The 60,262-nt window shown below is 39.6% G+C and overlaps 1 protein-coding gene across 9 annotated transcripts; it reads right to left on the bottom strand.

Moving 5' to 3' along the window:
* Window positions 1–8,618: 8,618 nt before the first annotated feature.
* Window positions 8,619–33,240, bottom strand: psip1 (PC4 and SFRS1 interacting protein 1). Of its 9 annotated transcripts, none has more exons than XM_012956209.3 (18): window positions 33,085–33,240; window positions 30,480–30,638; window positions 28,260–28,336; window positions 27,366–27,504; window positions 24,990–25,106; window positions 22,565–22,672; window positions 22,001–22,063; window positions 19,507–19,591; window positions 18,416–18,484; window positions 18,000–18,078; window positions 16,190–16,415; window positions 15,728–15,840; window positions 15,439–15,494; window positions 15,285–15,355; window positions 14,494–14,595; window positions 12,797–13,013; window positions 11,779–11,881; window positions 8,619–10,523 (listed from the first exon to the last, which is right to left on the bottom strand). In XM_012956209.3, exons 2-18 carry the CDS (start codon window positions 30,549–30,551, stop codon window positions 10,454–10,456), a joined length of 1,767 nt encoding a protein of 588 aa, XP_012811663.1. In that variant the 5' UTR covers window positions 30,552–30,638; window positions 33,085–33,240; the 3' UTR covers window positions 8,619–10,453.
* Between the last annotated feature and the right edge of the window lie 27,022 nt (window positions 33,241–60,262).

Below are 60,262 nucleotides of genomic sequence, written 5' to 3'. Positions count from 1 at the left end.
CACCTGTTTACAAGCAAATTTTGTGTCTTTTATTACATATGGGGGATAGTAAATGACTGCTGCTTATTGTTTGGACCACCTTCTAAGAAAGCATACTCTGAATTGAAGGTGTTCAAAAGAGTGTATGTTAAAGCTGGCCAGACAGAGATAATATATATTGCCTCTTCAGCAGTTTATTGGCCTGTGCATGGAGCCTCTAAACAGCCTGGCCAAAAAAGCAGATTATCTGGTCCTGCAGGTTTGAAATGCTGCGAGTCAACATTGATCCCCAATATGATCTGATTGTAGACCCAGGGCTAATGATTGGACTGGCTCAGCATGTGGGTGTCGGACAAAAATCTGCTCATTTGCTGACCCTCCAAACAAGTGGATCTTAAGGACTCTTACACAATGGTGTTTTAAATGCTTTTCAAAATGCATGCAGAGCGCATATAATGGATATAAGATGCTTATGCATTTTTTTTTGTCTGTTCCAAATGCAACCCTCTATTCTACTGTATTCTGAATGCACATCAAATGCAAGAAAATGCAGCATGTAGTGCATTGCATTGAACCGCCAATGCCATAAAATGAACACTCATGAGTACAAACAGGCACAATATAATGGAACCAGTTAGCTCAGGGGTCCCCAAACTTACTTACTTACTTGTGTGCCACAGTCAAATGTAAAAAGACTTGGAGAGCAACACAAGCACCATAAAAGTTCATGGGGTGCCAAATAAGGGCTAAGATTGGCTGTTAGGCAGCCTCTATGCACACTATCAGCTTATAGGGGGCTTTATTTGGTAGTAAATCTTGTTTTTATTCAACCAAATCTTGCCACCAAGTCAGGAAATCAAAAATAACTACCTAGTTTGGGGGGTACTGAGAGCAACATCCAAGGGGTTGGTGAGAAACATGTTCCTCACAAGCCACTGGTTGGGGGATCACTGAATTAGCTGATGCATTTAGGCGCACACAAGACCATAATAAGAGCCTGGGTGTTAGAAGCCAAAAGTATATGGCCAACTTAAGAGAAGAACTGAGGTTTCAGCTGCTGTGAAAAAAGAAAAATGACCTCCCATCCCCTTAGTCAGTGAAAGTGAACGTGTTTTTCTCTTGTCTACATTGTGGAACACAGGCACCATGGGGGATGAAGATCCTGCAGCTTGGAGAATGGACACTAAAAGGTTAATGTAGCTCCTCCTCCTGCTCAGGGCTTCATCCCCTGCCTACTCCCTCTACTGTCAGTTTTAAATTAGTGTCCTCAGAAGGAGGACGGACACTGCGTGGCAGGGAGCAGTGGTACAGATTTTATTCAAGTGCCATGCCACATTGGGGCCCACGTTTTCCTTCTGGTGCCCCCTCAGCCAGACAAGCTGTTCCTCGCCTTTCCGCTCTACGGAGGCCAGAAGGCTGCGCTCCATGGAACCCTGTGTGGATGGATCCCGCTCCGCAGAGGCTGCACCATCACATATTATCAGGGACTATCATTGGGCACTTTGGCTGACGGATCGGGTAGGTATTTCGACCTCCATCCGCACCCCCCCCCACCATACCGCTCCATTGCCTCGCCTGTGCTTCCTTGCAGTTGCGATTCGCAGAGGCCGCCAATCCCCACGTTCTCCCCTTCGCGCCACACTCGTTCGCTGCGCTACCTCCGCCCGCCACTTCCGTCTGTGCTCTCTTCTTCCAGCGGACATCTTGTGCGAGTCCGTATACTCAAGTGACTACAAGTCCCGTAAGGCACCGCTCGAAGCCCCACTTCCGGGCGCTACTTACACTCCCGGTCTGCCCTGTTCCCCTACATCCGGCGGCCATCTTGGCAGTTTCGAGTGCACATCACGCTCCACACTGCCCCAAGGCTCGTTTAGTCAGCTGAATCATGGTAGATTAACCTCTCCCCTAACTGCTAGGCATGAACACCCCCTTGCCACAAGCTTAACATTCCCTTCTCCACCCCTCAGCTCCCGCTGCGGTTCACCACCACACTCATGGAGGGGAAATCCTGGACACCAATCCCAGCCAGCTCCACATATCCACCACGTCAGACCCTTCCGAGGATCTAGCCAACCCTAGGGCCCAGGCACCGGCGCGCTCTACACCCTTGGTGGCTTACTTTGCCTGTACCTCATGTAAACTAAAGTTCCCTACAGCCTCTGCTGACCCAATGTGTGGTTCCTGCAGAACAGGCAAGGCCACAGATCACAGAGTACAGCTCTCAAAGCGCTTCACCCAAACCTATCCCTTTCCACAGGACTGTATCGATACATGGGCCTCCCCACCGACCGTAGACCCCCCCAGTCTCGTGCCTGTCGAAAACCACTACCATTCCAGTGGCAGATGCAGCCTCGTTCAAGGACCCCATAGACAAACGCCTCGTGGGATTCTGCAAGGCCATTTTTACGGCATCTGGGGCAGCCCTCCGGCTTGTCTTTGCCACAGCGTGGGTATCCAAAGCCATGGAAGTGTGGGTGGAACAGGTATCCCAACTATTAGGATCTGATGATCCACACACCGAGCTTCTACTATCTCAAATCGCGGACGCCAACGCATACATCTGCAAAGCAGCGCTGGATGCAGCGAAGCTTATCGCAAAAGCCTCAGCACAGTCCAGTGCAGCCAGACGATTCCTGCGGCTCAAGACTTGGTCAGCGGACCTCACTTCCAAGAGATCTCTGGTTAGCTTTCCCTTCTCAGGAAAGCAGCTATTCTGCACCGAACTAGAAAAAATCATCTCACAAGCTACGGGGGGAAAAAGCACCTTGCTCCCCCAGAACAAACAAAAGAGAGCCACGTTTAGGCGCAGGCCCTTCTTTCGCCCCTTTCGTCAGGGCCAAAGACAAAAGGCACCCGTCAAGGACCAACACACGGCAGGGGGGAGTTTCCACCCCAGATATCCAACCTAACAGAGCACCTCATGGTCCACATCCAAGAACACCCCCAAGCCCCCACAGGATAAGTCCACCTCCGCCTGAAGGGGTGCCCACCCCCGAAAGCACCCTCTTAGGCGGCCGCCTAAGACACTTTCGGGAGGTGTGGCTACACCAGGTACAGGACCCTTGGGTCCACCAAATCTGATCCAACGGCTATCTAATCGAATTTGGCCAACCCCCCCCCCCAACGATTCTTCCTGTCGCGACTTCCACCACAGGAACCCAGACGCTCGGCCTACAGAGAGGTCTTACTCAAGCTCGTGGCCTCAGGAGTAGTTCACCCAGTTCCCGCCTCAGAAAAAGGCAGAGGCTTCTACTCCAATCTTTTAATCGTTCCCAAGAAGGACGGTTCTTTTCGCCCAGTTTTAGACCTCACGGCCATCAACCAATTTGTGATAAGACACCACTACAAGATGGAGTCCATGCAGTCCGTTCTCATGCCCTTAGAGATGGGGGAATTCATAGCGGTGGTAGACATCAAGGATGCAAACTTACACGTACCAATCCACCCCAACCACCACCGCTTCCTAAGGTTCTGCGTAGCGGGAGAACACTGGCAATTCACGGCTCTACCCTTCGGCCTTTCTTCCGCGCCCCGCATCTTCACGAAGGTAATGGCAGTGGCCTTGGCAAGCCTCAGACTTCAGGGAATCAAGGTCATCCTGTACCTGGACGACCTGCTAGTGAAGGCCTCCTCGGCACCCTTAGCCACTCAACACCTTGCAGTCCTGATCCAATTGCTAACACGTATGGGATGGCTAATAACTACCGGAAATCGCCCCTTACCCCAGCACAACAGGTAGAGTACCTGGGACTCAACCTGGACACAGCTGCAAAGAGAGTCTTCCTCCCACAAGACTAGATAACCACCCTGTACAGCAGGCAGACAACGTGACACTACGCACCTGCATGCAGACCCTAGGGACAATGGTCTCCGCCTTCCTGGCGCTACCATACACGCAACTACACACCAGACCACTCCAGCGACTAATCCTCCTTTACCAGAGGAAGGACCGCTGGAACCTAGACAGGAAGATACTGGTCCCACCACAGGTCAAAACATCCCTCTCTTGGTGGCTACACCCTCCCAGGCTTCAGTCAGGGAGACTTTTTCCCAGTCACAAGTGGACCGTGGTGACAACGGATGCCAGCCTACAGGGCTGGGGAGGAGTGCTAGCAGACAGAACAGTCCAGGGCCGCTGGAAAAGAGAAGAACAAGCTCTCCCCAACATCCTAGAGCTCAGGGCAGTTCTACTCGCTCTGGTTCATTGGACAGACCTCCTAAGAGGCCACCCAGTCAGAGTCCAATCAGACAACATAACAGCGGTGGCCTGCATAAACCACCAGGGAGGTACACGCAGCCAAAGAGCCCTAGCAGAAGCACAAAGGATCCTTCGGTGGGCTGAACAGAACGTACCCGCAATCTCCGCCGTCCACATTCCGGGAGTAGAAAACTGGATAGCAGACTTCCTGAGTCGCCAAACGCTGGATCAAGGGGAGTGGAGTCTTCATCCAGAAGCCTTCCAGGGTATTGTGAAAAGATGGGGCCTACCAGAGATAGACCTAATGGCATCAAGATACAACCAGAAGCTACCACTCTTCATAGCAAGAAGCAGGGATCCTATGGCTCTGGCAGTAGATGCACTGGTTGTACCGTGGCAGTCCCAAATTAGCATAGCCTTGGCCCTTCTACCCCGAGTCATAAAGAAGATAAGAAGAGAAGGCGTCAAAACCATCCTGGCGGCACCCTACTGGCCACGTTGCCCATGGTTCACAAACTTACTAGAGCTGTCGGCAGACGAACCACTCCACCACTCCACTCAGGAAGGACCTTCTGACACAAGGCCCCTGCGTCCACCCGAATTTACAGTCACTGGCTTTAATGGCGTGGATCTTGAAGCCCTAGTACTATCCAGGGCAGGAGTTCCACAAGAAGCCATCCCAACCATGCTGCGAGCAAGAAAGGCAGTCTCGGCCATAGGATACCATAGGATATGGAGAATATTCATAGCATGGATGAGACCAACCAGAGAGACCCACAGGTCCTGGATGAGGGCAACCTTTACAGGTGTCAGCATTATCCATCCTATACCAGCAACAGCTAGCCCTGCGACCTAACATAAAGACATTCTTACAGGGGGCCCTGAGAATCACCCCCCCCCCCCCCCTACAAACACCCCACTCCTCCATGGGACCTAAACTTAGTCCTGCCAGTACTACAGGATGAACTGTTCAAACCACTGGAATCCATTCCTCTTACCTCTAACAGCCAAGACCGTTTTTCTTCTGGCAATCACCTCGGCCGGACGGGTATCGGAGCTAACAGCATTGTCATACAAGCCACCGTTCACTATCTTTCACGCTGACAAGGTGGTGATGTGGACTACACCTGAATTCCTACCGAAGGTGGTTTCCAATTTTCACCTTAAGCAGGACATTGTCGTCCCCTCCCTATTCCCTAACCCAAGGAATCATCAGGAGAAAAGACTGCACACTCTGGATGTGGTACGTTCTCTCAGGGCCTACATAGAAGCAACAAAGAACGTCAGAAAAGGGGACTCCCTCCTCGTAATTCCGGAAGGACCCAGAAAGGGCCTAAAAGCTTCTAAGACGACGATTGCCAAATGAATCAAGGCTACCATCCTCAGAGCCTATGCCATCAGAGAAAAACCACCTCCATTCCAGATTCAGGCCCACTCTACACGGGTCACTAAGCACTTCGTGGGCAATGAGAAATCAAGCATCCGCTGATCAGGTATGTAGAGAGAGAGATTTTTATACTCACTGTAAAATCGTTTTCACTTGTTCTACAATTGGGGAACACAGGCCTTCCCTCCCTATTGTTATTACGTTACTCTCAGTTACAACAGTTACAGGCAGGTTAAGTCCAGTTAATTCCTACCTGGTTGGGGCCTACTAGGGGGGAGCTCCTTCTCCTCAAGTTTGCATCTTCAAGTCTCGGTCTTCTTCTTCGGTAAGAAACAAAACTGACAGAGGGAGTAGGCAAGGGATGAAGCCCTGAGCAGGAGGAGGAGCTACATTAACCTTTTAGTGTCCATTCTCCAAGCTGCAGGATCTTCATCCCCCATGGTGACTGTGTTCCGCAATCGTAGAACAAGAGAAAATTATTTTACGGTGAGCATTAAAATCTCTCTTTTTCCACTGACGAAGGGGACGGGAGGCCCTTGAAACATTTGACATTTTGTGAAATCCGCAATAAATGATGTTGGAGGTATCCATTATCCAAGGCATTTGTGTGCACTCTCTTTTTTTTCTTCATAAATATTTGCACCTAGAGCCTGATACCAATGGACAACTTGTATCAAAACCACATAAAAGGAAACCGTGGGTGTATCGACTTTTGATACTTAAGCTGTGTTCACAGGAAACAAGATTACTTCATAGGCAAACCATGAACTACATCATTTATTTTATGGTAGATGAAGAAAAACCATGTATAAAATTGATAGTGTTCCAAATAGCACAAAAATACCGGCACAACAGGACTTGTTTAAGCGGGATAAACCCTGCTGATTTTTAATAGTAGCAAACCATATATGTGTTTATATGGTTTGCTACTATTAAAAATCAGCTATTTGGAACGTGGTGGAGAGTGCCGAAGTCTCTCTAAATACTGTGCACCAGGAGGAACAGAGTGGAAAGGCCAGGGTGTGCTGGTGAGTGTGGATTGACGTAATATTGATAATGTCCCATTAATAAAAGTTCACTGGAATGGATTATAACATATTCATTTTCAGCTATAAACACTTCTTCCATGATATCTATTAAAGGAGACATATTGGATAAATGGGAAAAAAAGGTAATTTTGTAGGCAATTATGAATAATATCCGGTGCTGGTTTCCCTTTGGGCTAAACATTAATCCTATCTGTAACAATGGCCCCTTTATTGGAGCTCCCTATAGATCCTGTCACTTCTCTGTCCGAGTTTGAAATGAAGAGTGGGCGTGTCCTAACGGTCCCTGCCAGAAGCACAGTAGGAGGTGGAGAGCCAATCACAGCCCTGCACTCACACAAGCAAAGACAGGCTTTAGTTCCCTATCAGGTCAGCCTAGCTGCTGATTGGTTCCTATCCTACAGTGCAGGGTACGGAGGGCCGCCGGCTCCCCAGCTCATCCAGAGAATTCAGCCAGCAGGAAGTGGAACAGATGGGCGGGGCTAGTGGGGTTTTTGTGGAATTTCTCAATAAATCAGTCCGAAACACAACTTTTTTAAGCACAATTCTTCTATATCTAGAGGAGTATAATTCCCTGGTACATTCATAATTTTTATAGGATATGTCTCCTTTAAACAACAAAAAAAGGTCCCCATACACGGCCCGATTCTAGCTGCCGATATCGGTCCCTTGAACCGATTAAGCTAATCGCCATGTATAGGCACTACCTACAGGCCTGCCCAACCGATATCTGGCCTAAAATTGGCCAGATCTTGATCGAGCAGGTTAAAAAAATCTAGTCGAAGTGGGGACCGCATCGGTTCGTTCATGCCGTCCCCGGACCGACTTTTCCTATACCCGTCGCTATAATTGGCCTGGGGCCAAACGATCGAATTAGCCTGGATTCTCCCGATATCACCCACCCGTAGATGGGGACATCGTCAAGCGAGCGGATCGGCCCGTGTATGTGGACCTAAAGAGAACTAACCCGGGTGTAAAAGAAAAACCAGGAGAGAGACAGGGCAAGAAGTGGCAGACAAGGCCATATCACTTTAGCTCTCTTAGTTACATTTGCTTATTTATATATTTAACCTAGGGGTCCTCAAACTTTTTAAACAGGAGGCCCCCTCTCCCTGCTCCCTGTTGCCAGGGGTAAGGATGCAATGGGGGTTGGGTAAATTACCTTGGGGGCCAGATCTGGCCTGCAGGCCATAGTTTGAGGATCCTTGATTTAGCCCAATGAATAACCCAAAGAATAGATTCTGCAGTAAGTCATTAGTGGGGCAGGCAAACCTTTCTAAAAGCCCTGAAAAAGGATGATGCAACAAAGGCAGAATATGAGAGACCCTAACTACTGTCCTTACAGACAAGATGCCTAGGCAAACCCATCTTTCTTCTCAAGCAAGAGTAATGCAGCTTTTTAATCAGAGTTAGTATGTTTATATATATCTAAATAAGACTAACCTGAATTAAATGTACAAAATCTGGCTGGAGAAATAGGCCAAAATCACTCTGACAGGGAAGGACATTGTTTGAACCCCCTGTAGTCAAAACACCACATACCACTATAGGCAGTAAATTGCTTCTTATATATACAGTTATGGGACCTGTTATCCAGAATGCTTGGGACCTGAGGTTTCTGTAATTTGGATCGCCATACCTTAAGTCTACTAAAAATATTAAATAAACCAAATAGGATTGTTTTGCCGCTAATATGGATTCATGTAGCTTAGTTACCATCAAGTACAAGGTACTGTTTTATTATTACATATAAAAAACGATTTGAAGTGTTTCATTAAAATGGAGATGACCTTCCTGAAATTTGGAGCTTTCTGAATTTTTCATTTACTAGCATGGTTTCCCATGTGTATCCGCCCGACATAGTTCCCTCCTATAAATTTCTGTTTAAGGGTCTTGTTGCGAATATGCTAATAAAGTGATAGTTTAAAAAGTCAATGTTTTTCTAACCATGCCAACAAGACTGCAATCAGGGTTAAGAGTAACTATTAAAAAAAAAAAAAGGCAGATGTTGAACTCTTTACAGTTTTATTTGAGACTTCAATACAAAAGCACAACGAATCTGTTTCACGGAGCCTATTTACAAAGCATTCTTACTTTGCACAGCATATGACCATCATACAAAACAGAAAACAAGATTCTGAATTACAAAAACACAAGAAAAATAAGACACACAATTTGATCACTGCTATATAAAAAATATACTGCCTTTTCTTCACAATCTGCACAAATACAACAATGAAAACAAGAATACTGGTAAAGTATTAGGACTTTAGCAGACAACAAACCATCAGTGTAGCCCAGAGAAGCCTTCAGTACAGTACCTTGCAGATCCACAAAGGCATTAATGAGGGCTGATAAAAATAAAGCCAGTTAAAACATATACATATATTCCCATAGGGCTGTAAAGTCACATTTATATGTTAGAAATACTAGACTTGCACTGAAAAACAGACCTGGCTGAAAGAATGTAAAGAGCAAGTTTTTAGGCAGAGGCAAACAATGGTGTATTTTCTGAATGCAGAAAATAATCGCTGGCAACACTATGGGCTTCCTTTTGAAAAAAGAAAAATATATGGAATGGCACATTGTAAAGAGTAAGTGCACCCCTTTTGTCTCATACCCCCTTTCTCCTTTCATATTCTAAGCTCTACTGAGCTTTCGTACCTCTCTGTGGCTCATTTATCAACAGTGGGTAAATTTGCCCATTGGCAGTAACTGGTAGCAATTAATCAGTGAGTGGCTTTTTCAGACACACCTGCGGGTAGAACAATGAATGCAATTTGATTTGTTGCCATGAGTTAACGTCCATGTGTAAACTTGCCCAGTGTTGATAAATGACCCCAAGTATTGTATATTTGATCCTGCAGAATATGTTGGTGATTTATACATATATAATAATGTTCTCATTTAATATAAGGGAAAGCACAACCACCTGGTAGGCTTCCATATGGTTTTGATATACATAATGAATGTTGGCCACCTTCTTTATTAAGGAAAAAGGCAGAAGTTCATGACATTTAAATGCCTAGGCCAGTCTGTATGGGATCCTAGTTGCCTGATGTATTTCTAATTAGGGTAGGAAGTAAAACCTGAGAAGGTTAGAACATGGGCTTGGCATGTAAGATCCCTGGACTCATGCCTATCTGCCACATGTTCACTATAACGGTTGAACACCACAGTGGCTGGACAACTAATACCATATCAGTATGTGGCTTGCAAGCTCATGGGTAAAGCAAACTAATGTCACTTGTATAGAATGCCCTGTTAATGGCCTTCATGACTATCACAGATGGCCATAACTCATCCTTAAAAGTGACTCCCATCAGAGTTTCATTAAACTGAAACTCTACCGCACCGATAATGTGCTAGAGATAATCTGGGTGTATTGGGATTAGTTTAGTTTTAGTCATCTTTGTAAGTACAAAAGCACTTATTTTGTGCACTTTGTTCCAAATAAATACTGGCTTGGCATGTTACACTGTACCAGGTAGACTTACAGGGCGTCCTGTATGAGCGGAAGAGAAGCAACCTACTGCAGCATGCGCATGCACATCCACACACACTAATTTGAAATAAATGGAAGGGAAATGCATAAATCTGCGTTGGTTTTGCTTTTTTTAAGGTCCATTACAACAATTTTGCTAATAAAACAGCATATAATGCTTCAAACAGCTAGTGGACATATAGATCAGCACTACTTCAGGAAAACATAAAAATGTCTCATCTCCAAAGACCTCAAAATACTGTTTGCTTTTATAAAATGAGTTAAAATTCTCAGCAGTGTAAAATGTGCAATCTTAAAACTACTACATGAGCCTGGTCTGAGGGCAGGGGTCTGCTGCGTTAGTTGTCCGGGGCAGAATCATCTCTGGTTTGTTTGCTGGCCTCGTTGCCTTTTGATGCACTTACAGAGCTGCAAAGAGAGGAAAACAAGATAGGCATTGATGGAAGGCTGGAGTTTGGAAGGTGCATAGCACTTACCGGTATTAGTAGTAGTAGACGTATACTTAACACAGACAACACATGACTGCATTTACTTGGCAACATATTATTTACCTTACCAGCTACATAAAGTTACTCCTTAATGTAAAATATAAGGATATTATAAGTCGAGGAGTTCTATGACCATATAAAATGATGAGGCCTAAGGCTGAGTGGTTTTATAAGGTGCTTATAATATGCTTATATTTTTCCAACAGGGAGTACTTCATATATTATAATACAGAGGTTTAAGTAAGTCATGTTACAGAATTTACATCACTAAGCACCGATTATAACTGATGACATCACTAAGTATCATTTATAAGGATATCATTTAAAGGATATTCATGGCTCTTGTGTATTATAAATGCTTTTGTATTTAGTATTTATTCCTGTAAAAGGGATATTTGCATTCAAAAATAAAACCTAAGCAGTATATGGCATCATGCTACCACCACCAGACTTTACTGTAGGTGTGGTGTATTTTGGGGTGTAGGCAGGGATTTGCGGTATACATATTGTTTTGAACTTTGGCCAAAAGCTCTTGGTCTTTCAAACATCTGAATATGTAAAGTATGGTTCATGTTTGGCCAAATTTTTTTTAGAGGATTCATCCAAATCCCCCAATTTTGCATCTGGTACATTCCTACAGGGTAATTGAACAGATTTGTGTTCCACAATAGGTTTCTCCTTTTTTTTTTTTAGTTTACTTTATTTAGTATTAATTAGGGCTTGGACTATGGACAATGTGCAAGGTAATAACTAAAAACTATTTGGCATGCTCGGATACAGACTAGGGTTTCTAGTTTATGTGAAAAATCTGGGATGTAAATATAATGCAACAGATTTAAATATAAATGCAATAGGTGCAACCCGGGTTGCATTTGTTAAAAGTTCTCCTAATTTTTTTTCCACTGCTCTGGCAATTAATCCAGACTGCAAGAACATGTGTTCATTGCAACTTATTACTTTATCCTGTAATTTCAGAATCCTTTGTGTTACACTCCAGTCAGTAGAGCATGTTAAAGAAAAAAGTGAGCAGACCATGATTGTTTTTCATTGCACCAGTGCAATACAAAAAGTTTGTGTATACAAACTGCCATGCACATAAGTTTTTTAACAACTCAATTCACATCACAACATCCTCAAAAAAGGTTTAAGAAGGAAGGATTATGTAAAATAAATACCGCTTTAAAGTGTTATCTTCCTTCTCCTCAGTCTCCTCACTGCTGTCTCCATTTTGTTGTGCTTGGTCTTGAGATTCCTGGTCACCATTAAAAGTATTTGTGTCTGCACAAATAAAAATAAGATTGGGGGAATATGATGAAAGGACATGAAACCACATGGGACCCAGGGATAGCAGCAGGCAAGATGGTGCTACAAGGATCGGTTATGTCTTAAAAAACAGGGGCTACTTTGTGTAATTCCTGCAATGTTCTGGGGTACAGTTTCCCTTTCCAAAAACTGGGACCTGCGCTCTGGTCAAAAGACCAAGTGTAACAAACAAATAAAACACTTCCCATGACTCCTTATATCCTTAAATATCTAAAAGTAATAGATTCATTTTAGGGGGTGGGGGCAAATTTTAAGCACTCCCCAGGGCTGGTATTAGGTAAGTAAATATAATCACTGGGGATGCCTAACATTTGGCATCCCTCCCCAGTGATTTAGACTTTCTTTCTTAAACACTTGGTACAGTCAATGGGAGCTACAAAAGCTGTACAAAAGACTGTTCAGAGAGGAGGAAGTATCATGCACATAGTTATCTGGTAAAACACACAGACATATAAGCTTCCAAAGAAGAGACTTGGGTTAGTCATGAAACGTGTTAGGCCGTGCTGTCTCCCTGTCCAGCGTTGTATTTAAGCTTTTAGACGATTTCAGTAAAGTTGCCCACAGGTAGATTCTACATGCTAACGGGACTTTGGTGTGTTTACCCAGGACCAGAAGGGAACTGAAGGAACTGCAGGAGTGGGAGAGCGAACTTTTATCTGTAGGAAGGAGCTACAAACCACCTGTTTATCAGTTAGTTTCAAGACATGATAAAAAACAAAAGAAAATGTCTTATTAAAGTGACTTTAAGGCACCTGGTTGCAAATAAACACATTTTCTTCATGTTTTGGCTTTACACATACATTTGAGGGTTGATGTAACAATATTAAACCATACTGTTTTACACCAAATTATAATTGCCGATTGACCAACCTGGATTTTGCTCTTTTTCCACCTTCTTGTGAGGTCCTCTCTTTCCAGGTTCCTTGGCTTTATTGGCTTCCTCATGCTGTTTTTGCTCTGCTAGAGATTTATTTAGGACTTGAGTTATGACAGAATCGCCTTCTCCAACTAGGAACATATTCTTAAATTTGTTGTACAGCATGGTGGCTTTATCCATAATCACTTGGCTGGCTTTGAACCTGCGAATCTGTAAAAATCGACACAAAAATTAAAATGTATTCAAGCCAAACCAAAAAGTGTTTTAATATGCAGTAGGATATACTAGGTTTTGGTGCAAGAAATTCCCCCATTGAAGTACAAAATAGCTGAAGAACAACCAGAGTACTGAATTAAAAGGATTTACAAAGTTAACAAAGTTTGAAAAACAGATAAATTGTTAAGTTCAACAGCTCCAAATGAATTTTTAGCACACGTAGTAGAAATTATCATACCTGTCCAAACTGTCAGCCTATTAAAGAGAAACTGCCATGACAACATTAACTGGAATTACAAAGAATTCAGTTCCTCAAATCTAACGGGTGGTCTCTGTTTCTTTGTTCTTTTATGTGTTAAAAAATACCACCTCCTATCTGTCTATAATGCCAAGTGGCCTAGGCCAACAACCCACCCTCATATATAGACTTCCCAGGTTAAGCTTTAGAGTAAGCTCTTTTGACAGGGACCTCTATCCTTTGTATCGGTTAAAGGATTTTTTTTTTTTGGTTAAACGTATACCATTTATTGTACAGCGCTGCAGAATATGTTGACGCTTTATAAATATATGTCAATAATAATCCCCCCTTCTTTTCTGACATGGAGAGGGACCCCAACTTCGAGAACATTTTACCAAAGGAGATTCCCTACTCTCAGGTAATATCTATTGGCTGAAACATGTAACTACTCAAATTAACATTACATTTTCCCCATAAAGTCTTCCAACCTAATTCCATTTAGTGTATCTGTTATTTTTTGCCCAAGTCCATAACCTTGCATTGGATTTAATGTTAACAAATGTGTACCTCAATACATGTGGGAAGAAGAAAAGGGAGGAGGAAGAAACCCTAATCAATACAGTTTATGTTTAGTTTCTTATCTGGTTAAAAAAAAAAAAAAAAACCAGCATCTTCTTGAACTACAGATATCTACAACTATGGGAGGTAGAAGACAATGTTAAAGAGCCACACTCCCACCACCACCACACAGTTGTGTTAACTGTGCACTCAGGAATTATAAATAAAAATTCACCATTGAGAAAGGACTGAACTTAGTCAGAGACTAAAAAGTAGAAAAACAAACCAGAAATGTAATTGTAAATGTGACATAATATATTGGTTTGGCAATTGGATTTGAGGTCTGTTCCTTATTTAAATTCAGTGTTTTCTTTTTGACTTTCCTTTTGCTATACCCAATGCCTGTCTGTTGTAATATGTCAACTAATTCAGAGGTCTGTGTGCGCCACCATGGGCATTAGAACAGAAAGCAGAATTCCACTATTTCCTTTAAGCATCAGTAAATTGAACTGAATTCCATTCAGCAGAACAGAAATTAGCAGCCAGCAATTTAGACAATTTTGTTCTTGCAGTTCTTTGAAAGACAATCATAGCAATAAAAATGTGTTTTCTTTTACACACATTTAAATACAGCCATTAATGCTCACTAAAGATAATTGAGCAATGAAAAAGTCTTACTTTTTTCAGGGTAGTTATCATGTCTGTGTGCTTTTGAGCTTGCTGCATGCTTACTTGGAGAGAAGCCAGCTCATCCAAAGCACTGATGCATCTGTTTACATCCTGCAAGATAAAAAAAAACAGTGATATAACCCACAGATATGCAGGTGGAGAAAATAACAATCTGTTTTATATCTGTGCCTGATGTACTTATCAACTGCCTGTCAGGGTTTTGGCAAACAGAGAAAACGCTGAGTGTGCCACTTGCTTTAAGGTTAATATAATTTGGTAAAAAAAGATAATTTGATCCTGGGTAAAAAGCTGTAATTGAATATAAGCTTTTCAAATTTGTAAATAGCAAAGATTCCCTGCTTCTGTACCGACTACACACCTTCTTAAAAGACCAAAACAAATAGAATAGAATAAGCCCTTTCTGAGCGGGAAGTTCAGTGCATTTGGTATTCTACAAGGCCTCATCTGTAAGCTCAAGAGACTGCTAAACTTGGTTCATTTTCTATTTATGTGCATGGAGTGTATGCACACACCTAGCTATACTGATTTCTACGAGGAAAGGACAAACACAGCTTCAGATTGCAGGAATGAAGCAAAGTACTCAATCAGGAAGACATTTAAAACAACTATTGTTACATTTTCATTGCTATGGTGAGCAAGTGCTTTGTAATCTTCTGATATTCACAGTGTGAACTGTACATTACAATATTATGCAGGGGAAGGTGGATAGTACACAAACAAGGAACATAAAAACCTGTAAAAATCAATCACATTTCATCAAAGCTGAACGCAACACCTACCAAGTGGTCAATCTTTAAAGAACTCTTAATTTCTGCATGTATCCTTTGAAGTCTGGCATCTGTGGATGTTTCTGTGAAGAGACAGCCTATTTTATTCCCAGTCAGGTCTAACACAAAACACTAATTTTTCAAGTGTTACTAGTGTATGACTAACCTTTTTTCTTGTCCAGTTTTTTAACATCAATTTTCTTCACCTCATCCTTAGACTGGCTAGTATGAAAACAAAACAGGTACACACACTTACATGGTATTACCTTGTTTGTGCCTTATTTTAGTAATATGGAGGAAAAAAATGACCTACACCAAAAGGTGCTTGTAGCAGACAATGAACATAAATCTAAATAGTCAAAATCACCAGTGATGCTAAATGGAGACAACTCTAGGCTGCTTAATGTAAGCACTCTAAGTTGGTAACAAGTGGGAGAGAGAGTTAGAATACCTACCTTTCCATGTCAACAGTTTCCTCCTGTTTGCGCTTTTTGTCAGGAATATCCTTTTCCTGTTGAGCCTTTAGGCTGCGCTTTTGAGCCACCTGGGAGAGTTTGCCAGCTTTGCCCTTCTAGTTTAAGTGCAAGTCATGAAAGGTAAAAGGACAATAAAAACACACCATAAATGAATTCATGATCAGGCAAACCCCCTGATATACAGTGAAATAACATGACAACGTTTAAGAGAGAAGTCATGCTGAGGCAACTAGTCAGACACCCAGTGAATAAAATTGCTTACTTTTCTTACCCTGCGCCGGTGCTCCCTGGGTCAATAAATGCCTGTTACTTGTTAGATTTAACAGATTCCCATTGATGTTTGTGGCTAATTTGAGTGTTTTGTCACCTGTCTAGGGAGCTACAAAATTCTTTGTGACAAAAAAACATTCAAACTTCATTCCTATTCTTTGACATCTTTACCTTTCCATCTTCTTGCTCATCATCATCAGAATCTGACTGAGCAGGAGAATCAGTCTTTGCTGCAACTTTCTTTTTGGTCTCGGCCTCCACTCTTGCCTCCTTTTTGTCTGTCTCTTTCCTTGGGGTTTCTTCTTCATCCTTCAAGACCTCATCCTTTTTCTGAAGTGTCTGTTTTTTTGGTTTTCTTTCTGGAGATTTTTTCTTACTCTGATCTTCTTCACTTGTTCTGTTGGATGGAATCAATTAAAAGTCTATAAAGCATACTAGAGCACAGAAGGTGCACTATACAGCATTAAAGAATAAGTAAGTCTTTTTATAAGTCTTCATAAAAATACACTTGGGTCGTGAATGAAATGTTAAAACATCAGGTATACGGAAACGTATAAATAAGTACATAAAGTATTTTATGGTACAGATATCAACATCTCTTTGAGCGACAGGGATTCATCTTGAAAAGAAAACCATGAAATAAAAGAAATCCACAGTTCATTATGATACAAAACCAACAAAAAAATAGCCAAAAAAGTAAATGCCAGAACTATCTAGAGGGGGTATAAGCTTAAGGAATGGCTACTGATAAGAAGGATCTTTGATCTTATTGTAAGATAAGATTTATCTGTATCCTCATTAACTCATGGAATATTTGCAGCAGCTACCATCCATCCCCTTCCCAAAGGTACTGTGTATGTTTTGAAGATGTTTTGCAGAGATTTATTACTTTTGAGTTTGTTCAGATGGACTTAAACAAATGGTTGAATGCTCACTTTAGCAATTCATGTTTCAATGTTCCATCCAATTCTACTTTTTAGCTCTCAGAGTTTAAAGTATAGAAATTGGTGCAGAATCTGCTCCATGTTAATAACCCATACAAATTAGCAAACCAAAACTGCTCAACGATATCACCATTTTCCCACACATGTCAAACCTCATGTAGTCTGTACCAGCCCAAGAAAAACAACACCCCTTTAGCAGTAAATATCTGTGTACCCAATTGCTTCCTATCTTTGCTGCTGATTCACAGCAAATGTTCTGGGCTTCTGTCAGATACTTGAGCTTTGGGACTCAAAATACACAATATAAATACAATATAATATACAAGGCTAATAACTTTGAAAGCATATGCCGCATCTATTATAGGGCTGCTAAACCACAGGAGTTATACATTAAATTCATTATACAAAATGGAGCATTTCCAGACAAAATCTTTTTAGGCTCCTATAAGATACTAGGGGGGAGATTTACTAATCCCCGAACGGTCCGAAGACGTGTTTTTTCATAATGATCGGTATTTTTGCGACTTTTTCATCACCATCGCGACTTTTTCGTATATTTTCCGTGACTTCGTCGCCAAAAAATCGGATTGGTTTTTCCGCCGTTTACAATCGATCAATACGAAAAAATCGCAACGGCGACGAAATAGTCGCGCAAAATACGATAAAGTCGCGACAAATACAAAAAATCCCGACTGCGACGAAAAAGTCGCAAAATTTTCGTTTCCAATACGATTTTTTCCCTTTCGGGATTTGGAGTCGTGGATTCGTAAATCTGCCCCTAGATGTCAGACCAGTAGAGAATTATACGGTATGATATTTGGCAAAATCAGTGTTTTTTCATAAAGAGGAAATGGGTGTAGCAGGGCTACAATTCCAATACCTCCCAAACACTGTAACAGATTTAACAAGTTTTACAAAAAATTTAATTAAATAAAGCTATGAAGACATGGTAAATCAATTGTGTGCACAATTTATTGTAATTATGAATGAATTCCCATTAACACATTTTTCAGAAGTCTTATCATACAGTTACTTACATTCCTCGTTCTGGTGAGGGAGGGGGTTTTATTAATCTTGGCCTTCCTCTTGGCTTTGGAACCTTAACTTCTCCTGTGGCTAAAAGCAAAGTAAAGTTTTGTCAAAGCATAATTTCATATGCTGTTTTGTCATCCAAAGAAAATGATGTGTGTAAAACTACAACAAAGGATGGGGGGAATGGAGTTTCTCTGTAATTGGGAAGCCTTGTATTTCGACCAAGGATAATATCATATTCTAAGTTTAATGCACAAAACTTTCCAACTAAAAATGATCTGAAATAGCAACTATAGGGTATCAGTACATTACATTTAAATTTATATAAAACCATGTTTTTGTTGTTACTGGTCTTTAATGGATACCTTTCTATTAACTTTACTATTTAAGTATTTATGTATATGACATAAAATATATCTACCCAAGGAGTGCCAAGACGTTGCACCAGCAAAAGTCTTCCAAGGCTCGTTTCTGCCAGGTCTAGTTTTGCCTATAAGAGAGTCCCCATTGTTTGATGGAATATACAATTATAGCAATGTCTGGTTGAATTTTGACCATACTACCATGCACCACTGTAGGCCAGGTATAAAAGGCTAGCTGCATGAATTATGATTTAGAGAGTTCTCTTTAAACAAAATTTGAATGTGCTAGTATTAAACACTTGCTCTATTCTTTTGCAATAGAAGGCATTACCATTTCTTCACCACTGTGCCATTTTTAATGACAATAGCATTCAGGGTGATCTTATGCGTTCTGCCTCCTACATTTTTTTTGCCTTTTCATTACCCAACACAAACATTGCTTGAGTCACTTATCATGTGATCCTCCACTATAAACACAATCTTTGGAACTTTCAAAGATATCCCTACAGACGCAAAGGAGGGGAGATTTTAGGTGCTCTGACGCAGACAAATATGCAATACTAACTACCTTTATTAATGGTATGTTCATTAACATAGTATAAGACTTTGGCAAAACATAATGCCCTAAAAATTGCAAAAATTCCAGGCAAGAAAATGTAAAATTCAGTGAACAAACACCGATATGTGTAATCGATTTATGAATCAGACTAGGAAAGCTATAAAAAATGACCTTGACTACCATCTTCACAAATTAGTATGCACCACCAGTAGATTTGTGTTTGCTCAGCAGCTATTTCACACATGTTAACTGCGCTGATAATCCTGTGGCTATGAAAATTAAGTTTATTGTGTTATGAACCATACTGCTCATATGTTGGAGGAGACACGCAGTGGAGAAAAATAATTTATTGGTTGCATTTAGAAGAGGCCTGTTGCCAAAGGGGTTCACTCGGGACTACCAGTGGCACCAGAGAGAAAGTGTGTACTAAAATTTGCCAGGACTCTGAATTTTGTAGGAAATAGGCCAAAAGTTTGTACTGAACATACCAACTTTGCCAAAAGAAACAGTGTTCACCTACTAATTATGTTTTGCAAGGATTTCATACTTTTTAGAAATAACCCTGGTTATATAAGCAACGAAAGTAATTACCTGGTCTGCCTCTTTTAGGGCTCTGTACTGGTGGACTTACTGGTGCAGCCGCTATTTCTTGCGCAGACTCAGCCAGTATATCAACCTAAGGCAATAGAAAAGAAATGTCTGCTATAAGCTCTAAAAAGAACTGTAGAAAAATTCAACATTCAGAACATTGTAAATACACATGCACCTTCTGTCCTAAAAGGGAAATTCACATGAAGGCAAATTGTTCCGAATAACATTTAATTTTATTAGTTGTACACTCTGCACTGAACTAGTGTGATTCAGTGTGATTTTTCATTAATGAGGAAGTACATCAAGAACAACAATTTTTTCTTATATGACTATATGGATCTCCCAGTCATTCCCTATCACTTTTTGAAGTAGTAGCTTGGTAAGTGTAGCTCACTTTTCAGAATTAAGATTTTTTCAGGTTCTTCTAAATTAAAAAAAACAAAACCTTAAAAAAAAAATGTATTATGTCATAGAAAAATTTCATAGAAGGGTTACATCTGGCCCAGGCAATGTTCCCTTTAATTTCTTCATGGCAGTGTGTGCAAAAAATTTCTTAGTGCACACTTTTTAAAAACCGAATGGGCACAAAACACTGGTCTGTGCAGTACATAATTATGCGTTTTCAGACAAAATTCTTTGTGCACACCACAATTTATTGTGTGCGCTTGCACAAGTACATAGTTTAGAGGGAACATTGGGGAGGAACCTTTAATGGTAAACTAACCAGTGCTACATAAAGAAGTAGTGCTACACCCTCCAGGAGACAGGATACTTGATTAATAAATTATGGTATTTTACCCCTATACTGTACCCAATCCAATAAGTTTGTACGAAAAATACTGTCACACTGGATAAGAATAATGATAAGCATGTAGAACAGGCAACCAAGGATATATTCCAGCTAGTGACCAACGTGGTCAAGAACTTGATTTAATTGTAACAAAAATCCTGTTTTTTTCAGGGGAACACAGGGAACATATGGGGACTTAACAAAGCAGCCCCAGTAGCAGCAGGGTGGGATATGAGGCCTGAGTGTTGACCCAATTTTGTTGGCCTAGGCATCTGAAGAGTAATGAGTCTACACCTCCCAGAATCACAGCAAACTGGCAACTCCAGACGGGGTGCCATGTAAGGCTAATGATTGCCAACTTGTTGGTTGAAGGCTTGTTGAAGGCCTTGTTGGATTTCTATCCAGGAAAACTCTTGTCTCCAGACTTAGACCTGGAGTGTGAGCATTGGGGTGAGTTGGTGCATCTGGCAAACCATCCACTTTGGCCACAAAAAAGTTTTTACAGGCTACGTTAGCAGAAAGAGTCTTGGCCTGGGGGAGAAAGTTGCTCTTTCCCTTCGTAGCCTGATAAATAATCATTTCCAGTTCCGCCCCAAATAATTGGTTTCTTTTGAAGGGGAGTGATGTCTAGAACTTCTTTGATCTAAGGTCTGCCAACCATAAGGTCCTGTGTGCCACTACGGCTAATGCTGATGTACAGGCAATAACTGCATCATATAGGTAGGAGGAAGCATCGACTATTGAAGCATGCAGATGAAAGCAGGTCAGATCCGAGAGAGCCTTCTTGAAAGTCCTTGAGAAGAGATTCAGACCAGGCTTGTATGGCCCTGCTTACCCTTGCTGAGGCCAGTGCTGGATGCAGGGCAGAACCACATGTGTATACTGCTCTTAGGAATCCCTTAAGTTGTCTGTCGGAGGGATCTTTGAAGGTTGCAGTGTGCTTCTGGTGTCACCACGGGTGTCAAGGCTAAGGACTCTGGCACACGGGGAGATTAGTCGCCCGCGGCAAATGGTCGAAAAAGCCTTGCAAGTCTTTTTCGGCGATTTGCGCGAAATCGCGCCGCCGCGTCTGCCATCCCGCCAGCGACTTACATGTTCGCCGGTGGGATGGCAGGGGGAAGGCAACTCGGGGAGATTAGTCGCCCGCGAGCAGGGAGTTTTGCCGCGGGCGACTAATCTCCCCGTGTACCAGAGCCCTAAGAGCTCACCACAGCAATCAGTGAAAGACAATCCTCCTGGGAGCGGGACACTTGAAAAACTGATTGGATTGGATACAGTGTGGGGGTAAAGTCAGCACCTGGCACACTCCCTAGAGGGTAGAGCTTAACACCATATGTTCCCTGTGTCCCCGTGAGACGGATCATGCTTACCAGAGCCAGAGTCTTACTGTAGCTACAGTCAAAACCACTGATGGCACTGATATATTGATATTAATAAAACTGCCAACTTAAACAATCATGACAAACTAAAAACTGCATCACTGACTGTCTTTCAGTTTGTCTCCATTTGAAACGAACCTATTTTTTTAAAGGAACAGTAACACCAAAAAATTAAAATGTACCAAACTAATTATTATATTATGTACTGTTGTCCTGCACTGGTAAAAGTTGCGAGTTTGCTGCTGTGTAGCCATGGGGTTAGCTATTGAAACTGAAAAAGGAGAAAGGGCACAGGTTACATAGGAGACAATGAATATTATCTTACCTTTCTCTTTCTACCTCTTCTGCCTTTAACTACAACAGGTGAATCTTTTATGATACCGGCATCCTGAGGAATAAGGAAAATGGTAAAAAAAAATGGTTAAATTGCAGCATTGTGATGTATTGCACATTGAACACCTATAAGGTACAGGCTACCTATTTTCCTAACAAATCCTGTAAGATTTAGAGCTCAAATCACTGTGCAAAATTAAACCTGAAGAAAGTACAAAAAGATGAGATTTCCAAACAAAATCTAGGTTTTTAAATTTGATCTTTAACCTAGGTTTTTAAATTTGCCAGATGTAGACAATTGCATGCTTAAATATATGAAAGAAAGGAATAAATATCCTGTTTTAATCTTTTAAGACTTTAGCAAACTATTTGCAGACAACATTTTAGTCAATCTAGGGTCCTTAAGCAGAAACTTTTTTTAGAACATGATCTATTAGTTAATTAAGGAAGACCACAGTTGGACAACCATGAACCATTACAAATGATGAGACTTAAGAGAGCTATAAGAAGAAAAAAATAGTAGAATGTAAAATAAAAGGTTTATGTAGTTGCTTACTTCACTGCCAAGCTGATCAGAGATGCTTGCGTCTTCCTTTGTGGCGTTCATATCTTTCTCTGGAGACTCAAGTCCACTGGAAGATGAATCAGAATGCTTACCTAAAATCTAAAAATGGTTATAAAGATTACTATTTAAACCAACCGAAGGAACAGAAAAGAAACCATACACATGTATTATTTGGGTTCACACCCTTACAGGGAAAATTACTTTCTTTCTTTATTATTGATCTGTTTTGTGATAAGTTTTATTTTAACCTCCATAATACTTTAAAAGGAGTTATCTATGTTATTATGTTGTAACAGTTATGGCAAAATAAATTAAAAATTGCTGGGGAAATTATTTTTGTGCAAAGTCTGGCTCGCATATTCCAGTAAAGGTTAAATTCTCTAATGAGAATACAAAATGTATACTAATGCAGTATAATAGTGGTATAGCACTTTATAATGACTGATGCAGGTCAGTGGGATTTATTTTCTCTAGTTTATGAAACACTAATGTATAGCATATTTGTAAAAGCCTTTATTAAAAGCAATAGTAAATAAGGTAATGTAAAACTGAATTGAGGTTAAAAAAAAAAGCACCCTTACTCATAAATCTTTTCTGGTAGCTATCTGAATTACAAGTGAGTGATGGTCATATACTAATGGTCATTCCCAAAGAGCAAAACTGGTTATGAGTAGCCATGACGGCTCTGCCCTCACAAGAGAAGAATAAACTACAGTTGCTGATAAGCTGGTCTAGCTGCTAGCTGCCCATGCCTACCAATTCATGAAATTATTATTTTTTTTTACACACAGACATACCCGATTCCACAAATCGAAACTGACAGTCTGACAAACCATTTCTCCCCTTCATAGTTTATTGCAGCCCCTCCCTTACCATGTTCCATTGTGAAGTCATGGATTCTGGGACTGCTTTCCACAGAACCTGTGCACTATCCACTATAGAATAAAGAGCTCCAGAATCCATCACTTTACAATGGAACAAAGTGTGGGAGAAGCTGCATTACACTGTGAGCCTAAGGGGTTGGGAACTAGTCCCTACAATCATATACACACTATCATGCTTCCTATTTTTTATCTTTAAAATCAGGCATGTCTAATGAAAGTTTAGGCACTTTTTGTTTTTTTTACATAAGCCCAACCGAATGTCAAAAAAGTATATAGAGATATATACACTAAAAAAAAATTAAAGATATATATGCCAATATATTTTACTAAACATTTATAAAGAACATGAAGATAAAAAGAGGGTGTTTTTTAATTGTTAAAGGACAAGGAAAGGCAAAGTCACTTGGGGGTGCCAAAATGTTAGGCACCCCCAAGTGACTTTAATCGCTTACCTCGTACCCTGGGCTGGTGCCCCTGTTAGGAGAAAACAGCACCAGCCCGGGGTACCTGGAGTGCAGCGCTTCCTCCTTCCGCCTGCGTTTTGGAACGACTAAAGACAGGCGCATGCGCAGTAGAGTGAAAAGCCGACTTCTCTGTTGAAGTTCGGCTTTTTCACACTACTGTGCATGCGCGCACACTGAAGCAGGAAGAAGAAACCGCTACAGGTACCCCGGGCTGGTGCTGTTCTCTCCTAACAGGGGCACCAGCCCGGGGTACGAGGTAAGCGATTAAAGTCACTTGGGGGTGCCTAACATTTTGGCACCCCCAAGTGACTTTGCCTTTCCTTCTCCTTTCAAGTATAATGCTCTATATTTTGAGACACTATGGCCACCTTTCTATTGTTGCTCTGCTTTGGGCCAAAAACTTAAATGATCAGTGCAGCAGGATGTGAAGAGAAGTTACAGTTCATTTTCAATTCCTTATATATTCCAGCAGATGAAATTTTCAAACCTGCTCAATCAGATATCGATTTGGAAAATCAGATCATGTATGTTGGCCACCATTACACTTTATTCAGTATTGTCCACTAAATACACATATTAAAAAATGCTTTGGCTTATATGGGCTGTTATAGTAGTTTGTATTGCCTAGTACTATACATATATTTTATAGAACACTTAATTTTTATCAATTTAATTTTTGTTTAATCTTTGACTGACATTTCACCAAATGCAGCCATCTCCCAGAAATGCAGATTCCCAGAATCTGAAAGAGGTTTAAACCATAAACTCTCACAAAATCTCTTAAAAAATAGGTTACAGTATGATCACATGAGCTTATACCAGCATTATAAAAAGTACATTTGTGGGAGAGTTCACCTTCTGTAGGTCCCATGCTTTTCAACTGTCAACAGAGGTTTATTGCAGGTCCAGTGGCCTATTTTAATTTCCTTTGTGACATAAGCTTACAGTTGTTCATAGATAGTTCAGTGCAACATGTAACCACAACTAAAGCTTCCGCTGTGAGCAGCAGGCGAAAATGAACAGATGATTAAAACTTATAATATAGAACCTCTGTCTCTATACTAAAACCTTTGATGTGGTTGATTTCCTTCTCTTTGTCACCTTCTCCTCATTTTCCTCTAGATCTTCTTGCATTTGCGCTTCTGCTGCCTCTCTTAAAGCAGCATTAGTGATTGCCAAGATATTCTAAACCAAAAACACAAGACAGTAAGTGTGCAACAAGCCAAGATGCCTTGCATGCATTTGATGGAGACAGAACACACCCATGGATGAAGATAGGAAAAACTAATGGGCAACCCCCTTCCAAATACAGTAAGACAAAAGGGAAACAATTATTTGTCATATCAGAATCTTATGTTACCCTTTTATATTGAGTTTCCAATTATATACATTACTATTTATTTGGTACATATATAAAAATTGTACAGCAATATTTTGTTAACCTATTATTAAACTATTCTTTTAAACTTTATGAAACTCATTTATTTGTTTACCAATGTCTAGAATGGCTGCTTGGATCTATGTTTGCATTTGGCCTACCACATCAAGAGCACGTCTTAAAGGAAACCATAGCAATCCAAATGCCTCTCTCTTCTGGCAGCTACTTTCTATTTATTTGCTGCAGCTGGAAAATTCTACCACCCGAGTATTAGTCTTTGGGCACATCAGATAAGTAGAAACTTTTCATTAGTTTGGACTTCACCTTGGTCCAAATATACTCTTTCTATAATTCCATATTACATGAAAGATGCGGTCAAAAGTACACCTGTGGCACTTGAAAATGGATAGCTGAAAATGTGGGAGATTACTAAGAATGTCTTCAAAAGACACTTTAACATACTTAAAGGAGAACTAAACCATACAAATTATAAACTGACTGCACTGGCTTAAAGTTTCAGCATATCTATAGTAGTAATAATATAAGTCGTTACAGTTGTCACAGGAGCTTCCCATCCTGGATTCTGTGTCTCATTTCTTGCCTTGGGCTGGTACAGAAACCCAAAACATAATGTACAACATTTCTGCCCTACTTCTTTAGTTCTCCTTTAAGTACATGGTAACTATTAGCATTTGCCATTAAGGCTGCCAAAGAATGTATACCATTTGTCCTTGACTAATAAATGTCTAATATGTTATTTATCAAAACTTTATGCACTTCTGACACCAAACAGAAACCTCTGAGTGTAAAATAGATATTACACATATATGTTAAAGGAACAGTAACACTAAAAAATAAAAATGTTTTAAAATAATTAAAATATAATGTACTGTTGCCCTGCACTGGCAAAAGTTGTGTGTTTGCTTCAGAAAGACTACTGTAGTTAATAGAAATAGCTGCTGTGTAGCCATGGGGGCAGCCATTTAAATTGAAAAAAGGAGAAAAGGCACAGGTTACATAAGAAGATACCAGATAAACTGTGTAGAATACAATAGGAATCTGCTAATTATCTGTTATCTGCTTAGTAACCTGTGCCTTTTCTCCTTTTTTCAATTTAAATGGCTGCCCCCATGGCTACACAGCAGGGTATTTATATAAACTGCAGTAGTGTTTATGAAGAAAACACACAACTTTTACCAGTGCAGAGCAATAGTATATAATATATTAATTATTTTTATACACTTTCATTTTTTGGTGTTACTGTTCCTTTAAAAACACAGGTTTTATTCAGCTAGGTATTCAAATGGATTTTTCTGTAAATGTTCAGTAAAACATATTGGCATAGGTTACAGTGCACTGGGTGTCAACCCAGTGTAACCTTGCCCTAACAGACAGGGGAGTACAAAGTGCACCCTTGAATTCTAAAACGATTATATAGGAAAAATAAAACCTACTAGACCCTAAAAATGCAGCATTTATGCCACAATGTTACAAGGTTAGTGCCAATCTAGTTTACAATCAATCTGTTAGGTGTCTAAGGGGCTGATTTACTAACCCACGAATCCGACCCGAATTGGAAAAGTTCCGACTTTTTCGTATTTGTTGCGATTTTTTCGGCTTCTTTACGAATTTTTTGTTACCATTACGATTTTTGCGTAAAAACGCAAGTTTTTCGTAGCCATTACGAAAGTTGCGTAAAAAGTTGCGCTTTTTTCGTAGCGTTAAAACTTACGCGAAAAGTTGCGCATTTTTCGTAGCGTTAAAACTTAAAAGGTGCAAAGTTTCGCGTAAGTTTTAACGCTACGAAAAAAGCGCAACTTTTTGCGCAAGTTTTAACGCTACGAAAAATCGCCAGATTTTACGCAACTTTCGTAATGGCTACGAAAAACTCGCGTTTTTACGCAAAAATCGTATTGGTAACGAAAAATTTGTAAAGAAGCCGAAAAAATCGCAACAAATACAAAAAAATCGCAAAATACTGATCATTACGAAAAAAACGCAATCGGACTCATTTCGACCCGTTCGTGGGTAAGTAAATCAGCCCCTAGGTGTCTTATTTTACTTACCTGTGGAGTTGAGAATTTAACCTTAGGGTTGTTCTCGATTTCCCAAAGCCCCTCGTTAAAGCCCTTTCGCTTATTAGGTTTGGCATACTTCTCCTTATTTTCATCGTAAGGGAAAATGTCCTTTGGTCCCAAAAAAGCTCTTTAAAGGGGTAGATTAAAAAATGTTTAAAACACAGTAAGTAAAAAAACTAATTTCTTGCAAACACAAAGAAATTTTTTTTAAGGAAAAAAAAGTTTTTTAAATTAAGTCATATACCTATTCCTATAAATACCTATTATAAATTGTGTTCTAAATACACAAGAGCCATGAATATCCTGTAAATTATAGCTTTATTAACAGTGCTTAGTGATATTATCAAGTTGATCTCAGTGATGTCATTTGTGTCACATGACTCGCTCAAGCTCATCTGCTACCAATACTTAAACCTTGGCATGCTCCCTAAATCTCTATCTGCGTCTAAAAAAAATGCGTGTCTGCAGTGAACTCTAAAATGCAGTGCCCTAGCAGCAAGGATGGTTTTGGAGAATGTGCCAAGGAATACATGTTGGTAGGCAAGCTCTCAAGAATATTTGCAGAAATTCATAGAATAAATGTGAAAAAAATTGTACAGGTATGAGATCTTTTATCTGGAAACCCATTATCCAGAAAGTTCTGAATTACAGGAAGGCCGACTCCTATACGGGGGAATGTAATATGTGATTTTTATTACAATCCCTATAGACTCCATTATAAGCCAATAATTCTAATTTTTTTAAACAAATGATTTCCTTTTGCTCTGTAATAAAATCATAATTTCATTGCATTAAATCTTGAACCTTAAATATTTTGTGCATAATAATTGCCAACCAGTAACTGTATATAGGCTGCTAAACTCAAAGGTTAGAAGAACTTACGTCTCATGAGTGCCAAAAAAGAATATTGGCATTTTATTTGTAGGAGGTTTCACAGCCCCATCAGGAAGTTCATCCACCTTAGAAAATAAGAAGAAAATAGAATGTACACAATGTGGCATCTCACATTAGTGATGTCATTATGATGTCCTTTAGCTTTCTCTTCTGGCCTATGCATTTCATTTTCACTTTGAAAAAAGTCGGGGACCCAGCCAAAACATTAGTCTCCCAAATAAATAAACAGTTAAAGCTTATTTGGAAGACTGGACTACATATATTTATGCACTGCACCTAGGCTCTCTTTCCTCTACTTCATATGAGTGCTGGCATTCACAGTATTATATATATAAATATATATAAAAATGCTTTCACACTGGCGCACCCTATTGAAAATTCAACTTTCTTTATTGTGAGCACATTGCACACAAGCCCATTGGGTGCACACTATTTGCAGCAACAAAACCTTGGTGCTAGAACAAAAAAAAAAAAATCACTGTAACAAGGACAGCACTTCTAGGATTTAAAGAATTGTGAGCAAAATGTAAATGCAAAAATAAAAAGGTTTATTACTCAACGTTTCGGTCTCACACAGAAACCTTCATCTCTAGTTCTCTTTGATCCTTTATGTACACTTTATTAGTTCCATATGCACAATCACCATTTATGCATTTTTTTCTTTGATTTTTCACTAACATTTATTTGTACATTTGTGCCTGGGTGAGATTACTGGTCACTGAATGAGTGACGTCATCAGCCGAATTTTGGAGCCAGATTAGGGTTTATATGTAGGGCTGTGTATACTGTTTGTTCACTTTGAAAAAGGCTGTGGAGACAGCCGAAACATTAGTTTGACGTTCATTACAATAAACAAATCTTATTTTTCACTAAGTCCTGTGAGTGCGGCATTCGTTCTTACATCTATCTATATATATCTATATATAGCTATATATATCTATATCCTTCCAAAGAGATGCCGGCACTCACGTATAGATAGGTTGCTGGTGCCTGGGTGCAGGTTCAAAAAGTGTTGAATATACTGGAGGAAGGGTCAGCACTCGCAGGACTTAAACAGAAAAAGTTATTTTACTATAAAGGAGACTAACGTTTCGGCTAGTACTCTAGCCTTTTTCAAAGTGGTGAAAACAACAAACACAGTGTCTACAAAGCACACAGTGGCAGGAAAAAGTGGAGATGACATCACCAGACAGAGACGGCATAACAGAAATAAACAAATAATAACAGATAAATATAAACACACAGTAAAAACAAAAAACTAAATGGACAAAATAGAAAGTACAACCACAAGGTCTATGTAAAGTAACCCTTTTTATAAAATAGAAACAAAGTATCAAAGTTAGCACGCTACTGAAGCTAGATGTCAGGGATGTACCGTGAAAGTAACTGATTTGTTTTGATCCGATCCTACTTCACATCTTAACCCAAAGAGTTAAATGTTAGAAATATAATCAAGTGTCTAAATAAAGTAGAAGCAGTAGCAACCCATTTTGATCTCCATTTTTTTTTCCTGAGAGAGCTGGTCCAGAATTTGGAGGTCAGCTTTAGGGTCACCTCAAGTGAATTAAGCTTAAATGAGCAATTAACAATTTCTGATACAAAAGTGTGGTAACAGCACCTGCTTCATTAATGTCTCTTTCGACACTGCAGTTATTACACCATGAACAGCAGCCCTTAGGCTGATGCCACACCAGGCGTAGGGCTGATTTTTTCGGCAAGCGGAAAAACGCTTGCCGAAAATTCAGCCCTACGCCTGCTACTTGTGCCTGCACCCGAATGAATGGGATACGCTCGGGTGCAGGCACATGTAGCCGATATACGCACGAAAACGCGAGACTTTGCATTCTCTCGCGTTTTCGTGCGTATATCGGCTACATGTGCCTGCACCCGAGCGTATCCCATTCATTCGGGTGCAGGCACAAGTAGCAGGCGTAGGGCTGAATTTTCGGCAAGCGTTTTTCCTTAGATTCTCTTTGGACACAATTAAGCACTAATTGCATGATTGGAAAACAGAAAATAGGTCAAGATTTATAAAAAAAAGAAAAACCTCAACAATATGACCACTAAAGTTACTTTTTCAGAACTAAATAAATTCAAAATAATGAACACTTTTGTCAATGAAAATAAAAATACAAAAATTTTTGTTTTATGATTATAGGCCATTTGGTATGTTGAGTCAATGTATAATGCTGCATAATGTGCACTCACCCTAGCTGGCCAGTGTGGGTAACCTTTCATTTTTGCAAAGATCAAATCTCCAGGTTTAAAATCACGCGTCATGTTTCTCTTGACAAGATTCGAGCAGCAGAAGGGACTTTGCAGAGAGGAACCAGATGATAAACAATTTCAAGCAAGTTCTACCCAGATCTGAATTGAGACATAGTAAACATTACAGATAAAGAACAATCCTCTCGTACCAATGTATTAAAAATTCAGACAAACTAAGAAGTGCAACAAGTATGCTGAATTATTGGGCAGTAATATAATCTGTCAAAATAGAGGTCCAGGGGTTGGATGCAGAACTAACACATTTATGCAGTCTTTTACTCTGCTCAAGAAACCTTGAGATAACTTTGCATTAAATGCTGACTGCACAGGTGTCCCACTATATATCACTGTGGGAAATGACCAGATCCATTTCTCAAGTGATCACACTGAAAAGGTGCTGAATGTAATGAAGAAAATTGCAATACCAATGCAAACTTTCCAAAAGTAAAAAAAAAAAGTTATGCACTTACACTGTCTATAAAATAAATGATAAAAATGTAATACCATGTGCATGCACTGTATATACAGCCCTTCTCCACATGTGGCTCTGTTCACCGTACATTTCTAAATGGGATAATGTGATTAAAAGGATTATGTTTGCCTCCATCTACTAACCCTTAGCAACCAGATGCTTGTTTTCAAACAGCTGACTAATAAATGCTACCAGTTGATTGGTTGCTATGGGTTACTAGACAAAAAGAAAACCTAAAACGATACAAAGTCAAACCACTTTCTATTATTTATTTAAATTATTTCCTTTTTTAACCTTTAAAGAGTAAACTTCAATGTCTACAGCTGTCCCCACTAGGCAGCCCTGATTCCATTGCACAGAAATGACTGCAGTCAGTGTTGGACTGGCCCAACAGGATACCAGGAAAACTCCCCGTGGGCCCTCTTGCTTCTAACTACAAGCCAATTAAATAGTCATTCCCTATTTCTGTATGGGAAAAAGATGGAAGGATAAGGAAAAAAAACTTTGATAATAAAGAGGTTGAGGGAGGAGAGGATGAATAATAGTTTAGAACAGTGATCCCCAACCAGTGGCTCGGGGGCAACATGTTGCTCCCCAACCCCTTGGATGTTGCTCTCAGTGCCCCCAAACCAGGGAGTTATTTTTGAATTCCTGACTTGGGGGCAAGTTTTGGTTGAATAAAAACAAGATTTAGTACCAAATAAAGCCTCCTGTAAGCTGATAGTGTGCATAGAGGCTACCTAATAACCAATCTTAGCCCTTATTTTGCACCCCCATGAACTTTTATGATGCTTGTGTTGCTCCCCAAGTCTTTTTTACATTTGACTGTGGCCCAAGAGTAAGGAAGGTTGGGGACCCCTGGTTTAGAAAGTGGGCCTATGGCCCAAGGCTTTCTGGTGGGCCCCTGGCATCTCGGTCTGACACTGACTGCAATGCAGGCATTTCCTCCACTACTAGGCAACAGACCTGTGAAAGAATTTTCAGTAGCATTGCAAGGTTCTCCCATACTTAAAGGAGACATATAGGGTAAATGAATAAAAACCCTAACCCTGTAGGCAATTATGAATAATATCCGGTGCTGGTTTCCCTTTGGGCTAAACATTAACCATATCTGTAACAATGGCCCCTTTATTGGAGCTCCCTATAGATCCTATCACTTCTCTGTCCGAGTTTGAAATGGAGAGTGGGTGTGTCCTAACGGTCCCTGCCAGAAGCACAATAGGAGGGGGGGAGCCAATCACAGCCCTGCACTCACACAAGCAAAGACAGGCTTCAGTTCCCTATCAGGTCAGCCTAGCTGCTGATTGGTTCCTATCGTACAGTGCAGGGTACGGAGGGCCGCCGGCTCCCCAGCTCATCCAGAGAATTCAGCCAGCAGGAAGTGGCACAGATGGGCGGGGCTAGTGGGGTTTTGGGGGAATTTCTCAATAAATCAGTCAGAAACACAACTTTTTAAGCACATTCCTTCTATATCTATAGGAGTATAATTCACTGGTACATTCATAATTTTTATAGGATATGTCTCCTTTAACATTACAATTTTACTGCTAAAAGCCAGAAAACACTTTCTGTAGTGGAAATTCCAGAATGTTTACTAATGAACTGTAACAGCAGGACTGTTAACAGATGTATATCTATTTAGTGAACTAATGAAATACATTATGTCACATGGACATTAGCAACTAATGCTAGGGATTCCAAGCAGAGAAGCCCAGGCACAACCCCCCTCCAGCAGAGCCTGCCTCCTTACTCATGTTTACCAATACATGTGTAACACTGGGAAGACTGAAAGCAAAAGCGAAGCAGACGCACACTGACAGCTTCTGCCTATATCGCGCTTACACGGTCTATCATATACTCCCTGCGCTATTAAGACCAATTCTAACAAGTAAGGAAAGAGAGAAGACTATAACAAAAACATATGTGCAGTTCTTATGCTATCATTAGAAAATCCCCATTCTCTCCAAGGAGCTAGCACATCCATTAACACTACGTAGCACCGATCTCCAACCTGTAGCTCCCAGCATTCAGGAAAGTAAGAAAGCGGCTTATTGATAAATGACGCTCACATACTGCTCAACACTCCCGCAAAAGCGGGACAGTGCCGATTTTCATAACACAGCACGCAGTCCCGGATCACAGTGTATACGTCCAGCTTCTCGGATCCTGCCGGCCAAGCGCTCTTAGGATTTCGTCACAATCTCGCGAGATGAGCGTGTGACGTCACGGCTACAGTGTATAAAAGTGTAGCGGTGCAGGCGCATAGTAGTTGGTGGGTGGGTGCAGTGACGGCCATGTTAACACGGTGCAAATTGTGCATGTTATATTTTCTTTCAATGAGTTTCAAGCGGGATCCCTGCCTCCAGCGCAGTGTTTTTTTTATGTTAAAGCCGCTACTTGTGCAAAGGCACACAGAGAAAAACACTGTTATTTTACAAAAGAAAAAGTATGACCATAACAATGCAGGGCAAAGTTCCTCATTAAAATATAACTTTTATTTAGTATAGATAAAATGCACACAATGAGTATGTATAATAACAGAACAATTGAAAAAAGAAAATGTTTTAAAATTATCGAAACAGCGCAGGGTTTTCTGGTAAGGGGGATCAAACTCCTAAGGGAGAGGGGAATTTCAGTAAACAATTGCTTTACTGGGTTATAACACAGGTGAAATGCTGGTTTATATATTAAATTCCTGAACCACTATAATTCAGATATCACTTTCTAAAAAAGTGGCTAAAAGATCATGGAGAAATCATACCAAATCAAACCCACACACATTCCATACAGTGACCCAATACCACGCTCGCCAGTAATGAGTGGCAAGAACTGGGTCAAACCTGCTCCTCATGCAAACAACTCCCCAGAGCCTAGTATAGAAGAAGAAGAAAAGCTCCCGATCAGGGACCAATGTGCCTTTCACCCCTTACATTGGAGCTTTATCACTGATAAACAGAAAACACCTTTTTATGGTTACCAAAAATACTCTTTGCCGTCACAGCTCCAAATTTGATAAAAAAATGACAGGTTGTGTGCAAACTGGGGCCAGGTAAAATGAATTCATCTTTGGTAAAGTTGATCTAGCATGAGGGTAGGGTTCTCACCTTTTCTGGAAAAAATATTGGCCCAATATTTGTGCCTATTAATAACATTGGCATTAAGCGTCATTTTTACTGGCCAGGTGGCAGCCCCAGGCAAGGGCTTATTTAAGAAAATGGAATCGGTCAATAACAAATGCTTTTTTAAAGGTGACATATCCTATAAAAATTATGAATGTACCAGTGAATTATACTCCTCTAAATATGGAAGGATTGTGCTTAAAAAAAGTTGTGCTTCAGACTGATTTATTGAGAAATTCCACCAATCTGTTCCACTTCCTGCTGGCTGAAATCTCTGTGTCACGGTCGGCACCCAATACCAGAGCTAGTGCCAAGCACCCTGGTCTCGGCTCGTGCTTCACCAGTAGCGTGACCGCCTTTGGCTTCGGGAGGAGCCCTCAGCTACTCGGATGCCACCTGGACTTATACGAGAGGTGCAAAGCAGGAGTTCTGGCTAGCAATGGGGCACGACTGTAGAAAGTCAGTTAGGCCAAAGATCACGGTACAAATAGGGTTAAACAAGGTCGTCTTCAGGCAGGCTAGGTCGGGGCGGGCAGCAATCAAGGAGAGTCGGACAGGCAAGGGTCAAACCGGGTAATCAATACAACAGGATGAGACGAAATCGTAGTCAAGGTATAAGCCGAGGTCAGATATGGATGATCAGAATAGTCAGGAACAAGCCGGGTCAAAACAGGAGAAATACTATCAGAATTACAGGAACCAGAATGCACAAGGCTCAGGAAGGCACCAGGAATCGAATCCTATCACGGGCAATGAATGTAAACAAAAGTCCCTTTAAATAGTTTAAATTTCGCGCCATTGCGCGATGACGTCATGACGCCAGCGTGCGTGCGCCTTTAAATTGCGAAAAATGCGCGCGCGCGCACACTAGGAAGGAGCCGGCACAGAGGAAGAACGGCGCGGCGGGCGTCCCCGCCGATGGCAGCGCGGTGGGCGTCCCCGCCGCGCTGGTAAGTGTTTTGTTACACTCTGGATGTGCAGGGGAGCCAGCGGCTCTCGGTACACTGCACTGTAGGATAGGAACCAATCACCAGCTAGGCTGACCTAGAACTGACTCCAAGAAAGGGGACATTTTTACAGATTGGATTACATTTTAGCACAAAGTGAAACCAGCACCGTATATTATTCATAATTGCCTACAAAATAAGGGTTTTTCCCATTTATCCAAAATGTCTCCTTTAAAGGTTTTTTTTTTTTACTTTGTGTTATTGTGCAAGCTTGGGTTGGCAAACTAGATAAAAGTTTTTGTCCCCTGGCATTAGTGATTCACAGTTATTTCTGCAAACCACAGCCACATTTTTCACAATTTAGGAAGAAAAGGGGGTTCATTTTAATTTACTGAGAATCCGAATTATGGCATTGTGGTGTAATCATTTTTTTCCCCTCTAAACAGTGTTTTTACTTCTGCCAGGGAAAAAATAAAGTATTTTTGTAAGTTAAGTAAGTAAAGTTTTTTTTTTCAGCAAAGATTTTTTTTTACTCTATTGTCAGAGGATTTCAGTTCTACTGTATGTGCAAAATATGACCACATCTTTCGCAATTTAGGGACAAATAAAGAGTAAATTTGGGGAAAAACAATGGGTAGAATTGTCAAAAAAGTCATCTTGAGTTCTGGTCTAGTGCAACCAGATTTTTAAACTATTTTGGGATAAAAAGGACTAATTTAAGACAAGAAAACGGGTATAATTGACCAAATGTAATACTAAGTAATAATTCAGTAATATTTTCATTTGTGGAAGCAAGGACCAGATTTTTCACAATTTAGGCACTTAGTTAAAGCTCATATTGTGTACAAGCTGAAGTCAGGAGAGATATCCAGAAAAAAAAACATAACAGATGTTGGAAACTTGCGTTGACATAATATCAACAGATAAATAACCTATGCAACATATGCAACCCAGTGCAGAGTGTCAGACACTAGAAGCAATTATTAATAAGCCACCCAATAACATTATTTGAATGTACTTTACCCCTCCATAAATGGCTTTCTTAAAGCTCTTCCACAAGTATCTAGTGATAAACTTAACTTGCTGAGTATTATTGAAAACTTTGCCACTCATCTGAGCAACTTCTTTAGAACTAAAGAAGCTGCTTGGGTGAGTGTTGTCTATTAAAAACAATGTGAGAAACACTCGCTTTCTTCGTTGTATGACTGTGGCAATCAAACTAGACTGATGCACTTTCCCCTCTAACGATATGTACTGTAAGTGCACATGCTTTCACAATAAATAGAAATAAAAAATAGTAAAACACTGGATGGGTGCTAAAATAGACCCATAATATGCCCATGTAAAACTATTCAGAATAAAAGCTTCATCTATATCATCACAACATCTTTAAATATATACAAGCATATTAAGGTTAGTCCAATTATTAGGGCCTTACACTGCACAGAGCCATCCTGCCAACAATAATGTGACATATTAGCCATAGTCCCAAAATCACCAATAAGCTCTATAATAGTGTGTATTGTAGTCAAGCGTGAAGCTCCACCCCTTTTATTTGCTGAGCTCTTGCTTGTCAATCATGTATTCCCTTCTCTTGGTGCCAGAATTTCCTGTATGTTATATTTCATTTATTCCTGTTATTGTAAAAGTAAATGTATGGTCTACAAGCCTATGACATTTTAAGGTCATTTCAATCTTTGTTATAGTACTTTTCTTACTAAACTTTAGTAATGATATATCATTATGTATTTTACCTTGATTATATGCACACTTGTAGCTTGAGCTCTGGAGGTCAGCATAATTTATATTCAGTTTATAATGTAATATCAAATGAAAAAAGAACAATCGATAAATCTGACAGGTTGCATCCTGACAGTTCACAACCGCAGTCTGCCTCATTAACCTGCTACATAACTGAGCTCTTTCAATTACTTTTCACTTTATTTTCCCATATTAATCAGTGCAAGGATTCTGTGGTTTAAAATTATCTGGTTCATTTCTTATAAAGGAAATATATTGTCTGTTTAAATCTCCATTAATGTTTGATGCCTGAAACCAACAGTCAGTTACTAATAAAATGTATCAGTGCAGATAATGCACTAAGCTTGTACAAGTATGGGATATGTTATCTGGAAACCTGTTATCCAGAAAGCTCTGAATTATAAAATTACATCTCTCTTAGACTCAATTTTAAATGACATGTAAACCCCACACACAAAAATGTAATCAGTGAACAGCCTTTTTGAGATCTTTCAATACCCACACGGGTTGTCCAGAGGTTAATAGGAAGGCTGCAAAATTTCCTTAACCATTTAGATTTCCTTTTCCTCCTGTAACCCACTTGTCCGCCTCCCTCAGAAATTTGCTTTGACTTCTAGCTTGAGGGCATGCTCAGTTGTTCTAAACACAGATTACTAAACATGCCCTCCAGTCTAGCAGCCAGTGAAGAGATGGCATTGCTGGTTCCTATAGAAACTCAACTCTAGCTGTCTACTTCAATTTTTTTCTCCTAACTTTCTCTCCTGAGCTCAGCTCAAACAAAGCAAGACTTCTATCAAAGACAGTTCTGCCTGTGTGAGCCTGTATTCTTGATGAAATGTATGCTGAATAAGCATCTTTTGTGTCTATGCTGCTTGCAGATTTCAATGCTAACCTTTATATACATACAGTATACATGGAAAATAATAAAGAGCAGTATTTTTTTGTCAACTTATTAGATTACAATTGTAACAAATAAGATAAACAGTTCTCTTGCATTTTAAAGGGCAATTTAACCTTCATTAGCAAAACTGTAATGCCACATAAATGAGAACTCAAACCCCCATAAAAACGGGAGTGGCATTTAGGGGGTGTGGTCATAAAAACAGATGTTCTTTTTTTCCCTCGGCTTCTCTTAAATAACCAAATGTATTTTTGTAATAGTATGTACAATTGGATATTTCCATAATCAAACGTTGCCATTTCAGGGCAATGTGCTCACACATATATGAGGGGCAAACATATGTGCTAGGTCACATCAGCCAATAAATAGACACTGCTGGATTTCCTGTCAGGTGATCTCTGTGGGAGTACACAGACCATCATAAAATCATAGCTCAAGGTAAAAGATGCAACAAGGCATAATGTTTTTGCCAAGATTTTTTTAGATCTTCCAAAATGTATCATTCCTCACAGATAAGCCAGTTGTTTGAATATAGCAGGCACCAACATTTGTAATGTACTTTGCAAGCACAGGTATTATGTAGTGCAATTAAAAATCAAGTCCCCCTCAGTGTGACTGAGTAGTAGGACCATGTTGCACTTACCCTCAGCTCATGAGCTCTAATGAGTAAGCAGGGAACTTTGATGATTTCTTTCTGTGTTTCTGTTACAAATTATAGTCCAAAATTGCTTCTAGCAGCCATTCAGCCTTTAGAACAAGGAACTGCTTACAAGTGTAGGGTAATTAACTGGGCCTTAAAAGCTCCCTTACATGCTCACTAAGGGTTAAACTCTATGTGAGATTTTGTAGAATGGTGTCAGATCAACAAAAGGCATCCTACAAGTCGAATGTAGTTGCATGAGTCAAAATAAAATGGGACTGGTACAGTCCACAGTAGGTTGGGGCGAGCAGTGGCATCACACGAGGGCAGGGGAATGGGGTGGGAATAAAGGGTGGGGCAGAGGCTGGCCACGCAGAATCAGGAAAGGGAGGGGTTATAGGTAGGTTTTTCATCCTTAAAATGTACCTGTATCTTAATTGCCGGTAAATTTGTAATACCAGCACTGGTCCTAGATGGCGATTTGCTCGTTAGGCCAGTCAAAAACCAGCTCGGTAGCAACCCTACTAATTGGCAGTGTAGGACTTACATGTAATGAGGGGCCTTAATATGGCATGTGAGCTTGCATATTTTGGTCAAATTGTGGTACTAACACCACATGTTTTGTAACACAAACTGAGCTCTGGCAATCTTTCCCTTTATTTTTGTGCATGGGTAATAGCTTTAAATCATTTCTAACAGCTCGTCAACTCCAGAATTTGGATTAGACGGAGCACTTGTACAAGGGTGCTTCTAGAAGCTGGTCAACAGAACAGTGTAGGTTAGACCGAGTTCTGGCAAATTCTTTCTGTGTTTTATTGATTTCCAGCCAGACTGACGTAAACATTTGTTTATATCTATAGCCAGAGATATCAGAAGTGCTTGCATTTAAGATGCTAGGTGGCAGTGTTGCTTCATTTATCCTGAACACAGGAACAAAGCAGAAAAATAGTTCCTTGAGTTTATATGGGGGGAAAAAAGGAAACATGTATAACAGCAAAAATAATATTAAAACAGTTCAAATAGGAATGTTTTAAATTAAACAAAATAGCTGAACAGTGTGTATTTTGCTAAGTGTCTAGGTACTATTGGGTACTTTTTAATAAGCAGATGCATGAATCTGCATACAGTACAGATAATTTTTGAGCCTATTTCTGAGCATAACAGAGCACACAAATGTGTTAAAAAACAGGAACTGCTAAATGTTTTTTTACAATATTAGATTAGGGATAACATATTGGTGAAATGGAAAAGAGGACACTCTAATCTGTCTCTCCAGGATGGAAGAATTGTACATGCCCAATGCCTTTTATTAGGCCTGCCCATCCCATATATGATGTCACATAGATGTGTGTGAGTGCATTATGTGTGTATCAGCTGGTGTCAACGGCAGATGGGAAAACAAGCAAAGCAGCCGAATGCCAGGCCAGATCCCCCAAATCAGATTCAGAACATAAGGCTGGGACCGGGCAATACCAATCATGCAATGTCATTAGATATATCATCCAATCTCAGTTGCATTTGCACTACACTTATTTTCAGATTCCAGCCAGGTCCAAATACATCGTTTTTCAAATAAAGTTGGTAGATTCAAATATCTGTTTGAAACAAAGTATATGTGAGTACCAGTGCTTTAGTTTGCTAGGCAACAAAAAAAAAAAAATGTTTCAGTCTTGGCAACTTTGGACCATAATGATGGTTCACTATGCAATCTACATGTTTAGACATTGTGGAATCAAAAATCAATAAGCCTCTATTGCATTCTTTCCTTTTCAGGAAATTATCCAGAAAGCGCTGAATTAAAGAAAGGCCATCTTCATTAGAGGGGCAAACTGTGCAGGCTCATTTCTGTGCCCTGGAGGTATGAGTTGAGACAAGGCGGTATGAGTTGAGAGAAGGAAGTCTGATACAGAAGACCATGTGTACACAAAAGCAAGAGAATGTCAAGTTTCCTTTCACAGAGGACTCAGAGTAGCATTACTGTGAATGTTTATGGCGATATTTACATAGACCTTTTTGCTTACGTAGGTTTAACCTTTCCTTCTCCTAAGGTATTGAGTTCCAAATTATGAAAAGACCCCTAGTCCGGAAAACCCCAGGTCCCAAGCATTCTGGATAACAGACCCCCATACCTATAGTATAAAAATCCAGCAAGAATGTATTTTTATTTTATACATTAACTGCAGGAAGTTCTGTTTTTGTCCTTACCTTCTGCCTATGTTAAAAAATCAAATAAAAGGCATTTAAAAAGCATTTGGGAATAAAATTCTATGCAATTTACCTTTTAAAGTGATTTATTAGCCACTTGGCACTCGCTTCATTTTTTTTCATGTGTATTTATATATGCCTGGGTGCTTATGAAACCAGTATATATATATAGGATAACAGAACAATATATAGTATATATATTGTATAGCGAGCTTTGAAGGGTTACGCTGAATGGGCACAATAATGACATCGTACACATACTTGATACATTTTTTCACTTTATTTGCTTGTCCTTTTCACTTACCACGCACATTGTTTTGTTTACATTCTGTTACCTAGCAACACAATCTCTTGGCGCCAAATCACGCAGTTAAAACGCTGATCTGTACGCTGTCTTGCACTCCCTGACGAAAGTCCCAGTACAGGACTGAAACATTGGAACCAATAAATCTCACCTTTTGAATTTGAAAGTTCTTTTGCTACTTTTGCCTGTTTGTGTAAATTCTATGAGTGCCGCCATTTTTACTATTATGAATATTTTATCATAAGCTGTGGCACCTAGGTTTTGTTACATGCTTGTTGTGGTGTGCTCCCCCATGTATAGCAGTTGACATATATAAATATTTCTATCCCAAAGTTTTGGTCTTGGTGAGAATACATTGTCAGGGCAAAAACCAGGGGAAGTCACAATAGGCACATGCCTAAGGAGCAGTGGTGGGGGGTGGGGCAAAATTGCAAATATCAATTCCTTTGCTGCCCTGGCTTTACCTAAGCAAGTTCCTGAGCCATTGGTAACACAGTGGGCTTGGTCCAGCTCTGTACTTAGGGTGGTAGAAAAACCTGCCAGTTGAACACATTGAAGGCAATTTATAAAGGCTGCAGCTAACATGAAATTTGATAAACATATTTATATATTCACTTCTAATAAGTGCTTATTATATTTTAATGTTTGTTAAAAAGTATTACATACACACAGCAAAAAGTAATTAGGAAACAGCAGAAACAGAAACAAAAAAAACTAGAAAGGAACATTTGAGAACAAACATCATGTTGGGTTGAAAAACATCAAGTCAAGCCACTGAATGAAATCTGATCTGTTGTTGGCTCTGCCATTTTTTCTAAACTTGGACCTCAGTTATATAGTAAAAACCCACTGTGCAACGTTTGGGGCCCTGGTTTTAATAGTGTCTGAATGGCAGTAATTTAGATTTCCCCAATGAAAGTCAACTTGTGGCATCTGATTGGCGATTGGTGGCTCTGCCCCCTTTTTCTAATCTGGAACTGCAGTTACCCAGTGACTAACTCTGCAAAGTTTAGGGGCCCTAGAATTAATAGTTAAAGAACGGCAGCAATTTAAACTTAAACCAATAAAAGACAATAGGTAAATTGTGATTGGTGGGTTGGTGGGGGTGCCCACTTTTTCTAACCTGGAGTCGAAGTCACCAAGTGACAAACAGTGGGCACCCTGGCATAAATAGTATGAGAATGGCAGCATTTTAAAGTTAAACCAATGAAATCTGATTGGCTGTTAGTGGCCCAACCCACTTTTCCTATTTTTTGAACTGGAGTCCCCAAGTGACCAACTTTGCAAAGTTTGGTGGCATAAAAATTGTGAGACTGACAGCGTTTTACATTTCACCATTGAAAGTAAATAGGTGAAATTTTATTGGCTATTGGTGGCTCTGCCCACTTTTTTTTCTAACTTTGAACGGCACATACCCAGTGACTAACTCTGGAAAGTGTACACAACCGTGGACTTAATATTTAAATAATGGCATCAGTTTAAAAATAAACCAATGAAATTTAACAAAATGGCCTGACCCCCCCCCTCCAAAAAAATGGTACGGTCCAACCCCCCCCCCCAACAAAATGGTACGATCCAACCCCCCTTCCAACAAAATGGTATGGTCCGACCCCCCCTCCAATAAAATGGTATGGTCTGACACCCCCTCCAAACCATATCATTATGTTGGGTTGAAAAACCCACAGACTGTTCTTCGATGTCAGCTTATTCTTCCGCTTTTTCTTATTATTATTCTTAATGCCCCCCCATTTTCTAAACACTACTCCTCCTACAGTTTTAGGTGTACAACACCAAAACTCTCCACACTTCTTCACCCTATAGCGGAGCAGGTTGCTTGTGCTTTTCTAAGGGACCCCCGTGTATTTGTGGCGCCGCTCCGAACCCCCCAATTTTTTGACAGGGAAGATTTTTAAACTGCTGCCACACTTCCAGCTTTGAAGCTACACCCCCCAAACTTGAAAAACATAATAATGGGGTCACCCCAAATGAAACAGTGACATTTGTTGGATGACCCCAAAGTGGGGGGGAGCCCTGGTATCAAACCAATAAAATTCAATAGGTGAAATATGATTGGCTGTTGGTGGCTCCACCCACTTTTTTTTTAAAAACTAAAACTGCAGTCCCCTATTGACCAACTGTGAAAACTTTGGGGACCCTGGGGTTAATACTGTGAGAATGGCAGCAGGTTGAATTTCCCCATTGAAAGTCAATAGGTAAAAATCTGATTGGCTGTTGTTGGCTCTACCCACTTTTTCTAACCTTGAACCGCAGTTACCTGCTGCCTAACTCTGCAAAGTTTGGGGACCCTGGTGTTATTACTGTGAGAATGGCAGCAGGCTGAATTTCCGCCCACTTTTGGGCATCCAACAATCATCACATTTTCATTCAGGCTGACTCCATGACTATGTGATTCAAGTTTGGGGAGTGTGGCCTCAAAGCTTTTAGATTGGCAGCAGTTTCAATTTCCCCATTAAAGTCAATGGGTGAAATTTGATTGGCTGTTGTTGGCCCCTCCCACTTTGGGGGTCATCCAACAAATGTCACTGTTTCATTTGGGGTGAGCCCATGAATATGTTATTCAAGTTTGGGGGGTGTAGCTTTAAAGCTGGAAGTGTGGCAGCAGTTTAAAAATCTTCCCTGTCAAAGTCAATGGGAAAATTGTGGTGTTCGGAGCGGCTCCCCAAAAAGACGGGCAGCGGCATCACTTAGAAAAGCAGAAGCAACCTGCTTCTCTATACGGCGAAGAAGTGTGGAGAATCTGGGTCTTGTACCCCTAAAACTGTAGGAGGAGTAGCGTTTTGAAAATGGGGAAGTTGAAGAATAGACTTTTAGGTTCATGACAGCCCCTGTAACTAAAGATGGGACCGTACCATTTTATTAGAGGGGGTGTCAGACCGTACCATTTTGTTGGGGGGGGGGTCAGACTGTACCATTTTATTGGAGGGGGGTGTTTGACTGTACCATTTTGTTGGAGGGGGGGGTCGGACTGTACCATTTTATTGGAGGGGGGTTGGACCAAACCATTTTGTTAGATGGGGGGGTCGGACTGTACCATTTTATTGGAGGGGTGTAACGGGCCGTACCATTTTATTGGAGGGGGGGGTCGGACCGTACCATTTTGTTGGAGAGGGGGGTCGGACTGTACCATTTTGTTGGAGGGGGGGTCGGAACGTACCATTTTTTTGGAGGGGGGGGTCGGAACGTACCATTTTGTTGGAGGGGAGGGTTGGGCTATACCATTTTGTTGGAGGGGGGTCGGACTTTACCATTTTGTTGGAGGGGGGGTCGGACTTTACCATTTTGTTGGAAGGGGGGTCGGACTGTACCATTTTATTGGAGGGGGGAGTCGGACCATACCATATTGTTGGAGGGGGTGTCCGGCCATACCATTTTGTTGGAGGGGGGGTGGACTGTACCATTTTGTTGGAGGGGGGGTTGGGCCATACCAATTTGTTGGGGGGGTTGGGCCGTACCATTTTGTTGAAGGGGGGTTAAGGCCGTACCATTTTGTTGGAGGGGGCTTGGGCCGTACCATTTTGTTGGAGGGGGGGTTGGGCTGTACCATTTTGTTGAAGGGTGGTTGAGCCGTACCATTTAATTGGAGGGGGGCGTCGGGCCGTACCATTTTGTTGGAGGGGGGTCGGATTGTACCATTTTATTGGAGGGGGTAGTCCATACCATTTTATTGGAGGGGGGGTCGGACTGTACCATTTTATTGGAGGGGGTGTCGGGCCGTACTATTTTGTTGGAGGGGGGGTCGGTTTGTACCATTTTATTGGAGGGGGTAGTCCATACCATTTTGTTGGAGGGGGGGTTTGGACCGTACCATTTTGTTGGAGGTGGGCCATACCATTTTGTTGTAAGGGGGGTTGGGCCGTACCATTTTGTTGAAGGGGGGTGTCGGACAGTACCATTTTGTTGGAGGGGGGTTCAGACCATACCATTTTGTTGGAGGGGGGTTTGGACCGTACCATTTTATTGGAGGGGGGGTTGGGCTGTGCCATTTTGTTGGAGGGGGTGTCGGACTGTACCATTGTGTTGGTGGGGGGGTTTGGACCATACCATTTTGTTGGAGGTGGGGTCAGACCGTGCCATTTTGTTGAAGGGGGTTGGGCCGTACCATTTTTTTGGAGAGGGGGTCGGACCGTACCATTTTGTTGGTGGGGAGGGGGGTTTGACCGTACAATTTTGTTTGGGGGGATGATAATGATACAGTTTCTTGACCCCCTGTAACTGGAACATTAGCAGTTCACTGTTATTCACTTTCCCCTCCAGACTCCTGGCATCAAACCAATAACATTCTATAGGTGAAATATGATTGGCTGTTGGTGGCTCTGCCCACTTTTCAAAACTAAAACTGGGGACCCTAGTGACCAACTGTGAAAAGTTTGGGGACCCTGGGGTTAATACTGTGAGAATTTTTCAGAACAAATTAACCTCGCACTATAGTATATCAGGGTGCACTAGTGTTTGTGGAATTATATAAGTTAAGAGTGATAAAGAACACCTGAAGTTTAGGCACACCTGTTTCAACTTTTCTAAAACAAACTTTTCTAAAACAAATTCAGGTTAAATAAAAGTTTGTTTTAGAAAAGTTCAATTCTGGGAGAATGGCAGCAGGTTAAATTTCCCCAGTCAATAGGTAAAATCTAATTGGCTGTTGTTGGCTCCACCCACTTTTTCTAACCTTGAAACGCAGTTACCTTGTGCCTAACCCTGCACAGTTTGGGGACCCTGGTGTTATTACTGTGAGAATGGCAGCAGGTAGGATTTCCGCCAAATCAATAGGTAAAATCTGATTGGCTGTTCACAGCTCTGCCAACTTTTGGCCATTCAACAATCATCATATTTTTATTCAGGCTGACCCCATGACTATGTGATTCAAGTTGGGCATCCAACAATCATCATATTTCCATTCAGGCTGACCCCATGACTGTGTGATTCAAGTTTGGGGAGTGTGGCCTCAAAGCTGTAAGATTGGCAGCAGTTTCAATTTCCCCATAAAAGTCAATGGGTGAAATTTGATTGGCTGTTGTTGGCCCCTCCCACATTGGGGTCATCCAACAAATGTCGCTTTTTCATTCGGGGTGACCCCATTATTATGTTATTCAAGTTTGGGGGGTGTAGCTTCAAAGCTGCAAGTGCGGCAGCAGTTTAAAAATCTTCCCTGTCAAAGTCAATGGAAAAATTGGGGTGTTCGGAGCGGCGCCACAAAAAGACGGGAGTCCGGATCGCTTAGAAAAGCACAAGCAACCTGCTCTGCTATAGGGCGAAGAAGTGTGGGGAGTTTGGGTGTTGTACCCCTAAAACTGTAGGAGGAGTAGCGTTTAGAAAATGGGGGGGCGCTAAGAATAAGAAGAAGAAGCAGAAGAAGAAGCGGAAGAATAAGCTAAAGTCGAAGAACAGTATGTTGGGGGTTTCAACCCAACATAATAAGAAGAAGAAGCGGAAGAATAAGCCAAAGTCGAAGAACAGTATGTTGGGGTTTTCAACCCAACACAATAACTTCTCTACTGTACACACTACTACTATGTTTTTCTAGAAAAGCCCCTTCCATATTAAAAATATGTTGCTTAACTATGGAGTCTGTAGAACATACTGTAATTACTTACAGAAAATTTCTGTCATTCATTTTTCAGGTTGATAGAAAATATGTTTTTATTGGTTTGTATGTTCCAATTAAACCTTTAAAGATTTATTTCTTGTACAAGCAATGTTTTTTCCTTTTGACAGTGGAACATGTTTGTATGATGGTGTTTTGGATTTGCTTTCACCTTTGATTACATCACTGCAAAGCACTGCCTAGAGCAGTAAATAGAAAATGTGAATGTAAGTGAATGAAGTATGTCCTTTTAAACTGCCCTCCCCCCACATATATATATAAAAGTGTACAAATGGTTGTTAAGGAGTGCAATGAAAAGCATTTGTATACAGATAATAATGAAAATGAATACATGGGAGAAAAACCAGAGTGAGAAATGTAATTATATGAAGGTCATGTTTTCGAAGCAATTCCTGCTGTAAAGAACATAATGTCCTGTTAAAATGATAGAGAGTTCAGCTGTCTTGTTTCATAACTTACTGGAATGGAAACATGTTGTACAAAACATGATAATGGCTATATTTATAAAATATAAGAATTTTTTGGAAAACATATATCAGTTTTATAGTAATATATGTACAAGCTCTCAAAAAACAATCTGGTCCCATATACAGTACATTTAAATGTACAGGGTACTATAACTGCAATCAGTTGGTAGGACTAGTCACATCATTAAAGTGCCATACACGTCTATGGCAGCAATACTGGTATCATATACATTGACTGCAGGTTTTAAAAGAAAATAATTGCATTAAGCAATTGCTGTAATGTTGATCATTACTGTTTATTACGTTTGGGTGATGTTGAAACAGAGGACATGCTCTCAAATGATAATGCAGGATCCCGGATTCTTGGAGTACTAGGGGGAGCAGTGGTTTACTGTGCATCATTTGATAAAATGAGAGTGACAAGCACATGGACATACATGAAATACTGTATACCTTGTACAACAGGTAAGATAAACAAGAGCATTGGGCAAGGAAGGACAAGTATAACGGGAGAATACCAGTAGTAGAAGGGTGCAGGCGCCATTTTCTACTAGTTATTCCTACCTTTGTTAACAACTAGAATTATTGAATATTATGCAAAATATTGTTATTCTGATCCAATGAGCAACTTTTAAGAAAAAAGGAAAAAAGAATATTATGGACTGAGATATCGTTGACTTTTTTTGGATGCAATTGTGAAGTTTTGATAATTTGCAATGAACAGTTTTAAGGGAAGATGGGTTCCATATTTTAACCCCCTATGCATTAATATTGTAAGAAGCATACGCCCTACCAGCACTGTTTTACTGATTGATTAAAAGTGGACTTGATATTGTATAATTGTGATATTGTAAATAAAATATATTCTCTCTACTTCTCAGTCTTATATAATTTCCTTTAGTTTACAGTTGGGGTTGTCATATTTTCCTTAAGTGGGGCATCTGCACACACTTTGCCTAGGGGAAAATCATTGCTCTTTGATATCAGTTCCCAACACTCTTTGCTGAACATCTCAGGGACCTCAGGGCTGCCCTAAAGCCAACAGTAGAGTGGTGCAGAGTGTTAAAGTCCTAGTCCTTCAGTTTTACAAGCCACATAAATATAGGTATACAAATCTAGGACACACAAGATAAGCAGTTTTTAGAACATTTATGAAGCTAACTTTTTCAATGTACTCCTTTATCAATGCACATTTGTAAAACAGATACAAGATTAGCTATAAAAAATTCGAAATGATTATTGTTTGCCATTTGGTGGGAAACTGCAGCATTCAAAATTCCTTGCCATCACTTCCCATAGAAATCTATGGGAAATCAAGTGCTTGAAGCACATCTAGCAGTAAAAGGCAGACCTTAAAAATCTTTTAGTGGCCAGCAAGCAAGCTTTATGGCAGAACTGATAAAAGCACCTTTCAGTGAAACAAGCCTAACTCCCATGTGTAATCAAAGGCATTTGGTTTTCCCATGTGCAATAACCCACAGTAATAAAATGTTTGCTTTTAAACAGGTGACCAGTGAATGCATCCAGCCTGTTTGTTGCCAGAGTTTATTAGACAGTAGCAAATTTTTACAAAAAGATTACATTTCTTGATCACCATGATCATTCTGGGCAGCCAAAACACCTTCAGCTGTTTCTTCTAGTATTCTTAAAAAATATTGCATATCTAGTGGTATAATGTTACCCTGAGCAAGGATTCTACCATAAAAAATTAGGACACCTATCGGTGGATAAGAATCATATATGGAGGGAGAGAGAGTAAAACATGTTGGTGTTTTTAATAATACTTCCCCAGGCACATAAATACATACTTTTGATGTAAATGTAGTAATGTTGGGCTTTTCCAAGTGCTTATTAGACATTTCTACTTATAAATGATGTATTCTCTTATTGACATTTTTTCTGGTAGATACTTTTATTGTTTTTTTAAAGTGTTTTTTTACCGTTATAAAGCTGTTTGTAGAGTTGCATTTTTTCCAGCCATTAACTAGCTCATTAACTGTCATCCCCACAGTCTTAATTCACTGTCATTGGGACAATTAATAGCTGGAAGTAATGCAGTGCTTTGAGACAAATACTTTAATCACTTTTAAACTAGAATTTGATTTAAAATTAATCATGCAGTATATAATACCAAAAGTGCATAGACACATTAGCAGCATTAAAGTAAAACTTTTCGACTAAAATAAAATTGTATTTATGCTCACCAAACATGACAGATCTCCATGCAGATTGTGTTTTTGAATCTGTAGTGTGACACATAAGATGAACCGCTTACCAATAACAAACTGCGCTCAGGAAGTCCCACCCACCTGAAACACTGCTGTCATTTCTGTATTGGGAGGGGCTAGCTAATGGGTAAATGTCCTGTTTGTTTCAACGTGCAGCTACAGATATTGCTTTCAAATTGGGCAGTGTGAGCAGGTTGCCATCTTTAAAGGGACACCAATACGTCAATTTACTTGCAAAGGTGAATTAATTAGCTTTTGCCCGGTTATTTTTAAAATATTATGACATTGGCTTGACTACTGGATTACAAACCAGCTGTCTGACCTGGCCTTTGCACATTTTGACTTTGCTTCTGCCTGCTCTTTTGGACTTTTTAACTTGAACTTTTAATTATTGCTTCTGCCACTCCTCCACAAAGTGAACTTGGAGGTGTCAGACAGCCTTTTCTTTTTTTTGGACTTCAGCCAAAGGCATGCTATTGCAGTATAACTTTGCCAGTGATGGAAGAGTTAGAGGACACCTCTACTATGAGCTTACAGCTTGCTGTTCTCAGTATTATTAGGTATTAGGTTTGGTCCCAACTTTAGACTATGACTATCATGGACTCAGCTTCAGCCACATCTGTCCTTAGTCTTGTTATTTCTCGTTTAGTAAACCTTATACCTGGACACATTGTCTCATTAAGCTACAACAAGGTCTCAACTTTGACCACATGAACTAATTCATAATTTGTCTGCTGCTGCTCCTTCACCCTCTTTTGTAACAGTTGCAGACTAATATATATATATATATATATATATATATATATATATATATATATATATATATATATATATTATATATATATATACAGTATATATATATACACAGTATACATATATATATATATATATATATACTATATGGGATAAAGTTGGTAAAATACTGGGGCTGGTATTGCAAATTTTCAAATGTATTTACTGGTCAATTTGTAATCCATACTTATTTTGACTGTGACCCGCCTCTGATATGCCTCAGTCCTGCCACACTCCATCCTGCAATATTTGTAAATGGCACTTACAATCATTAGCCAAGGGGTAGCAATATCTCTGAAATAATTTTGCATGAATTTCTGTACATTAAGAAACCGAGGCTTGTGTAGCTGTGACAGAAAAGCAAATGTTTAAAATATTTCACAAAATTGTTGAAAAAAATTCTGTATTAGGATTATTGTATTAGGACATGATCTTTACCAAAGGGCAAGAGAAGACAGCTAGGAAAGATGCTCTGATGCAGGATATCACTTTTTTGTACACAAAAAGAAGGCGAAAGATTAACAGCAGTGAGTTTGCCTTTAAAAATAAGTTTTACAAAAATTGAGGTGTTAGTATCACACTTTGGCTAAAATATTTAAGCCTGTTAGCATTCTAAGTCTGTAGTGTAATTAAAATCAAATCCCCCAGTAAGACCATGTTGCACTTACCCTTAACCCAGAAGCAGGGGGTTTTAAGTTGTTTTGGCTAATTACTGTATATAGTTAAAGGTGATACACAGTAAGCCTTTCATACAACTCTCTTAATAGATTATTTATTTTGTAATATGCTGTTTAAAGATATAGCAACACAGTGGCAATATGCCATAGTAATAACGGGTATTGAAGATTTGTGGAGTGATCCCTAAAATTTAGGATAAATCACCATAGGTGGTAGCATTACTTTGTTATTTGTATACTGAGTGTGCCTGCAGAGAAACTCAAACTATTAGAAATGTATAATGTTTTTAAAGGCAGGCATTTTTTTATTTTTATTACAAGTATTATTTTTTTTAGGAAACCAAAACCCCCCACCCGAGATAATTTCAAATAACATCTCCTGATACACAGCTTGTGTCCTTATTTTCTGCTTTATGCCTCAGATACATGGAGTCAGCATTAATAACAAGATTGCTGTGTTCAGATGCATTTTACATTTACATCTTGTCATTCTTTGAAAGCTATCCTTATGAGTTTCAGTGCGTAAGAAGCAAGCATTGAAGTTGCACCACTATTATTTACTTTGATGTTGCAGACAGGTTGATGCTGAGAGCAGGCATAGCATCTATTTTGCTTCTGTTTGTTCCAGAGCTATACTCTTTATGCTGTTTGAGATGATAGCATGAGCAGAAAATGTGGGTTGCAGTCAGTACGTACTACAGGTAGAGATGGTTGTTGAAAGAAACCCAGTAGGTTGCACTAGGCTAATAATCAATTATCTGTCCTCTAATCCTATAGTACAAAGTCCCTGGTGCCAAACACGTGGCTGTGTGCTTCACAACAGTAAATACCATGTGTGGGATTGGACTTCCTACACATGGCATTAGGCTGTTTGAAATTTGGTCCTGATTTGTGACAGATGTAACCAGAAAGCTTTTGCATTATTACAAAAATAACCCACCTTCCCCAAGCAGAAAATAACATATCTTACAAGAAGAGGCAAGACTTTGCATGCTAATATCTTTTCAGTTTTACTTGAGCACGCAAGGATGTCAAGTCCTACTTTTTCAGGAATAATTTTTCAAAAAACGATACAAAAAGAAAATATGTAAAACTTTGCAGAATCATGAACGACACAATAGCAATTCCAGCCTTGATCTATTATTTTTTACTTACTCCTACTAAGGGAGATGGAATTGCTGAGCTGACTAAGACTCTCACTGTGTTGGCTTATTGGGACTTAAATGAGATGCTTTATCATTCCCTGACATGGGGGGATAGTTATGTGAATGAAGCACTGATGGACACGTACACACAGTGTGTGCAGCTGCTTGTGTGCAGTTCTAAGAATAAAAAGCTAAAGAATTGTTATTAAATGGCTTCACTTAGAAGCCAGTCACAAGTAAAGACACACATATACACCTCTATTTCTCTCTTTATTGCTTATTTATAAAGCACCACCATGTTCCACTGCACTGTGCAAAGTAGCATGATAGACAAACACAATTACAATTGATAAAACAAGAATAACTCAAGATTAGAGGTACCTGATCTTGAGTTGTTGCAATCTAAAGCTTGAGGCACAAATGATAGATGATGTATGGGTTTGAGCCAGTGGAGTACCCAAGCAGCTCTATCGAAGTGGAGGAAGAAGCCAAATAGACAACAATGTGTGGTTTGAGAGATAAGAAGAGAAGACAAAACTTGTAGATGTAGATTAAGTAAGATCAGTCTCTAAACAAGTCTTTTATTAATTTTTAAAGCAACAGGAAGAAAAAAAATGTCTAGTTTAATAAAGCTGAGGTGTCAGTGGGGGTGTTTTAAGTGTTGGTATTACACCAACACATTTGCTTGGCGGTCTTCAGTGGAAAAAGACTTGAAGGCATCCAACAGCCATAATATAATGCTTAGATAAAAGTGTATTCAGTGTGAATTTAGTGCTTTTTCCCCCCAGAATTCCTTTTGGCAATGCATTGTTGAGAAAAGAGTGGCAATAACATTGCATTAAAAACTATAGAAAATAAAGACACAGAATATATAATACACAATAGCTGTGTGACTACTTGAGTCTCATGTAAGCTTACTTGCAGATAGCTAAGCCATCTTACCACATTTGTTATGCTGATTTCTGGTTGTCCTTTATTATAAAAAAGCTTTCATTGATGCAGATCACAATGCCATATGTTCTTTACAGATGAGTACAATCTGGAACATATTCATTGGACTGTAACAGCATAAACCATGGCAGAAATATAAGCCATTGCAATACAGTAAGACCAATGTGTCATATCCTCATTTTAGGTCTTTTAAAAGATTAATTTAATATCAGACATCAGACCATATGTTATTTGCAGCAAGAAAACAAAAGGGAAATAGTTATTTCCCAAAAGCGCAATTTTAGTCCAGAACAAAAGAAGTACAACAATTTTGAAATTTTGGTTTCTTTTGGTTTTGGTAGTGTAGGTAGGTTCCTTAAGCCACATTAGGTACTAGAAACTGAAAATATCGCTAAACAGGAATTGTTGAGTGAGCAGAGCTGGTGACTCAGTATGGCTAATAAATGAGTGCAAGTTCTGTGTACATAGTATAATTTAGGGCACAAGTGACCATGTTTATTACTCACAATGCAACACACAAATTATTTAGGCACAAATACACTGTGTCAAGGTCACTTCAAGGTGCTTCTGAGCTGGCGGTGGCTCCACTATTCCCCTGCATCAATAGATGCACTGTATGCAGTTCTTCCAAACAGACTCACAGCGTGTATGCGCGAACAAACCTCTACCCCAAACCCCCCCCCCCCCCCCGCCGCACAGCCTCAAGCAAGCATGTGTGGGCTTTTCAACTCCCATACGGAGTAGTGGGGAGAAGTCCCCATTCCTCCGTGTGGGAGCAAAATGTTTAATTTTCGTTGCGGCAGGGCGGCATGCCGCCCCTAAATTTGTGCCACCCTAGGCCCGGGCCTTTGTGGCCTTGACACAAATCCGGGCCTGTTCCTAGCTGTTTCTTTAGGTTTTAATAGAAACATAACTTAAACCTTTTTTTTAATATACCCATTTTATTCCAGGTTGTTTCCTTTTTTCATCTAGAAGTTTTTAACTGTGCTTTTTTCATTGAGATTTAACTCAATTAGAAGGCACTAGCAAGGGGGCCAACCACCTTCCCTACTTCTTTTATGAATCTAGGCATTTTCTATAATTGGAAAAGAAAGAATTTCTCCTTTTGAAGCAGCTGAGGAAGAAGATGATAACTATCTAATTCTTCATCAGAATTTGAGATATCTAGGGAAGAAGCTGAGAATTCTTGAAATGTTTTCTGCAAGATCTTAAATATGGTCATTAGTTGATCAGATTTATTTTGAACAGACCCATAAGCATCACATTGAAGGGATTGGGATGATTGGCAGTCCTCAGGGAGGATCTCACTACATTAGGTCATTCATATTCATGAACTTCAATAGCCCTGCCAGAATCATATTCTCTAATAATTTTCTCAAGGAAAATTTTTGGAGCTCAGAAGTCCCAACATCAATTCAAATCAGTGGGCACATAAGCATGGGATTGCAATTAAATTGTTTTATTTTTTTACTTTTTGAAAAAAGTCCATGATGGGAAAAGTTTGAGAATGCTAGTGTTGAATATACAAAATATTCCCAGAAATAACAATAAAACCCTTGATAGATCTGCCTGGATAGATCCATCAAAACAGGACTTCCACAGAATTGTATTCAATGTTTTGGCTTAAAAATTAGCCTTCATCAGGAATTTGAGCCGAAACATTGAATATAAAAAATGCATTTTTGTAAAGCATTTTCTTTTCAAGTTGTGTATTTGCTGGATTTCTTTATATATATATATATATATCCGGGATATAAGAGGAACACTGCTTTTTTCAACACCCAGAAATAGTGGTCAAATCCTTAGTACAAAAGAATGCTTGTTTTTAATCAACAAGATTGTAAGTGCAATATTTTATTTTATGTTTTTAGAAATAAAACAGTTTTTTTCCTAACATGAAAATGCTGATGAATGTTAAATTGGAGATCTGTAATTGGGACTACTAAGGACTTGCTCTTCTCCCTTCATATTGGTGTAAATGAATCAAGGATTTAAAGGGAAACTACTCCCCCCTCACAATTAAATCTAAGGTGCACAAATATTACTACACTATATTATATATTTACTTCTTCCCTACAGCCTGCAGGCGCTGATCGTGTTCTACTTTTGCATTTTTATGTAAAGCTGAGAGACTGTTAAAAGATTGGCAAAGGGACATACTAACCTTACATACATACCTTATCCATTTTTGTTTATTCTTTCATATAGAGATAGATAGATAGATAGATGATAGATAGATAGAGAGATAGATAGATGATAGATAGATAGATAGATAGATAGAAAATTATTTTCAAGGCATTTTATACCCTTGTGTTACAGTTTAAATTGTTCTTATGTTACCATGTAAATAGTTCTATTGAGCATGGCATAACTGGCTATGTTGGCGCATTATATATATATGTTAATAGTTATACATACTAGTCCTTTAAATCACAAATAATAACTATTTTAATTTCACAGTAGAAATAACAAGTATGAATAGTTTGATCATTTATTACATATTTCTAATTAAATATACTCTGGTAAAAAAGTAAACAAGCAACGCAGCATGTTATTGTTTTCTACCATTTATTCCCATTTTGTAATCAGATGAACTTTGTATAACGTAACCTCCCACAGGTTTTTTGCAATATGTTTCAAGTCATTAAAATAATATTTGCCTAGGCAGCAAAGGATGTACTGTAAAGCTAATGAAGAATAATGATCATATTTGTGGTAAAAATAATATGATTGCTATATAAGTGTGGACTTAAATATACATGAATGGATATGAATGGATCTGATAGAAGAGTGCTAAGATGCTACCATATTTAACAGTGAAGTTCTCTTCTTTACACTTGTGGCCCTATATACACTTTGATATAACTCTTTGGTGCTTGAACTGTCTTGACAATTTTAGAGCCAGATATCCAGATTCCCTTCCAGAATATAACAGGAACCTCTCACCTTATTGGAACTTTAGAGTGGGGTGCATTTCAGATGAGCTTCTTACACACAATACCATTGGCTATTCTGTGCTTCACTTTAATACTTTTAATGCAGGAGTCCACCAATGTAAATGCCTGGGTAAACAAATTAAGCTCTGCCCACTTAGTCCAGCTGGAAAATGAGCAAATCACTAGCCAATTTGGCAGCATACATTTTAAAAGATATTGAACGACTGACTGATAGTGGGTAATGCATGTGTATAAATGTAATAACTGATACATTTATAAAGGTCTGATCACACTTTGGGTGGCTTTTGAACAGATTATGATCGTTTATTCAGAACCAAAACTTGGCTGAAAGTTGGCTACAACTTGCTGACCCCATCTGCTGGTTTGCTTACTGCCTTTTTCTTATTGTAAAACATGACATAATAATTTGATTCACGATAGTGAACAGGATCATTTTAGTGTGAAATTTCACACAGCAAATTGTAAGGAGTCCCATTATTTATATGAAAAAGGAATGTCTAACAACATTTAGTACACCTTGACAGCCTTTTGCTATGATGGTGGCTAATAATTGTACTTTAAAGCAGGGCTGTGGAGTCGGTAGATAAATTCTCCGACTCCTCAGTTTCTGATACTTCCGACTCCGACTCCATTACTCTGACTCCTCTGTTTTTAATATGCTAATGTATTTTATACATTCATACAGTCAATGAAAAGCAAGCTTCATGGTCACTCAACGTGTTCGTTTATGCACTGCGTGCATTGGGCTTTATTCTTATAGCAGAGAAGTAATTAATTATGACTGTTTGTGAATTGGGACATTTAAACTTGCTTTTTTGTTTTCTTTTATTCCCATTTAAATTTAGTAGGAGTCGGAGTCGGTTAATTTTTTCCGACTCCAGGTACCCAAAATTGCCTCCGACTCCTCGATTCCGACTCCACAGCCCTGCTTTAAAGGAGAAGGAAAGTAATTTTGGCATTTTACTGCCAACAGATTAGCCACGTTAGTGCCAGCTAGAATGCTATATTTATTATACAGAAAGCTTTACCATACCTAGAGCCCTAGAAATTCCTTCCATTTGTTTAAGATACCAACTGCCATTCTAGCTTGGTCTCCATAGCTTCCTGCTGATGGTAGCATAGATCACACATATTAATAGGAGTTGGGAGTGAATTCTTATGTGCCAAGCTAAAGTAAAGTGCCACTGCCTCCATCTAGCCAATATTTTTCATGCTTTTATGAGTTTTCTCTAGTTCTTTCTAAATACGTTTGCTGTTCTAAGGGGGCCCCACTATGTAATGTTTGTACAGCCAAAGGGCAGTTGTCCCTTCCTGCACTCTTCTAAGATATCTTCAAACTTTCATGCTATTTATTCTACCAGCACCCATTAATGTTTGTTTTTTAATGTTTGTTATTTACACCAGAAACTTGAGTGAAGTTCCTCATAAATTGCAGTGGCTTTTGTAATGCCATGGATCTTGTAAGTTCTTGAGTGATTCCTCTAGTAATTTTTATGCTGCCATACTAGTCAGAACAAAGATTATTTTGTTTGACCTTATCATTACTATCCAGATGACTAAAGTATTATTAAAGCAGATAACAAGAAACTTGTGCTCACCACTAAATTTTAAACCAATGTGGGTGTAATGAGGCGTGACCGCAAGAGCTCATATAGGCAGCAACAAGATTTACGCTGCACTTACCTGTTATCAATATTTATAGGACTTTAAGACATTGGGGCTGATTTATTAACACAGGGCAAATTTGCCTGTGGGCAGTAATACATAGCAACCAATCAGTGATTGGCTATTTTCAGCCTGCTGCAGGTAGAACAATGAATACAACAGTTTTGATTGGTTGCCACGGGTTACCGCCTATGGGCAAATTTGCCCACTATTGATAAATACATTAAGAGATAAAGAGCATTTCCTAGTAGATTACTGCACACAATGGGGTTCCATTGTGTGCAGTAAGCTACTAGGAAATGCTCTCTTCCCTTTAAACAATACAGGGATTGTTTGTCCATATAATGCAATAGATTTAAGATGGTCAACTACATCAAAGTCATCCCCGATCTGGCCAGTACTACATTCCCTTTCTTCAGATTAAATTGTACTGCTTCTTATTTATACATTTTTCATAGGGTCTAAATTTTACCTGCAACTTGCTTGCTTTCAAGGTTAAAACTCCCAAATGGTTGCCCTTTTTATTGGCCACCACCGGGATCACCTGACTGTATCTGGGGATGATTGAAGCTATAACAGGGAGCTGGCCACTGCTCCTGTGTAAATTATAGCAAGAAATGGAAAGATGTGCTCACCAGTAAATTTTAAATCATTAGGCGGTCATCTGCACTATGCATTAAGCTACTAGGAAATGCCCTTCCCTTTAAACAAAACAGGTGTTGTTTGTCACTATATCCCCTATAAAAATGTATAATCAAGCAGTAGAATTCTTAATGAATCAGATGAAAGTGAGTGTAGGAGGTTGCCAGACAGGGGATGATTTTAACATAGCTGGCCAACTTAAATATATTGCAATATATGAAAAAACAATCCCTGTTTTGTTTAAAGGGAAGGGCATTTCTTAGTAGCTAGGTGTCAAAAGCCCCCATCCACTGTCATCTACTGAGCATCCTCCCTGCTTCCTTCCCGCAGAGTCTATTTCAGTGAACAGTGTCTCTGAAAGGAAAGCTGACTATACAAGCAGAATAGCTCAGCGGAGCTAGCAGGCGCCATCTTCTGAATCTTTGTGTTCTCTTCGGATCAGTTCCGCTGGTGGGAGCAGGGAGTAGGCTCATTAGATAGCAGTGGATGCAGGCTTTTGTCCTATATATATTGATAATGGGCAAGTGCTGGGGACCTCTTGTTTCTGTCTATTAGAACAGATAATCATCTCACAACAATGTTAAAACAGCAACAATATACATATTTTCATGTATTGAAATTAGCCCAAATAGCTACATGACAACAGTTTGTGATGTTAAAAGCATATCCTGGATTAATAAAAGGGTCAGGAATACATTAAGGATACTCATCAGTATAATGAAAGAAACAAATGGTATGGTTATTTAACAGCTGGTAATCAGCTTGTATTAATGAGAATGAGCTGGTAAAGACATATTTTGAATTAAACTTTACTAGTTTATTACGCAGAAGAGCAAGCATTCATGCAAATGAGTTTATTTATAATGGATGGAATAGATAATTGATCAGATATGCTCTGAAGATTACCCCCAGGAATAGCCAAATAGGATGCTTGTCTATTCTCACCCTGAAGGATATAGGAAATGTACACAAACAGATGCTAAGAAGATTCTTAGCTGTAATAAAAATATATTTTAAGTACCATGCCTAGAGCTGTTGTGATTGTGCTAACAATGTTAAAAAGGCCTGGAGACCCATAATAAATTAAGGTATAGTTGTGATATGCTTTTAAGCAGCTATTTGCATTTAGCAACCATGTATTTTAGATGTGACATTGCCTTAAATTAGCAACAATATTTTAGTATTAAAAATTCAATTGCATCACAAATGAAGGGCCTTACCATGTTAGTGAAACCAATGTACAAGACCAATCTAGTAGTATCAGAAAAAAAATGAATTGAACAATATTCAATAATACAATAAAAATAGCCAAATCTACACATTTTTTGTAAAAAAAACTGTGTTAACGTTGAAGTTGTGAATATCACAAAAATACAAGATTGTGTTCAGGAAATTATAGACCAGTAAGTCTAATCAGGAATGCTGAGACTTTCTGAAGGGAAATCAAGAGTTTCTCTTTAGGACTGCGGTACTGTAAAAAATGCAAAATTAAAATTTTAAGAAGGATCACTCTTGATGTGTAGATTTGATTATCTGATTTTGGGGCTTGTAATTAGTAAAGTGCATCAGAGCAAAGTTGCAAAGTCGTATAGATTTTGCTAATGCATTTATTGCTTTTCTGCATAATAGACTGTGGATAAAATTAGGGTATGTAGGGCAGAAGAACATGGGAGTGTTGTTATAGATGCAAAATGTTGTATTGGGATAAATATATAAGAGGGTACTATAGGGGTCAGGGCTTACCCATTTAATCACTTTAAAATAATTTAGATGGTTAAGCAGGTAAAATGTGTATAATATCAGATGGCACTACCTTTGCAAAGTATGGAATCAGCTTTTAATTTGCTGTATAGGGAAAGACCAAGGCAATATGGAAGAGGGGATAAAGAATTTGTTGACTGTGAGTAAATATAGTGTAGTATGTAGTGGTACGTTTAAATGATAATATAAAAAATAATACCTTTATATAGTAATGAATTTATTACAAATAGTCATAAGTAATAGTTGCAGCATTTAGTACCAGGCAGTTAGGGTTATTTACAAAATCCAGTGACATGCAAACTGCATAACTGCATAAATGCATATTGACATGTTTTTACCTACATTGCAGTATTTGTCCCCAGAATTCCAACATAATTGTGGGCCTACACAAACATGTGACCACCACAACTTGTGCTCAGTACACTAATATGGTCACAGATTATTGTCTGGCATGCAAAAATACTTC

The sequence above is a fragment of the Xenopus tropicalis genome, chromosome 1, assembly GCF_000004195.4.
Source record: "Xenopus tropicalis strain Nigerian chromosome 1, UCB_Xtro_10.0, whole genome shotgun sequence".
Lineage (NCBI taxonomy): Eukaryota > Metazoa > Chordata > Amphibia > Anura > Pipidae > Xenopus > Xenopus tropicalis.
This window is presented reverse-complemented; position numbering and strand designations above follow the sequence as displayed.

Excerpts from the sequence above, each read along its gene's own strand:
- psip1 (XM_012956207.3), bottom strand. The coding sequence starts at position 30,551 with ATGACGCGTGATTTTAAACCTGGAGATTTGATCTTTGCAAAAATGAAA. Across the intron at positions 18,079-18,415 it reads AACGTCTTGGCACTCCTTGG|CCACAGGAGAAGTTAAGGTT; the intron begins GTAGATATATTT and ends CTTTGCTTTTAG. Across the intron at positions 15,844-16,189 it reads ATGAGCAAGAAGATGGAAAG|AAGGGCAAAGCTGGCAAACT; the intron begins GTAAAGATGTCA and ends CACTTAAACTAG.